At 32.2% G+C, this 72,089-nt stretch overlaps 5 protein-coding genes and 1 long non-coding RNA gene across 7 annotated transcripts; 3 read left to right on the top strand and 3 right to left on the bottom strand.

Annotated features, from left to right (window-relative positions):
• Positions 1–5,352: 5,352 nt before the first annotated feature.
• LOC118038195 (probable protein phosphatase 2C 39) lies at positions 5,353–8,432 on the top strand. The gene is made up of 5 exons (XM_035044515.2): positions 5,353–5,540; positions 6,351–6,596; positions 6,888–7,164; positions 7,694–7,848; positions 7,955–8,432. The coding sequence occupies exons 1-5, from the start codon at positions 5,508–5,510 to the stop codon at positions 8,090–8,092; spliced, it is 849 nt and encodes a 282-aa protein (XP_034900406.1). The 5' UTR covers positions 5,353–5,507; the 3' UTR covers positions 8,093–8,432.
• Positions 8,433–14,555: 6,123 nt separating this feature from the next.
• Positions 14,556–16,531, bottom strand: LOC118038194 (squamosa promoter-binding-like protein 4). The gene is made up of 2 exons (XM_035044514.2): positions 16,020–16,531; positions 14,556–15,041 (listed from the first exon to the last, which is right to left on the bottom strand). The coding sequence occupies exons 1-2, from the start codon at positions 16,514–16,516 to the stop codon at positions 14,804–14,806; spliced, it is 735 nt and encodes a 244-aa protein (XP_034900405.2). The 5' UTR covers positions 16,517–16,531; the 3' UTR covers positions 14,556–14,803.
• A 21,989-nt stretch (positions 16,532–38,520) lies between these two features.
• On the bottom strand, positions 38,521–41,206 carry LOC118038193 (uncharacterized). The gene is made up of 2 exons (XR_004685727.2): positions 39,289–41,206; positions 38,521–39,199 (listed from the first exon to the last, which is right to left on the bottom strand). It is a non-coding gene; the product is annotated as an uncharacterized lncRNA (long non-coding RNA).
• A 1,559-nt stretch (positions 41,207–42,765) lies between these two features.
• On the bottom strand, positions 42,766–47,525 carry LOC118038192 (phytosulfokine receptor 2). 2 transcript variants are annotated; one of them, XM_035044512.2, is made up of 2 exons: positions 46,878–47,525; positions 42,766–46,182 (listed from the first exon to the last, which is right to left on the bottom strand). In XM_035044512.2, exon 2 carries the CDS (start codon positions 46,102–46,104, stop codon positions 42,949–42,951), a length of 3,156 nt encoding a protein of 1,051 aa, XP_034900403.1. In that variant the 5' UTR covers positions 46,105–46,182; positions 46,878–47,525; the 3' UTR covers positions 42,766–42,948. The 2 variants fall into 2 exon arrangements, with proteins under 2 accessions (XP_034900403.1, XP_034900401.1); XM_035044510.2 differs by having other exon boundaries at positions 42,766–46,720.
• A 6,992-nt stretch (positions 47,526–54,517) lies between these two features.
• On the top strand, positions 54,518–60,536 carry LOC118038190 (uncharacterized). The gene is made up of 4 exons (XM_035044509.2): positions 54,518–54,866; positions 59,283–59,504; positions 59,668–59,780; positions 60,022–60,536. Exons 1-4 carry the CDS (start codon positions 54,603–54,605, stop codon positions 60,386–60,388), a joined length of 966 nt encoding a protein of 321 aa, XP_034900400.1. The 5' UTR covers positions 54,518–54,602; the 3' UTR covers positions 60,389–60,536.
• Positions 60,537–67,189: 6,653 nt separating this feature from the next.
• LOC118038189 (uncharacterized) lies at positions 67,190–68,713 on the top strand. Its single transcript, XM_035044508.2, has 2 exons — positions 67,190–67,477; positions 67,586–68,713. The coding sequence occupies exons 1-2, from the start codon at positions 67,300–67,302 to the stop codon at positions 68,548–68,550; spliced, it is 1,143 nt and encodes a 380-aa protein (XP_034900399.1). The 5' UTR covers positions 67,190–67,299; the 3' UTR covers positions 68,551–68,713.
• The last annotated feature ends 3,376 nt before the right edge of the window (positions 68,714–72,089 follow it).

The following is a 72,089-nucleotide window of genomic DNA, read 5'->3' on the forward strand; positions in this document are numbered from 1 at the left end:
GGATCTTAAAGATATGGTTGATCTTGAAGATATGGTTGATTGTCAAGATAATGTGTATCTTCAAGATATATTCTAATATTGTGTTGCCTTATCAATACTTGTAAATTAGGCAGATCATAGTCAATGTAGCTGATTCTTCTCCTTAATTATAAAACTTCCTGCTGTATATATATTTCTCTGCTGCAATAGAATCATACACAAGAATTCAGTATTTTGTTCTTCTTTATTTTCCACTTCATGTTTTCTTCAGAGGCCACGTTTATTTTCAAAAAAGTAATTTTCTTTTGAAAAGTAGGTTTTTTAGAGGGTAAAAAATGATGAAATTAAAATAATATTAATTATAATTTTATAAATTATTTTAAATAAAATAAATAACAATCAAAAGAATAAGGATTAAATTTAATAGATAAAAAAATTTTAATTTAAAAATTGATAAAAGAAAAGTAAATAGCAATCATAAAAATAAGGACCAAGTTAATATAAAAATCAAATTTTAAGGGATGAATTTGAAAGAAAAAAAAAAGATTCAAACAAAATATATATCAATCAAAAGTTTGAGGATCAAATTTGACATAATCAACAAATAATATGATATTTTTAATTTTTTTATAATTTCTGAAAAGTATTTTCTGTCTAAAATTAAAAAAAAAAAACACTTTTTTTAAAAATTAAGTCAAATTTTTCTTTGACTGGAAAGTGTTTTTCATTGACTGAAAGGTGTTTTTCATTAACCGAAAGGTATTTTTCATTAACCAGCTTTTCTATTAGTAAACAAACATAAAAAAATTTAAAAATTAATTTTTTAAAAACTATTTTTTAAAAAACAAACATATGTAAGAAACAAAAAGTTTGTAGCAAGCCCTAACAAGATTCCGGCTCCAAGTAAAATTGTGTATGGATCATAAAAGAACATTGAGCTTTCCCTGTCATGTTTTTATGGACCGATTCAAGTGTTGGAGTAAACAAGAGCTGCCGGTAACTTAGAAGAAGGGGTTTGGGCCCTTTGAGGCTGGTCTGGACAGAGGTCGGAGTAATAGTTAATTGTCAAGTGCTTGATCTCTCTACCTTCCATGGAGAAAAGGTCAGATTGTTTTGGTCCATGTGCGTTCTATTACGGGTCTCAGAATTTATAGCCCATTCTCCCAATCGAAAATCTAATCCTGAAAATAAGATGTTTTTTTTTTTCCTTTCTATCTTCTTTCATTTAGCTTAAATTATGTGTGGATCCGCTCTAGGGGTCAAAATAATTTTTTTTTTTTTGCATAAAAAATTAGGTTCAAGTGTTAAAAACATTTTTTTTAAAAAAAATATTTATGATTTGAGTTATAGACTCAAATAATTTGGTTTTATTTTAATTAAATAATAAAAAAAAATAGACAACATCAGTAAATGAATATTTTTTTAAAAAATCACAATAACCTATAAAAAAATATTTTAAAAAAACTGATGATGTAGCTCAATTTCTATCCCATTAAATATGAAAATAATGAAATGAGAAAAATAAAACTAAAAAAATCAGCCATGATCAATTTATTAGCCAGTTTTTAAGTTTTTTTCTCATGGAAAGTGATTTAATTTTCATGAATAATATTTTTGAATGAATTTATGCATCAATAAAAAAAAATATATATATATATTATATATATATTTTAAGTGATAAGTAGAAGGCACTTTAGCATGTTGATATATTGCATTAAAAAGAATTAAAAATTTTCTTTTAAATTCTAACTTTAAAACTCAAAACTAAGATTTTAAAAAAGTAAACAAATTTGTTTGATTACAAGTCAATCTTTCCGAGTTTGCCTAATTTATAGAGCGACTACTATCTTATTGAGACCTCACATGGAAAAAAAAAAAATAAAAATTGTCAGGATTAGGTTGACTAGTATGAGCGTTGTTTGGCAGTGTAGTAGCGGTTGCTTTTCAAATAATTTTTTCGTGCCGAAATACATGTCGATGATATTTTTTTTATTTTTTTAAAAATTATTTTTGACATCAGCACATCAAAACGATCCAAAAAGTACAAACCAAACTCAATTTTAGTAAAAAAAAAAAAATTTAAATTTGAGCAATACACCGTTTGGAACACAACACCAAACAGTGTCATGTGGATGAAGCAAGTCACTGTTGTCCCATCGTTTTCAACACATTAATAATTCATCTACCTGCTCTAAAAGCAAAGGAAAAAACCTAAAAAAAAAAAACTAAAAGTCTTTGAGTGTACTTTTCTTTTCGGAGAAGAACAGGTAATGACTAACGAGCCCTTCTTCTTACGGCAAATTAGGAAACCCCCCCAGAAAAAAAGCATCATTTATTGTGAGTGAAGTGTTTTTGGTAAGAATTCTGTTGAATTCTGCAAGCCAGCACATGGATTCTACACCACTGTCTGCGCGGTGACTTGGTCAAGTCCCCCAATGCAAGGTATTTTTGTGCCAAAAAAGTCCACGGCGATCTTTCAGCAAAAGCATCCTAGAACCCAGACCTTTCAATGGTTTATATATATATATATACATATATATATATATATATATATATATGAGCAAGGAAGGCAGTGAGGTGAAGAAGATTGGAAATGTATAAAGGTGAAGATGAATAAAAATCCCCTAACCCTAGATCTTTGCATGGGCAGAGGACTTTGCACGGGGACAAGGGAAATTTGGGAAAATTTGTTTAAAAATATGGTTTTGAATCCAGATTAAAAATGTGTTTCAATCATTTTTAAAGTTAAAACTTTGTTAGAATTTAATACTTAATATAAGATGTTTAACATGATTTAAATAAATTATGGGTGAATAAAAAATTGATCTTGAAAAAACCTTTAGTTGGCATATTTTGATAAAATCTTAAAACCCTTTATAAGAATTTTTATCCCACTTGAGATAAAAACAAAATGTTTTTAAGTGTTTATATAGTAGGTATTTGAGAAGTTGAAATTGGGATTTAAAAACACTCAAGTTTTTAGAGGATTAACGTACTAAATAAAATGGATTTTAAGCTTGAACCAGCACATGACTTGGCTTATGTTCAGGCCATACTTGAGTTAGAGTTTATTGTAAAATAAATTTTTAGACTATAAAATATTATTTTTTGCCAACTTAAATTTGGATTTGAGTCTGATCAAGAAGAATTATTTATTTCATGTCAATATTTTATCTAGTCCAACCCATGTTTTGTCCACCCAAACTCGTAAATAAAGAAGTTGATCAATTTATTCTAGAAGCATTTTCCAAATCTAAAGAGTTTTTTTAACTTAAAAACTTAAGATTTATGCCCAAAATATTCAGATTTAATTCTGATTTTTGATAGATAATTAAATTTGATAATGATAAGGATTAATTCCAGTTATTACCATAAATAATTCTGGTTTCATGAAGGATTATTAAAGTTGATAATAAAAATGATTAAATCTAGTTATTATCATAATTAATTATCTATCTTTTTAACTTCTAAAATTCACTATATAAAGGGATAAGGAAGAGTTTTGATGCAGGATTTTTTTTTTCTAATACATAATTTTATATTATTGAGCTTAACTTTTTAAATTGACAGTTAGATTAGGTTGAAAATCTTCTAAAATTGTTTAAAGGCTCTATTTTTTTATAGGGTTAAAACTCCAGAGAAAGTGAACATTAGAAAGGTGTTCAAATAAGTCTTATAAATCACTATTTGGAATTTGATATATTTTACTAGTTGATCTAAAATTATTTTTATTACTTAGATTAGAACTCTCAGCTTTATTAAATACATGCTTTCCTGGTTGGACTAAGACTTTATTTATTTATTATTATTATTATTGTGTTTTCTTGCTAATTTAGGTAAGTTTTTAGATTTGTTTAAGGATTATGAATCTCCTAAAGAATATACTAACTCAATAGAAAGTATTTAGTAAAAAAAATTCCGAAATAAAGTTTTTGTGTAACCCTTTTTTTCCAAGCATAAAAGTGTGTTCTTGTGCTTGTTGTTCTTCTTATATTGCTTCCATCTATGTATCAAAGCCTAACTATCTTATGTTATTGCTTGTTGTGTGGTATATTTTTTTGGTGCAACTGAATAACTATAGCTAGTAGATGTCACTAAGTAGAACATGTTCGGGTAAGAGGGGATGGGGAGGTCTTCTATCTAGAAAGAAACGTTTAAGAGTTGGTGATAGAAAACATATATATATTGTAAAATTAAAAAGAGGTGTTCAGGAACTGGTGTTTAAGAATTGGTGATAAATAACATGTAAAGAAAAATTAAAAAATTAAACTATTAGTTGGCAAGGGTGAGAAGCACTGGAGATTATGTGAATTGTGATCATGAATTTGTGACTAGTTTTGAAAACCCATTTAAAAAACATAAGCAGATGAGACAAGTTCTTGATCAAGATGACTAGATTTTACCATGGGTTAGGGTAGCTTCCATGTATTAGGTTAGTTTACTTGTGTTGACTCAAGCTATTATTCTTTTTTAAAAAACGATATTTCTTCAACTTTATCATCCAACATTGATTATTTAGGAATTGAATTTATTGATTTTTTTAATTTATTTTTTATGGGTCATCATAGTTTTATGTCATGGTTTTATAATTTGGATTATGAATTTTACAGCTTAACCAAGGTTAGTCTAGTTCAATTTAATATGTCATCATTACAATAATATTTTTTAAAAATAGTATTCAATATATTATTATCTAAATATTTATAAAAGATGTTATTTATGTGGATTAGAATTTTATTTCATGATTAAATTATTTTTTCACTAAAAAAAATATTAACAAGGCATTTAATTTGTCTTTTTACATTTAAAAAATTAATCCAACCCATACCACTATACAAGATAGAAATATATTTATGTTTTAACTTTTAACTGCTTCCGTGGACTTTACAGTCCAAAACCTATCCCCTCGAATTTTCATGTAAAGGTAAAATGAGTCTAATCAAACATAAACCCAGCCAATCCTGTTTCCATTCAAGGAGAGGTCCAAACTCCAACGTCCGCGTGGAACCACCCAATTGGTTCAAACACCTCGTTCATTGAACCATGTTAATTTGCGGACGAAGTTTGTGGTGTGCATAAGATGGAGATAGTTGGTATAGTTTAAAGTTTTTTTTATTTAGAAATATATTTAAATAATATATTTTTATTTTTTTAAAAGTATTTGTAATATTAATATATAAAAATAATTTAAAAATAAAAAAAATTAATTTCAAATAAAAAAAAAATTCAATTTTTTGCGTTACTAAGCACACCGTTAATAATTTTATTACCAGTAGGAAAAGAAAATAAAGAGAGAGGGAACAGTCAAGTGGCGCGAAGACCACGTCACAAGTAAATGCAAGAAACGCGGACAATAAAACTGGGAAGTGAAAGTACCGTCGTCAACAGTTGCTGGATCCTCATCAACACTCGCCTTAATCTCTCTCTCTCTCTCTCTCTCTATTTTCTCTTGCTTTCTTGATTTTCTAAATCACAATTATCTTCCCCTCCTATATATTATCTCCACCTGCGTACACTAGCAGCTAGCCATGATTGGCAAAGAAATCCTACACAAGATGAAGGTATGTATGGATGTATATCCTTTGTAGTGAACAAGTTATTGATTTGAGATCTTCAAAATATCAACCATTATATATGAGTCTACTGCTTTCCCTGTTTTTTCTTTTGTTTATGGCTTTGAATTCATGAGTTTTTTCTTGCTTGGTCTACATGTGTTTGGAGACTTCATAAATGTGCTTTTTTGATTTATAATTAAAGACATGATTTTTTTGATTTATTTGTTTGGAGTGATATGGATCAGATGGGGTTAGAGATAATGCTTATTCTGTGTTCATAATAAGTCTTAACATCATTCCAGTTCTGGATTTTATGGGTGTACTCTTAACATCATTAAAGCCAGTTGCTAATTATTTGTTACAGTAGCTAATTTATTGAGGATTGGGAACTTTCATGATCATACGAAATTAAAGTATTTTGACATTAACAATCACAATTTGCATTCAGAGATAAGGAATTGTTGAACAAATTATGTAATATCAATGTGTAGTGCGTGCTGAGATATAATGTCAATGAGATGGGATCTTACAATGTGTTTTAGTCGGAAGGAACCAAGAACATGGCAGTTATTATTTTAATTTACAACTGCTATCTTTAAACAAGTTGCTATAATTTCTGTTTGGAGGAAGGCATCACGTTCGAAGAAGAATTGTAAGACTCTTTTGTTTCAAACAATTATAATTACACAACTATGGAAGTATTTTTAATTAATATTTTTTTGTGGTTTGTTCAGCTCTTTGACATTGATTACACGCATTTTTCAATGGATTACTACCCGTGTGAGTTACCTACAAGTTTGAATGCACATATTGCAGGAAAAGGTTGGATTAGGTTCTTCTCCAGATTCTGGAAAGGGCAAGAGTAAGATTTCAAAGCGCATAACACATGGCTTTCACTTAGTAAAGGGGAAATCACATCATGACATGGAAGATTATGTTGTTGCTCAATTTAAGGAAGTCGATGACAATGAACTTGGTTTATTTGCAATATTTGATGGTCATCTCAGCCATGTTATTCCTGATTATTTGCGGTCTCATTTGTTTGACAATATCTTAAAGGAGGTAAGGCATTCTTTCTTTGTATTGTACGTCAGTATTGAAGCATCATTTTGCAAGCTACTTTGTGGGTTTAAATTTTTTACTATGGTTATGGAATAGGATTCTGGGGTTGGTTGCTTAATGGCCTCTCATTTTTAAGTGGAGCTGAGAATTGATATTTCAACTTTTATGATGGACTAAATATGCTTGCTATTTCCCCTTCTTAGACTGTCCGTTCTGCTTGTAGTTTTCTGTACTGGCTGGATTTGATGAAAATAAATGTCTATTTCTTGTTTGAATATTTCCTCCATGCAGCCAGACTTTTGGACACAGCCAAAAAATGCTATGAGGAGAGCATATTGTTTGACTGATACTACAATTTTGGAGAAAGCTGGTGATTTGGGTAAAGGAGGTTCAACGGCTGTCACGGCTATACTAATTAACTGTCAGAAGCTGGTAGTAGCAAATGTAGGTGACTCACGAGCTGTTATCTGCAAGAATGGTGTTGCTAAACAACTCTCAGTTGATCATGAGCCAAGCATGGAAAGGGAGGAAATCGAGAACAGAGGTGGCTTTGTGTCAAACTTTCCAGGTAAGAGCTTTGCTGAGTTTCAAGAACTATGTTGTTCTACAATGTATGGACTCTACATAAATATGATTATGATTGTGTTGTGAGAAATGGAGCATTGGAAATTAGATTGTTAGGACATTACGGCTTTTAATGCCTTTAGGTTTTGAGGCTTGCAAGTGCATGCTGGAATTTTGAAAATGGATTGCATACTGTGCACTCTTTCACAGGGCAAGTGGATGCTTTAAATGATAGAATTTGCACCAAGTTATTGCACTGATTTGGTGTCCCGTGACCTGTTGATGAATAGACATGGGTTATCTTTTTAAACTGATGGAACTGCACTTTTCTATTAACTAAGTTTGCACTTATTCCTCTTCATTTTCATCTGGTTTCAGACAGCCATTGTGAGTATGCAATCTGCTGCACTATGATCAGCCATGTGATTCTTCTTTGTTCCAATATCAATACCTTTAGACTATCTCTCCTCGTTATAGAGATGTTTCAATAGTCTGTCACTATTAATATTAACTTTCCAACTTTATGAATTCAGGGGATGTCGCTCGTGTTGATGGACAGTTGGCAGTGGCAAGGGCATTTGGTGACAAGAGTTTGAAGGACCATCTGAGTTCAGAACCAGATTTTGCAATGGAGATGATTGATGATGATACAGATTGTATTATCTTAGCAAGTGACGGGTTGTGGAAGGTTTCTTTTACTTGGAACCTTTTTCTACCTCTAATCTTTGTTGGAAGGATAAATTATTTGTTTGCCCTTTTTATCGACTAAAATCCGTTCCTCAATATGACGCCAGGTGATGTCCAACCAAGAAGCAGTGGACGCTATCAAGAACATAAAGGATGCGCTGTCTGCAGCAAAGCGGCTTACTGAAGAAGCACTTAATAGGAAGAGTTCAGACGACATTTCCTGTGTGGTCGTGAAATTTCAGTGACCTCACTCCGGATTCCTCCTCTTGCTCATGTTTGATAAGAAACTCTCAGAGGTGTGTAATGCTGTAATTAGCCCTGGTACATTAATAACTATCATGCATGTTTTCTGCTACACTAGTAGCTGGTTATCGTGTTCTGTTGCAAGTAGAATGAAGTAGACCTGCTTGGTATCATTGTGCCTATAATATATATAGTTCAAGGGAGTAGGGATGTTTGAATGGTTTGGCGAACCGTCTCTTTGATGTCAGCCTTAGCCCTCAAAGGAGGGGTTGCCCCAACTACTGTGTCTAATGTTACCTTGCTACCAAATTATTATATTATTATTGACAAAAGAAGTCATAAGAGGGTGGTGTTTTACTGTAGATATATTGTAGAACAGACTCGGTTGCACTGTGGATTCGACATTATGTTATATTGTTCATCAGGGCCAAACGATATCGTTAACCACATCCTTTCTTAAATTTGATTTTTTGAAAACATATTCGCTTTGGTCCTTAGGTTTCCAAGTTTTTCTTGAATGGTTCTTGCCCTTCTTTTGTAATACATGCCGGTCCCTAGATGGGGAGAGAGAGAGAGAGAGAGAGAGAACCGGTGAGGGAGAAGGAAGGAGAGAGAAAACTCTGATGAGCTCCATTCAGGCCATGTAATTCAAAAATCTGTGTCCATGTATTCTCGAAAAAAATATTAGTCTTTTGGGATTCATGTGTGTGTGGAAGCGAGTTTGTAGAGACGTGTTTTGAGGTTGTAGAATGATTATTTTTTAGATTTTTCATGCAACTTAACAAGAAAATGATATATAATGATTTTGACCTTCATTTATATGTAAAAAATAATATCAAAATTAATTACTATTGTAAAAAAATAATGATTTTTTTATAACCTTACAAGAAATAGGATTAATTATCAATTTATTTTATAATAATAAAGGTTTGATAATTAATAACTAATTAATCTAGGGCTTAGAGTCTTAAAAACTTTTACAACGATAACAAAGTTGATGTAACATTGATGTTCTTACAATAACAAAAATATTGCCACTACTACTACCAGTAGATGTTTTGTCGATAATTTATTATGTTTTTAGTTTATATATTTTTAGTTTATATTAGTTTTGGTTAATACATATCATAAAATAAATTATATAAAGATTTTATTACGTTTCAGTATCCTTTAAAATATTATATTCTTCAAAACTAATAAAAACAAAGAACACCTAAAATATTCTTATCATCAAATAAAGCAAAACATACAATATATAATATTTATTACATTGTCAAAATCTAAACTTAATTAAAATAGTGTAATAGTAAAGTGTCTAAGATATTGAATAAAAAATTAAAAGGAAAGCCTTGTAGAACAAATAAGGTAGATTGACTAAAACTAAAGAAGCAATAACACTCAATAAAGTTTACATGCTAACAGAAACTAAGAATCTGAAATAATATTAAAAAAATAAAGAGATGAGTTCAACCAATTCAGTAAGGGAATAATATTTAACATACATCTTATATATTAATAGTTTGCAAGTTGTACATATCTTTATATAAAATATACAGACTAAGAACATAACATAAAGTAGTAGAATATATATCAGAGATCATATGACTCCTAAAGATGACCAGATGACACCCGAAAATGACCACCATGTAAGGATCAGTCGCTACAGGCTGGCTACTCTCTCACTAGCTAGGTATACAAAATATTATATGCACATAGACTAACTATTCTCTATTAGCATAAAGTTACTGATAAATATATCGATATTAGAACATAATAGATACTCGCATAATTATCAAAGTAATGTATATCATATCAAATAGAATTTAGTTCAACAGAATACGAGTGTAAATTCAAGAACAAGTGAATACTTAGAAAATAAAGCAACATATATAAATATTCAAGAAATTAACTACTTGTACTTATCTTATAATCAATATACATATTTATTTATATTAGATGCATATTAAAGATTATCACACTCACCTAGAAAACAAAAGAAAAAGATAAACGATTGTAGTACTGAAGACTACTAAAGATCATTATGAGAAACATCAACAAAACCTATAACGGATACGAAAACACTAAAAAAACAAACTAGAAGTAAAGTAACATTAAAGATTAAAAACTCTAAACTTAAAAACCAAAACATAAATATAAAACCAAATTGATTCACCCGATCGATCCTGAACTTAACCCAAACTGATCAAACCTAACATACCCAATAAAACTCTATTGATGGTCAGCCGGTCGACGAAGATGACCAACCGGTCGACTACTATCACAAGCCAACTGGTTTAGACCAATCGGTCGACCAACATCAATCAGTCAACTGGTCAATCTGGAGCAAAAAAATGAAACTCTTTACTATGAATTAAGGAGAGGAAAGAGAAAAATAAAGCAGAGAAAAATAAGTTAACAAAACCACATTAGAGCTTGAATGTAGCCATGCAGGCCTCCCTAATGTGGCGGCCTTCCTCATACGCTGGTGCACTAGAAATTCTTTACTATCTTCATTCAATTTAGTCTTTGATTCTCTAATAATTTTTTAATTCAATCTTGACTTCATCCTATCGAGTCAGATGATGGCTCAGTCAAGGAGACATAAACAAAAGGAAAAGGAAAGAAATGAAAGGTTCCACCGTATTAGTTCATTATGATCATGTCCATGATCCAAGTCATGAATTTTACATGTTAACTTGAATTGATCAGGGTCGATCCAATATGTCTCCATCTCAATGTTAAAAGAATGTCAATTTGAATTTTTTTTGATAGTCAAACTATGTTTTTACTATTCATCTAGGTTAATTTCAAACATGATAAGTTGACTGGGTAACATTGGTTAAACTCTCACACAATTTATTTAAAGCTTTATTAGACAAGGAGTTGGGTCAAGAAGTTTTAAGGTCAACTTACTAGATCATGTTTAATGACATTGTCAAAGAGTTTTTCATGGCCTGAACATCTTTTTTATGTTCAAATAATATCCGTGCTTAATTGTTTTAAAAAGCTTGAACAACATTGTCTTAAATTGTTTTTATCAGATCAGATTTTGATCAAGTCAACTTGATATGTTATGAATTCATACCTATTATTTTTTTTAAAAAAATATGCTTAAAAGAATTTATTGACACCTCAAGTCCGTATCCGTAGTGGAGCTTTGACAACAAAACTAGTAAACATAGTAAAACAAAATGCAGATACATTGTTGCTAAACTATAATGAGGTTACTTTTTTTTTTCTTAAAAAATTAAGATGTAGCTTCCCAAACAATACAAGTTTTTTTTTAAAAAAAAATTATTAACTTTAATTAATGTGATTTCATCCCGGTGTCTAAAGTAATTTGCTTGAAGAATACAAGTCAAAATAACGTAGTTTTTTTTTCAAAAAAATTAAAATAGTTTTTGCAATTGAATTCACTTAATCCTTGAAATTCTAATTTATGTGATTTGGTCTTTTTGTTTACACCAAAGAGTGGGTATTTTTTTGCATTTTTTTTTGGTTATAAGTCAAATTTTTTAAAAATTAAGAATATTATAATTATGGATATATGTCTAAAATATTTAATTTTTATTCATGTTAATCCACTTGTCAAAAGACTACTGCAACTTTTTTATATAGAAAAAACTAGGAAACCCTAATAATATTGAATAGAAAAATAAAAAAAATTCCTTTTAATAGAAAAAACTAGAAAAGCAATAAGAAAAAATAAAATTTTAAAACTAAATAAGAAATAAAAACAAATGAGAAAAATATTTATTTTTATAAAAAGCTCGTGCATCAAGGATGTCGCCAATTGATTGGTTAATTTTGACATTTTAGTTAGCCAAGCATAGAAAACAAAACATCAGTATTTACACTCCTCTTCCCGTGTTTGACCGTCCTTAGCAAGATACAAGTATGAATTTTGTGCTTAAGCTTTCATTTACCTTAAAGAAGCATGATTCCATATTTTTTATTGTTGATTGTTTTCTAAAATGACCCACTTCATTCCCTATACCAATGTCATAGATGCCTCTTGAGTTGCTAAACTCTATTTTGATGAAATCTAAAACTATAGTCTTAGATAAGGATGTACGATATATGAAATATTTTTAGAATTACCAAATTGAAATTCTCTGGTATTTAAACTAGGATGATTGATTGAAGCTTAGTTAATCTTTTGAGATGTCTGATGAGTGACTATAATAGAAATTGTGATCTAGTTCTCCCTACAACTTGGTTTTCCTATATTATCTCGTTTAATAGTTCTATAGGTATGAGTTCATTTAAAGTTGTTCACAGTAAACATAGAAATCTTGCAGACCCTCTTTCCATGTCTTTTTTACACTAAGAAATCTAAGTTAGTTAAGTCTTTTTTATATGAAATTCATGGTTTGCATATTGAGATCACAAAATAAATTTAAGCAAGTAATGTTCAATATAGACTTCAAGCTTATATGAGTGTCACAATGTATTTAATGTTAGAGATTATGTCATGATATGGATTAGACTTGAAATGTATCCTTTTAAAACCAATAAAAAATTGATGGCATGTAAAGTTGGACTATTCAAAATATTATTGAGGTTGGATCAAATGCGTAAGTCATTGATCTATCATTGACTTTGGTATTAGCTATATTTTTAATATAGAGAATCTTGTTGAATATAAGAGACAATAACTCATCTCATACGACTCTTGTTACCGTTTTCATCTACATAAAAGCAACATATTGACGCTATTTGGATGAACATGTTTTAACAAGGGATAATGAGATTCAATGATTTCTATTTTGTTGGGTTGGGTGACCTGATTTGAATTGTACTTGGATCACTAGATATACATTGCAGCGTGTTGATTATGATCTTTGAGAGCACTATCAGAGTTGTCAAAAGCTACACTTGATAGGTCAGGTTTATCAACCTTGAAAGAGTTGGTGAGGACACTGGACTCGTATCACAGGTCACACACACACATGAACATAGACAATGGATGATAGCTCAACTCATCACCCTTTTGTTATTAGACTTTGTTTTATTCTATTTTGAGTTTTATTTTATTTACTTGGGTTGTTAGCTCAACTGTTGGTAATGTTTTGATTAGGGTTTGCTTTAGACTATTTAGATATATTTTTCTATGACATTAACAGTTTTGATAATTAATTAAAAAAATAAACTTTTGTATGAGACACTGCTTTTCTTCTCCTCTCTTTAAGTGTCTTCTCTTCCCTTATTCCTTTTATCCTTTTTAATTTAGGTCATGTTTGTTTGCTAGAAAGTAGTTTCTTTTTGGAAAGTGAATTCCGGGAAAGTGAATTATTTTTTGATATTTAGTAGTGTGATGGAAAATAAGTTGGAAAACACTTTCTAGTGTTTGGTTATGTCATGGAAAATGAACTAGAAAATAACTTATTAATGTTTTATTTTTTTAAGTTTATTAAAGTAATGAGGAACAAATCTTACAAATTAAAAAGTTGAATGAGAATGAAATTGAAAAAAAATATAATTTCATAAATTATCTCAAATAAAATAAATAATAATCAAAATAATAGAGATCAAATCTAAAAAATAAAAATAAAAATGAAAGATGAAGAAATTAAAATAATAATAATTAACATTTCATAAATTATTTCAAATAAAATAAGTAACAATTAAAAGAATGAGGACCAAATTTGATAGATAAAAAATTTTAATAAAAAAATGATAAGGGAAAAGCAAATAATAATTATAAAAATGAGAACCAAGGTTAATATAAAAATTAAATTTTAAGAGTTGAAATTGAAAAATAAATATTCAAAACAAAATATATATAGCAATCAAAATTTGAGGACCAAATTTGATATAATCAACAAATAGTATTATATTTCTAAATTTTTCACAACTTCCGGAAAGTGTTTTCCACCCAAGTTTTTTCAGAAAAACACTTTTTTGGAAACCAAGTCAAATTTTTCTTTGACTAGAAAGTGTTTTTCATTGATCAATTTTTTCAATGGCAAACAAACATAAAAAAATTTGAAAAATGATTTTCTAGAAATCATTTTTCAAAAAACAAACACAGCTTTATTGTTGAACCGCATCAACTTGTGGCGAGTTTTTATTTTCCCTAAAACACATGTAACAAATAGAAAAATAAAAATAAATTTCTTGATGCTACACACACACACTTTGATGTGTGATTCATCATTTGCAATTTATGTGCTTCTGTATAAATATTTTTTTGAGCTTAGATTTTGATATATTTGAACTTTAATTGAATTTAATCTAAGAACATCTTAACAATTTATAATCATGCTTTTTGGATAGGGAATAGTACGTGGTCTTGAATCATAGGATACTGGTAGGATAGAACCAGCTAGAAATCTAGGTTTACAAGCACCGTAAAAGTTGGGTTAGACGCAGGAAGCAGCTCTTTGGTACACCTATCCTCAGCAACGTTGTTTTCTTAGTAAGATGAACCCAACGAGGTTCTTTTGCAGTTCGGCAAGAACATAGTGAATATTATTCTTTATAGGATAGCTATAAGATTCCACCAAGCCAATGCTGGTAGAACATTGAACACCATTTGAGGCCTAACCCACATAATACAGCCTCTGTCAAACAACATTACAGCAAGTAGATACTAAAGTACACCAAGAACATACGATCCCCTGTAGTGGTCGATCTTATACGGTCCCAAACATGCGTAGAATTAAGTTGTTACTTGACAGAAGAGAGGGAGCATGCCGCTGGTTTTGTCTTTATCTGATCTGGGATCGCTTGTAAGAGGAACTTCCTTGGGGTGGGATGTTTATCTGAAATCTTCCTCTTTCATCAGCTTGCCTGCACGGGCTCTCTTTCAATGGAGCATTGACGCCTTTGCGGTTTGAGCCTTCTCCATAAGACTCAGCTGTGCTTTTCCGGCGCCTCTCATTGTGCCCTGCCAAACGCCTACGGCAGCTCCTCTTTGTTTCATCAAACTCCGCTAGCTCGTGGAACCTGCAGAGGCTCATAATTATATAATGGTGAAATCAACTTAAACAGAACCGTATACATGGCAAGTCACTGGAAGATGAGCAGAGAGAAGCCACAATGAGCTGAAATTGACTTTCAAGTAAATTTTGGTAAGAACACCTCTTGTCGAAAGTATCATTACGTGGGAAAATGCATGGAAAGGGAAAACACATATTACTTGGCAAAAGCTCATATATCTAACACAATCTCTTAAGCGGAAACAGCCTCTCCATTAATTTTCTGACATTCCATGATGTTAGGAACATCAATTTTGATCAGATTAATGAGTCAGCTGATTTTGTGTTCGTGACCAGCAGAAACTTGTCTTGAGTTAGAAACTTTCAAGCCCAATTAGCACCATTTCTTTTCATACTGTTGAAGTAAATTGTATCACAACACTTGAACCATTATATTCACAACCTACATTCATGTACCCTAACTCTGTCAAACCTTCTTTTGGGGAATCCTGATGAAAATCCAATATTTGTCATCCAACCAAAGAAGGCTGCAGAAATTTTACCGTTCAAACGATACTAAATAAATCCCACTCTTCCTTTTGTTTTTGAGCTCTACTAGCAAGTGAAAAGGGTTGAGATTGTATAAGGATGAGTCTCCAGAGTATTTGGAACTTGTAATTCTAACACTTTACTGAGTTTTAGCTTCAGTCAATTGCATGGGTTAGGCAATCTTCTTCACGTTGAGCTTACATTGGCTAATTCAGATAACTACGCCCTACTTCAAAACTCAAACAAGTTTCTTTCAGGCCAGTAATGTTACAAACCACTATTTTCTTATGAAGAAGCTGCACAAGGGAAAAGAAATTTTGTGTTTGAACATAGCATATTTCTCCTCAAAACCCCTTTAATTAATTTCAAGTCGCATGCTATGTATCCATACTATTAAAAGAAAATACGTCCTACTGATAGAAAGATAGCTAAACAAAAACGCATGAAACAGAAATACCTGCTGCATTGCTGACAAAACCTCTGCCTGAGGCCGGCAACAACCACAGCTAGTGACTTTGCATGAACCTCGCAAACTTTGTGTCTCCTGTGGTACCTCTTAGCATCAGTTAAATTAGCTCCACACTTCTCCACTTGGCAGGATGGTGGAGACGCTCCGCCACTACCGGTCCCTCTCTTCCCATGCATAACACCAGCTCCTTTCTTCTTTTCATCATCGGCTAAACCAACACCGCCGCCACTCTCATATTCTTCCATGTCATCATCCAACTCATCCTCAATCAGGAAATCATCTTTGTTGATCATTTTTTCTTTCAAACTGCTATGCTTCCCTTCAAGAGTCCTAGCGGCCATTATTTTAGGGAGGATATCACACAATTGAGGTATTGTGTGATAGCTAGCAAGGTGAGGAGTGGCTTTTGAAGTACTAAAATGAAGGTCTGTAGGAGAGAGTGTAAAGTAAAAGGTGAAAAAAGTAGGGAGGACCACAAGCAACATATTCTTGTGTTTTTTTTTCATGTATGGTGTCAGTTGACAATGAATGAATGATTAGAGTGTGGAGTTTGCTTGTTGTGATTTCCTATCACAGATAAATTTTATGCTTAATTGCTTCCTATTATAAAATTGATAAACACAAACAAAAATATTAAGAGAATATTTATGTTGGTGATTTCGTTGATAAATTAATTACCAACAAAATAATAATATAAATACCAATAGAAAAATCTGTCGGTAAATATAAAGATTGTGGTGGTGGCTGTTACCGGTGGATATTTTCATTTGACACTACATGTGTGTGGTTGACGCTCGATTATTATTGCTTCCCTAGATGTGAAAACGAAATTAAATGATATTAACACACCTATGCAATCATTGTTTAGAAAGGGCATTCGCAGAGTAAGTCTGTGAGTTAGTAAACAGTTTGGTTTAAGCATGAAGTTTTGGTAACATAGCAGGTGCATTTTATGTCAAATGAATCACTTGACGTGTTCAGGTTAATCTTCAACCTTTTTTTTCTAGACATGAAAGAGTTAAGTAGGAATCAGGATTGATGGTTTTGTCAATGAAGAAGGAAGAAAAAAGTTGGGTGATTTCGAGTCAAATCGACTGTTATCAAATTTAGAACAGGGGACGGCTGGAAGGATATAGTTTTCGAACATAATGCACAGATTTGATCACTTGATTTTCCTGCTGAAGAAATCAAAACACAGACGTACTGAATTATCCTCAACAAAGGGCCCCTTGAACCATTACTTTCTGTGTTTTATCACCATTTTCCCGGAATGCTTTCTTCACGCTTTATCTTGACATTAATGGTATGCAACAAAGCGAGTTTTCTGGTACTGAAGTGAGCAAGAGAGGCACTGAGTTGCACTCGAGCAAGCGATGTTAGTGAAAAGATTACATCCATGGCAGAGGCATGAGAAGGACATGTCAAATTTTAGTGCACCCTTTAATGTAATGGTACAGAATCAATGCTCACACAATATTCTGCTCCTCTTGGCTGGACAAGCAATGTACTGTAGCAGAGTACCCTATGCTTCTTTTTTGTTGAAATGGACTAATAGATTTCGAGTCTTTTGCTCATGCAAAGCTTTATTCCTCTTATCTTTTCTCCTCGTGTCTTTTTTACCTGATGCAAGACTTACAGGTCCATGTGCAGATTGATTAATTCAATATTTAAGATGATTGCGTTGAGTCTATGGGTCTTTTGTGCTATAAAGTTCGGGACATGGCTCAGTGGCCTTGACTCAATGTACAAGCCACGATAGCTGGGAAGGCAAAACCTCAGTGGTGACATGACCCAACACAAGTTTTCACGTGGCTCTTGTACCAAGCACAGACGGAAAACTTTAGCAAATGTCTATGAAAAACAGAGAGACAGCTGAAATCATACAAGGCGTTATATATAGCTCTTTAGAATTTGAGTAAAGCTTGTGTTTGTACATCTAGGAGTACAAGGTTAAGGGCTGGACTGGTTTTGTAGCAGTGAAAAGGAACCTTTGCTTACAAGCATCCTCCCTATTCCTGCACATATCTTATACGTGATTGGCTGTTACCTGTCACAGAGGAACTCCAAGTTGAGCTCAGTTTTGAAGGCTCATAGTATGTGAAAGGCATGGTTAATGATAAGCCAAGAGTATGGTGGTCAAATCATCAAGAATTAAGCATCCCTACAACCAATCTTCTTGAACATCTTGATTTTCTGTAATCTGCAAGGAAAATGGCGGATGGAATCACAGATATTAACATATATTTAGCATGGGTGAGCAGCATAGTAGTGTTCTTGTAGGTGGTGAAAGGATAGGTCTCGAGTTCAAATTATGTAAACGAAAAGATCGTACTCCACTGCCACTGCCAATTACTTGCAGTGGAGTACGATCTTAATGAAATTTATGCTAACCATCTTCATATGATTATTATGTGAAATAAATAAAAAAAATTTCTAGTTTTTGGGATTCTAGATATTTAAATAAAAGGTTTAAAAGTATCAAATTTTACTTGCTCAAAATCCCAATCAACAAAACCCTGAAAATAAACAGCATTAATAGGCACAACATTAACAGGCACAAAGAACCAACTAGTTTAAGGTTGCGTTTGTTTTTTGAAAAATCATTTTTTAAATTTGTTTGTGTTTGTTTGCTATTAAAAAAATTAGTAAAAAAAAAAAAAAAACACTTTCCGGTCAACGGAAAACACTTTCATGTCAAAAGAAAATTGGGCTCGATTTCTAGAAAAGTGTTTTTCTTTTATTTTGGGTGGAAAAGACTTTTCAGAAGTTATGAAAATTTTAAAATATTATATTATTTGTTGATTATGCTAAATTTGGCTCTCAAACTTTTAATTGCTATATATTTCGTTTGAATATTTTTTTCTTTAAATTCATCTCTTAAAATTTAATTTAATTTGATTTTTATATTAACTTTTATTCTTATTTTTATGATTTTTATTTACTTTTTCTCTTATCATTTTTTTAATTGAAATTTTTTATTTATTAAATTTGGTCCTCATTCTTTTGATTGTCACTTATTTTATTTAAAATAATTTATGAAATTGTAATTATTTTAATTTTAATTTAATCATCTTTTAATTTTTTTATCTGTTAGATTTGATATCTATTATTTTTGTTTATTATTTATTTTATTTGAGATGATTTATGAATTTTTTTTTTCAATTTCCATTCTCATTCAACTTTTTAATCTATAAAATTTGTTATTCATTATTTTAATAAATTAAAAAAAAAAACATTAATAAGTTATTTTTCTGCTTATTTTTCATAATATAATCAAATATTGGATAATGTTTTCCAACTTATTTTTCATGATACTACTAAACATCAGAAAATAATTTATTTTTCCAGAATTTACTTTTAAAAAAAACCACTTAAAAAAAAAATTACTTCCTAAGCAAATACATGGTATAGCAAAAATAAACTCTCAAATATCACAATCCATATCCACCCACAAGTGTGATTCCATGTTCCTATATCTACCGACCTTTCACCCCTCCACTCTTCCGCGTCTCTCTTTTCTTTTCTTTACCTTTTATGATAACACATAAAAGGAAATGGCCTTTGCTTATGATTTTGACTTCCATAAAGTGCCCGTTACTCTCAATATCGGAGTTGGATATTGGTCCTATATTCCTTCCATATTCTCTAATTTATCTGAGCAGGGAATCACGAAGATCAGATCGTTGATGAAGGGAAAAAAAAAACAGAATACAAATGAATGGATCATGACTTTGCTTTGGAGAAGAACAATTCTTGTCTATAAAGAGAACCAAACAGCTGTTTGACAAGACGGAGATCTTTCGAGTCTTGCGGTAGTGTTTAATGTTGTGGTAGAGATTAATTTTTAAACTGTTTTTTACTTGAAAATATATTTAAATAATATTTTTATTTTTAAAAAATTTATTTTTGATATAAATACATCAAAATATCTAAAAATATATGTAAAAAATAAGGCCAATTGTCAACTGGTTCCGGAACACAAAAATCATGTATGGCGTATGTAAATTGTGCTATAATATTGGTGATGATAAGTGATCTATATTCCCTATCTACATTACCTATCATCTTCTTCGATTCTTTCTGATTACCCTTCGAAATGGATTTATAGGAAATGATGAGTGAAGTGCTGGATTATGTGGATTGCCTATCATCTTTTCCAGGTCCTTTTTGCTTGCCCTGGAAAATGCTTTCAATGGCTTTGTCCTGGAGTTGCTCTGAGTCACATTTTACCAATCCTTTTCACTTTGGAATTTGTTTCGGCAATTTAATGGCCAAAGCAAGAGCGTATCAGATTCCGAGTCTGATGTTTTTTTTTTCAACAATGCAACTCGACAAAATTAGGGCACTATCTGTTGTGAAGATAGAATTCTAGTCAGAGTGCCTGAGTTCATGATTCGAAACTATTTCAGCTTTAGTAATAGAATTATTTGTTAGAAAATAATATAAATTATATTTTAAAAGCATACCTGATAGTTTCAGTTTTTGAATTAAATTAGTTCTTTGACATTGTATCAAGAACAAATTACTAGATTAATATAAATCATATTTAACTTCTATGTTTTTGGGTTCTGTTCTTATTTTAATGGATTTTGGATTTCTGTATTTTTTTCTATGGTTCAGTTGTATTGTTTCGACGCATATTGTTTTTGGTTTGGGTATCACTTTTCAACACCATCTGTTCAGCATTCTGGTGAGTTACTTCCTTTCAGCACCTCTATTGTTATTCTCGCATGTCATTATTTTCCCCCACTGCATCATCATGTCATACAATAAAGTTGAATCATTTTATATTCGGTTTACAGGTATAAACTATTTTGCTTGGAAGTTTTAATTTAAATTATTTGTCAAAGGCAAAGAATTATGGGGTCATATTGATGGGAGTACTCCCGCACCTCGAGAGGTCGAGGCTTTGTCTAAATGGGTAATCAAGGATGCTCAAGTTATGACTTGGATTATTAGCTTAGTTGAGCCTCATCTTATTCTCAATTTGAGGCCTTATACAATTGCCGCCACCATGTGGAATTATCTTAATAAAGTTTACAATCAAGGCAACACAACTCGGCGTTTTCAATTAGAGTATAAGATGGCTAATTTCACATAGGGAAGTCTCTCCATTGAGGAATATTTTTCTAGTTTTCAAAATATTTGGGCTGATTATTTAAATATTGTTTATAATGTTCCCATTACAACTTTATCTATTGTTCAAGCTGTGCATGACACAAGCAAGAGAGATCAATTCTTGATGAAGCTTCATTTTGATTTTGAAAATACACGTTCTAATTTGATAAATCATCATCATATACCATCTCTGGATACCTGTTTGAGTGAACTCCTTTGTGAGGAGCAGTGTATTATCGCTCAGATTGCCATGAACATCAGGCTAATGTTAATGCACCTATTTTTGTGGCTTATGCAGCACAAAGGAGGAATTAGGGTAGAGACATGCGTGTTGTCCAGTGCTTTAGTTGTAAAGTTTTTGGTTATATTGCTCGGGATTGTCCTAAGAAGTTCTGTAACTACTATAATAAATAAGGTCATATCATCTTTACTTGTCCCATTTGACCTAAACAGAAGTAGGGTACTGTTTATAATGCCTCCACTAATGCCTCTAGTTTTGCTTAATTGCCTATTGATAAAATGAGTTTTACTCTACGAATTTTATTCATAATATTTGTATATCGATTACAAGTTAACAATTCATCAATACATCTGCCTTTATATAGCAGTAGGCAGTAAAACTATTATGGAAAGACTCCTATAATTACGGTCTGTTACAAACTAATTTCTAACTGATATAAATATATATATATATATATATATATATATATATATATATATATAATAGTAAGGTGAAACTAATATAATATTTAACACCCCCTCTCAAATTGGTGCATAGATATCAGTCATGCTCAATTTGTCGAGACTGGTATGAAAGATTTGGCTGGATACTGCCTTCATCAATACATCTACAAGTTGATCTTGAGATCGAACATGAGGAACTTCAATAATCTTTTCTTCCAATTTTTCCTTGATAAAATGTCTATCAACTTCAACATGTTTAGTTCTATCATGTTGGACAGCGTTATGAGCAATGTCGCATGCCGCCTTGATATCACAATACAACCTCATCGGACTTGCTTGTTCAACCTGTAATTCCTGCATTAAATTTTTTATCCATAGTAATTCACATATTGCTTTGGCCATTCCCCTATATTCAGCTTCAGCTGAGGATCTAGTCACTACTTCTTGTTTCTTACTTCGCCAGGTGACTAAGTTTCCACCCACAAATGTGAAGTATCCCGATGTAGATCTTCGATCTTGTATTGAGCCTGCCCAATCAGTATCGGTATATCCATCAATCTTCAAGTTGTCTCCCTTTTTAAATAGAATTCCTTTACCTGGAGATGATTTCAAGTAACGCAAGATACGAGTGACAACTTGCATATGTTCTTCACTAGGGGAGTGCATAAACTGACTGATTACACTTAAAGCATAAGCTAAATCAGGTCTGGTATGTGCAAGATACATTAATCTTCCCACTAGTCTTGATATCGTTCTTTATTAGTGTGGATTTGTTGTGGATGTATACTTAGTTTCAGGTTTTCTTCTATAGGAGTGCTGACAGGACTATAAGCTGTCATACCTGTTTCTTTTAACAAATCTAAGGCGTACTTTCGTTGTGACAAAAAAAATTCCTTCTTTCGATCTTGATACTTCAATACCAAGAAAGTATTTTAAGTGACCTAGAGATTTCATTTCAAATTCTTGGGCAAGACGAGTCTGCAAAGTTTTCTGCTCTTCAGGATTATTTCCGGTTACTATCATATCATCCACGTATATGATTAGAGCTGTGACTTCCCCCTTTTTTATTTTCAGGAATAACGTATGGTCTGAGTTACTTTGCTTGTATCCAATGGATTTCATGAAATTAGTGAACCTTCCGAACCATGCTCTCAGAGATTGTTTTAACCCGTATAGGGATTTCTTTAACCTGCATACCTTTGTGCTTCCTTTGACTTGCATAATGCATCTAGGAGGTAATTCCATATATACTTCTTCTTGGAGATCCCCATGCAAAAAGACATTTTTTACATCAAGTTGATATAGGGACCAGTCAAGGTTCACGGTCAAAGATAGTAGGATACGAACAGTATTTATCTTGGCCACCTGTACAAATGTTTCCATATAATCAATCTCATAAGTTTGAGTGTACCCTTTGATGACAAGCCTTGCTTTAAACCTTTCAATAGTGCCATTTGCCTTATGTTTAATGGTAAACACCCACCGACATCTAACTAGTACCTTTCCTGCAGGAAGTTCTACTTCCCATGTGTAATTTTTTTGAAGGGATCTCATTTCTTCATTTATGGCCTCTTTCCATCTTAAATCTGTTATGGCTTCCTGCACACTGTTAGGAATAGATATAGCAGATATTTGATTCATAAAAGTTTCATTTTCCTTTGATAATCTATGATAGGACACATAATTACTCATAGGATAATGAGGATTAGAGGTAAGAAGTGGTTCATACGAAGTTTTGGGTTTTCCTCTCGTGGTTCTGTGAGGTAAAACTTTGATTTAAGTTTCAAAACTTACTTGAGGTTCAGTTATGGATTCAAGTTCAGGATCCAATTGTAGTGGGGAAGTTGGTAGCTGAGGTACCTGAGTTTCTTGTTGTAGTACCTCTATTCGATTTTCTTCATTGTCAATAGTTTGTTGTTGTTCTGCTCCTATATATTTTTCACTATTTCCATCTAATGCATCTTGCATGGTATGTGAAGATACATTACTAGGATGCTTATCTCTTGTAATATATAGGTCATCATAACATGTTTGCCAGTTACCCTTGTTGTGCTCCTGACTTGAGGATTCAAAGGGAGAGTAATACATTCTATTTTCATGAAATACAACATCAAATATGGTGTAGAGTTTCTTACTTGGTGGATGATAGCAGCGATACCCTTTCTGATGTTGGGCATAACCAACAAATACACACTTGAGTGCTCGTGGTTCCAGCTTATTCCTTAATGGTTTGTAAAGATGAACAAACGTTGTACATCCAAAAACTCTTAGTTGCAAATGTGACACAGCAGGAGAACATATTGTTTTATGAAGAACATTCAGTGGGGTCTGAAATCCTAATGTGCTTGAGGGTATCCGATTGACAAGATATGTTGCTGCTGTGATAGCTTCACCCCAATATTTAGTTGACATATGAGCTTCAAATAAAGAGGCTCGAACAACTTCAAGAAGCTGACGATTCTTACGTTCTGCAACCCCATTTTGTTGAGGGGTGTAAGGGCAAGTGGTTTGGTGAACAATCCCATGATTAATCAAATATTGTTTCAACTCCTGATTAACGAATTCTCCACCGTTTTCGCTACAAAGAACCTGTATTGTAGAACTATATTGTGTGGCTACCATGTTATGAAATTGTTTGAATAATGAACTTACTTCACTTTTGCATTTCATTAGGCAAATCCATGTCATACGTGTGTGATCATCAATAAAGGAAATAAACCATCGTTTACCATTAAGAGAGCAGGTATTTGCTGGACCCCATACATCTGAATGTACCACCATGAACGGTGTTGGGCTCTTATTCATGCTGTTTTGAAATGGAACCTGATGGCTTTTAGCTAATTCACATACATCACATTTAAACTCTATGTTTGTTAGCTGAACAAAGAGTTTCGACATTAATTTCTTCAAATATCCAAAGGATGAGTGACCTAAACGTTTATGCCATAACCAAATTTCAGAGGTTGCAGCAGATTCAATATTTGCAGCAGATTTATTCATGGAGAATGCTTGAGCTAACTGGTGACAGCTTGCTGGTGCTAAATCCAAATAATAGAGCTTTCCCCTTCTAGTACCATAACCAATTGTCTTTCGAGTTTGAATATCCTTGAAAACACAAAGGTTAGGCCAAAAAATAACAATGCATTGCAAAGCAAGAGTTATTTGAGCTACTGACAGTAAATTATAATTAAGAGTTGGAACAACTAATACGGTGTCAAGACTTATATTTTCAGTGAGGATGACAGCCCTTCCCCATTAACAGACGATGAGGTACCATTTGCTGATGATATAATATATTGTTCTGATGGTTTAAAAGATTAAAGCCACAACTTGTCAAAGGTCATATGATCAGTAGCTCCGGAATCAATTATCCATTCATTTCTACTGCTAAGAATGGATGTATGAAAGACTTTACCAGATTCTTCCTCTATGAATGTTGAAGGATGTTTTCCTTCTTTTCGATGTTGATGTTCTGCCATAAATTCTTCCTTAGTCGTGAGACTGGTCTTTGTTTTGTTTGAAGGATGTTCTGCCACTGCAACTAAAGCATGAGTATTTGATTTTGAATTTCGTTTACGAGGTGCTTTAGCAGGATCCCACCATTCTGGATACCCAATTAGTTCATAGCATTTCATCTTTGTATGTCTAGTTTCACCACAGTATGGACAGACATATTCTGACTTTGCCTTTCCAATTTCATAGCTGCTGTTTTGAGTTTCTGATGTCCAATTCTTTTCAATAGTAGGGCCATTTGATCGGTAGATTCTTGGCTTACCTCGTCATGCCATCATTGCAGATGATTCAGTATGTCCAGCTTCATTGTTCAAAGTAGCTCCGCGAACAGCATCACGACATACATAAGCATGAGCTTCTTCAAGATCCAGTATCGGATCTTTTCTAAGAATTTCCCCTTGGATTTGTTCAAATTCTGCATCCAATTTGTTGCACCCGACATTGCGGCGGCCCTAAAAAATAATAATTCTATTGAATTATTATGGAAAAAGAACAGATTTCTGGCATCCGGTTCTTTTAGGGAAAAAAGTCTTATTTGAGGAGTCGCCACCTAGTATTATGGTCGCTAGGACCCTAACTGGTCAACAGAGATTCTATGGCTCGAGATTGGTTACGTAAAAGGGAAGATATTATCACCCCTTAAACATTCTGTCTAAGGCAGACTACATTGTTGGTTTTGTCTTAAATTGCTAAATGTTTATTAGTTTATGCTATGATGATTTGTTTATAATATTCCTGACTCTGGCGCTAGTGAATATTCGAGCTCAAATAATTCCAACTCTGGCGTTGGTAAAAATTCGTAGCTACAAAAAAAATTAGATTAATATTTTTATTCCTTACTCTAACGCTACTGAATAAATAAATAAAAATAAATTTATTTTTACGCATGCAAATATTTTTTTATTTTTCTAGCTAAATAAAATAAAATACAACGAATAAAAATAATATAAATTTAAACCGGTATTTTTATTCCCGACTCTGGCGTCAATGAATAAACCAATAAATTTACATTATTTTTATTCATGCATACACACTTTTTATTTTTTTATTTTTTTCTACTTTTTTTTTTTTAATGTTTTTGGGGCTGTTGCATGGTCAAAAAAAAGGTTCGGGTCACTGGTCCAAACCAGTGACCCGGCTGCCACTGTTGCGTGCATGCGTGAATCACTCACGCATGCATGCAACAGTAACAGGTAATTAATTTACCAAAAGAAGGAAAGCTGAAGAACTTACCTGGCAAGGCTGAGGGAGACGGCTGCTTCAAGGTAAGACTGCTGGATGTCACGGTGAGGAAGAGTTGCTGGGGTGGCGCAGCTGCGGGGTAAAGGCGAAGACGATGTCGATGTCGATGGTGATGGAGGCTTGCCCGACTGCTACTGTTTCCCCCCTCTGTTTCTATTGTTCTGCGTCTTCTCTAGTCCTCCCTTCCTGTGCTGCTGCTTACGCTATTTATTGGAAGATGAAAGGCGATGGTCGATGGTGATGGAGGTCTGAACAAAAGAGATGGGGGTTCTTCTCCTCCCTGTCTAGGTTCCTGGGAACTGAAGAGTTGCTGAGGAACGCTTCAGCCTCTCTTCAAAAATCAGTCGCCACCCTAATGAGCTACTGATTTGCTGAGATAAGCTGCTGGTGATGCTAGTCACGATGGAACTAGTGATGCTGGTGGAGTGATTGAAGCTCACGGTGCAGAAGGGAGATGCTGGTTGTTGCAAGGCTGCTGACAGTTGCCTTGCTGTTGGAGTTCACGATGCTGTGTGAGGTGACTGGTGGCAACACTACCCACGGTGGCTGATCTTGGAGTATCTGGTGTTGGGGTGGAGACTAACCGTGGCGAGGAGCTGCTTGAAATGGAGGAAGCTGCTGGGGATGAAGATCTTCCGCTGCTGCTCACGGTGCAGAAATCATTGCTGCTAATGTGAAATGGCCCAACTATGGAAGAACTGTTGTTGCTACACTCAATGGAATCAGCAACTGTTGGCCTTGCTCATGAGCTATGAGGGAGACGTTTGGTGAAGTCTAATGAAGCTCGCGGTGCTACTCTGGTCTCCAATGGCTTTTCGGTTCTGCCTATTCTCCCCTGGTTCGTGGCCCTTTTTTCTTGTCTCTTCTTTTTGTTCCCTTTTATTCCTCTATTCTCTCTTCCTATCTCTCTTCCTGTCTCTCTGCCCCCTTGGTTCTGTCTTCCTGTCCAGTGCGTTTTCCTCTGGGTTTTACTTCAATTTTCTTCTCATCGGTTCATTGTTCCAACCCCTCCTTCGCGCCTGTTCTTTTTCTCTGGCTTTTATAAAGCCAGAGAACGTGGTAATTATTTTGGGGGTGAGCCACGTTCGTCCATGCGTCCCACGATCTGCAGTTACTGCTGCTGAAACGGTCTTGAGCGACGAAGAAGGTGGAGCGTTTGATTTTAGAAACGACGTCGTTCACAACTGGAAATGCAACTTTCATTTTGGACTTTGAATTTTGGAAAGTTTTGTAATTAAACCCCTAGTTAAATTGTAATTGGACCCCTATATTTCGGCGCTTTTTACAAATTAATCCTTGGACTTTAATCCTTGCAATTTGGACCCCAAACTTTAATATTTCTTCAATTAAGTCCTTGCTTTAATTAATTTAATTAAATCCAAGTCCAATTAAGTCTCAAAACTTATTAATTTTCCAATTAAACCCTTGATTGGATGAATTAAATTAATTCCAAGCTTAATTAAGTCTAAAAATTTATCAATTCTTCAATTAAACCCTTAATTTCATTAAACAAATTAATTCCAAACTTAATTAGATTAATTCCAAGTTTAATTAAACCCCAAAACTTCCAATCATGTTGCCCTTAACCCAAAATTTAATTCATTCTTCATTTATTTCATTTCACTTGTTTTTTCATCGTCATTATTATTTTTTCATCAAAAAAATTTTATCCTTTTCAATAAATAAAATAATAAAAAAAATAAAACTAAAATGGTCAAAAAATGGGTTATGACACAATTCATTCAAGAAAATATATACCCGTAATCTTTCAACAGATCTTCTGTAAGTGATAATATCATCCGGGTCTTTCATTTTAAGTTCTGTCACGATGATCAAGTTCTTGAAAGATTTCCATCAGATCACCATAATATGTTGATAGTGGTCGACCTATCTGCTTTATGGAGAAGGCTCTCTGGTTAAGTGCAAAAAGTTGTGATTCGTCTGATCCATCATAGAAGGCTTTAGACAAGGCATTCCATATTTCTCATGTGGTGCGCACCCGGATGTATCTTTTCATGATGTCTAGTGACATACACATTAGCAGCCATCCTTTAACTTTTTGGTTTTCTGCATGCCATCTTGAATAAGAAACATCATTTTCCTGTGGTGGCTGTGTTTTGCCCATAATGTATTCAAGCTTTTCTCTTCCTGCAATCTGCATTTCCATGATCTGGGACCCTACATCGTAACTTGGCAAAAGTAAAGTTCTACCTTTTCCTCATCATGCATCTCGTGCCTCATAATGTTTTGACATTATTCATAATGATGTTTGGGGTATTGCACCTGTTGTTTCTCATACGCATTACAAGTATTTTGTTACTTTCATTGATGACTTTAATTGCTTCACTTGGGTTTACTTCCTCCTAGTTAAGACCCAAGTTTTCTCAGTCTTTAAATGCTTTCTTGCACTTCTTGAGACTCAATTCTCTGCCTGTATCAAGGTCTTGCGCTCTAATTCTAGCAGTGAATTCATGTCTAATGAGTTCCATGCCTTTCATTAAAGCAAAGGGATCATCTCTCAACATTCTTGTCCTTCTATACCACAAAAAAATGGTGTTGCTAAAAGGAAAACTTGTCACCTTCTTGATGTGGTAAAAACTCTTTTACTTGAATCATCTATTCCTCCTCGATTTTAGTGTGAAGCAATTTCTACTTCAGTTCATTTAATCAATCGCTTACCCTCTTCTATGTTAAATCATATTTCTCCTTTATTTAAGTTGTTTGGTCATTCCCTTTTATATTCTGATCTTTGTACATTTGGTTGTGTTTGTTTTTTGCATATCTTTTCTCATAAACGACATAAATTTATTGCTCAGTCTGTTAAGTGTGCTTTTCTTGGTTATGTTATCCCCCAAAAGGGTTATGTTTGTTGTGATCCACATACTCGTCATATAGGGTTTTCTTTGATGAAGGATTCGAAGTGAGATAAAATCATTTTAGATAACAGAATCTGGTAGTAATCTGGTTGGTCAAAAAAGATCTCGTGATCTAATTCAGAAATTGACAATGTTGGGCATCCCGATATGACTGATCGAGTATGACCTAAAAACAAATCAACAAAATTTTTTATGGAAATAGAGTCTTTAGTGCCAAACTTAGGTTATGATCCTTCTTACGATAGAATTCCCCGCTTTCACGTTAGATATTCAAACAGGAATATTATAAGCTTTTGATATCGAAATTAAGCGATTCAAAAGTCCCAAATTCATTTATACTTGTAGAGCTACAACTTTCATGAAGGATAAAAAAAATGAGATAAATTCATTTTAAATAACAGAATTGCAACCAAACTCGGCTGGAAACCTTTTCGCAGCAAGATTCTATGTTTTCACACTAGATTTCAAACAGGAATATCTTGAGCTTATGATATCGAAATCAATCAATTCAAAATCCCAAATTCATCTGTGTCCCAGACTATAACTTTGATGAAGGATTCAAAGTGAGATAAAATTGTTTTAGATAACAAAATCTGGCAGAAATTTGGTTGGTCAGAAAGGTTTTCTTGATCGGACAATGTCGAGTATCCAAATCTGACTAAGAGTCTACCCTAAGAACAATGATCCCTAGGACCCAATAAAGGTGTAGGTAAATTATTCAACATGTCATGAGTGACAGAATATAGTTAGGATGATCAAATATAGTACGAAAAAAAGTCAGATTCGATTTTTTTAAAATGCAAATTCTGAAGGATTTATATGAAGACTCCTTATCAGCCTAAGAAATCTGACGTTTTTGACAGTAAAGGGGAGGATAAGAAAGAGTAAAAAACAGCTCAAAGAGGGTTCGAAAAAATATTTCTTTCTCCTCCGTTTTTATCAATTTTCCAGCAAACATGAGCTATACTCCTGCACTTGGTTCAAAAGGGGTACACACCTTTTTTAGCAAGTGGGGTCCAAAAATGAGTAACAAAAATGGTGGCAGTGATGATGATAATGATGAAAACGAAGATGAAAATTGTTCTGATGATGAGGATGAATCGTTTTGGCTACGAGAAAATTATCGTAAAAAGTTGTTGTTATGCATCGCAGGTGCTTTACACATGTATTATGCTACTTATGTGCATAAGGAACCTTGTATGGTTTCATATAACACAGGGATGAGATGGTTTAATGAAGTCGTACAAGGACATCGGAAACAGTGTGTTAACATGTTTAGGATGAATGCAACAACATTACAAACCCTTTGTTATGACTTAGAAACACGGTATAGGCTAAAACCATCAAGAAGGACAAGTGTTATTGAGAAGATGACAATGTTTTTATATAAAATTGCATTAGGTGAAACAAATAGACAAGTCCAAGAAAAATTTCAACATTCTGATGAAATTGTGAGTCGAAATTTTAATAAGGTGTTGAAGACAATTTGTTTGCTCGTGGTAGATATAATTAAACCAGAGGACCCTGAAATTTTAAAAAGCTCTACGGGAAATTGCTATGAAATCGAGACTTATATCTTATTTTAAAGTGAGCCAGATGTTGTTTATAGCAACCAATGACAAAAAACAATATTTAAGATTTTGCTAGTTGTTATTTATGACATGTTTGTGTTTTGTCATATTTTGTAGAATTGCATTGGTGCAATAGATAGCATATATGTCTGTGCTTTTGTTTCTCAGGAAAATCAAGTGTTATTTATTGGTAGAAAAGGTGTGCCGACATAGAATGTAATGGCTGCATGTAGTTTTGATATGCAATTCACATTTGTTTGAGCAGGATGAGAAGGTAGCTGATGCAACCATATTATTTGATAGTTTCACCCACATTTAACTAGTGTTTTGCCTATGTTTTATATATAAAATGCCTTGATATTCTTTGTTTTATGTTTTGAAGGCACTTTTGGATGAAAGATGCAAAAAGGAGTAAATTGAAGGTAATTGGCAGATTTGACGTTCAATCGATGTTTTGTGCAGAGCGTGAACTCTAAAGGTTGAAATGAAGTGATTCTAGTGGCATTAAAAAGCTAACATCCATACCTTTCTATAAATATAAGGCAAGATAATAAAATAAGGAAGAACATGGAAATCGTAGCTTTCAAAGTCAAATCTCGCAATCTGCCAGTGTTGACCTTTGGTCATTCCGACTTGAATATCTAGAGCTATAAAAGTCCAATTGATGCAAACTAAATTGTTTTGGATTCCTGACTCAAATTCCTATAAACGCTCTAAATTTCAGCCAAAAACGATGTCATATGAGGGAGATATGATTTTTCAAAGATGACAACTAAATTTTGCCAACAAACAGGTTTCGTGAAGAAACGAGTCCAAATTATATTCTGAAGCATCTAAACCGACATCCAAGTTTTTATTTCAGTAATTTAGCTCCTCTAAGTCAAAGCTTGAAGATTTCATGCAAAGTTATTTCTTTTTTTTAGGAAAATAGTTATTGAACTACTTAAATGTAAACTGTCTACTTAAGGGACGACTATTTTGTAAAATAGAGATTAGGATTTCCTAGCATATAAAAAGAATGAGGGAAGAGAAGGGGGGCAGCCAGCCAACAAGATAAAAATGGCCCCCTCCTCTAAGAAACCCTAAATCATGCATTCTTCCATCTTTTTGATTAGTTGTTCAACAAACATGCAAGGCTAAACTCGTTTTCTTGGTTGTAAGGACATGGAAACCTTCGAATTTCAAGAACTGTGAGATTTATTTTACCTTTTCTTTTCAGTTTATATGATGAATATGTTTGTTCTCCTATGCTTAGTTTTCTTATGATTATTTATTTTAATTGCTAGAGCGGACTCTAAGTTATTATTGTAGACAATCTATTGCTAAGTTTGATATCAAAACCAGAGTTGTGGTATATGAACTTGTGAAGCAACTGAGTTTAATAATTATGGCGGATCTACTTTATTAATCTTAAGGAGAACATTCAATCAAATCAAACATAGATTGCGGACAATTATGTTTTCTTGATTAATTAACTTATCTAGTTCTTAAGGCTCCCATTGAATTAAATTACTAGTGTAGACACTGTGGTTATTTGATGGTTAGGGTTAGTTATACGGCGGATCCGTTAACTAACCAATGTTAAGAAGAGATAAATATTCGGAATATAAATTGATGTTTCGTTTCCATGATCAGTTCTGATTTCTATAGGTGGATGTGTGTTTGCAACCAAGGTTTGTTCTCTTGATAATTTTCTGATTTTATTAAATTTTATTTGATAGTTTTCTATTTTCTTTTGCTTTTTCCTAGATAACGTCCAAAACTCCCCCCCCCCCAAATTGCATATCATCTAGCATAAAAATTTGACTTGACCCTTCCTTGTGGGATCGACCCCTTACTTGCTCTATATTATCTTGTGTGTTGTGTTTGAAGTTAGGGTAATTAATTTGTGCGACTGCAACATCGCAACAGTAGCACTCATGATACTCGTATTTTTTTGGAGGCTATTGACAATCCAAATATCAAATTTCCAAAACCTCCTGAAGGTAAACATATTAAAATAATCAATTGTTAATTAAATTTAAAATATATGTATTCTATATTTTTTGTTATTAAATTTGTTATAATTTTCTTCCTTGTTATTAGGAAAATATTATTTAGTTGATATTGAGTACCCAAATGAGTATGGATATCTCGGTCCATATAAAGGTGAGAGATATCCCTTCCAAGAGTTTCGGCATCAAGGGAAACCAACCAGCCGGGAAAAGCAATTCAATCGTGAACACTCGTCACTTCGCAATGTCATTGAACATGCATTTGGAGTGTGTAAACAAAGGTAGAGAATTTTACAAAACATGCTGGCATATCCGTACAAATTACAAGTGCAAATTGTAATGGTATCAATGACACTACACTACATAACTATATTAGAAGGAATTCGCAAGAAGATTTTGCATTTACAGAATATAATCACAATCCTAATTTTATTCCTGATGATATTTTAGCCGATGTTTTTCCATGTTCGCAAAGCCAAGGAAACCATAGGTCTTCTCGAATGAATTATGTTCATAATGGAATAGCAGATAGTTTAATGAGATGATTGAAGTACAACAATAATGTAACATTGTTATTTCTTTTATGTATTGAAAAAAATGCTCACAGATGCTACTAACAACTAGGGGTGTTCAAAAAAACTGAATAACCGAGAAAATCGAGAAAACCGAACCGAGATGTTAAACCGATTAAATTGATTACTAAAACCATAAATCTTTCTGGTTCGGTTCGGTTTTGGTTTTACCACTGAAATCGATGAACCGAACTGGTCAACCCATAATATACATTTAAAAACGACCTGGTATAAAGAGCACAGTAAACCTAAACCTGAATGACATTACAATTTACTTATAAGTCGCCGCCTACATCGGACCAAAGTCTTCTCACCTTCCTACTTTCCCTTTCAATTTTCTTCCTCTCTACCTCTTGCCCCCTGAATATTTCTCTTCTCTAGCCGATCAACAAGTAAATAACCCACATCTCCGCATCAATCTACTCATCTAGTATACTCACAGTCGAAAAAAAAACTCGAACAAAACCCCTCGGCGTCTCTCTTCACTTGCAGCAGAAATAGTCAAAAAGGTAAAGTTTATTGTTTATCCATGTGTTAATTCTAGGCTTCGTGTGCCTGTAAGTTCTACTTGTAACATTTGTTCCATTCAAGATCTCTGACCTCAACTTCTTTTTTTTCTATCATTTTGCAGCTAGGGTTTTTACATATTTCTTCAGGTTTGCCCCTCTTTCCCCAACCCTTTTCTCCTTTTTGTTGATTTTTGTTGAATCTGTTGATATTGAGTTCTTGATTGCTTTGTTAATCGTTGTTAACTTTAATATGTATCGGTTTATTTTGATTGTTTTGAATCTGTTGATATTTTCTATTGTATTAATTATTCATTCTAGATTAGATTTTTGTTTTTGTGCTATTGAATGATTCTGGATTTGGAAGTTAGATGATTTTTTGACAGTTCGATGTCATACAGTATAAACCTACATCACTTTCTGATTTTTGGATTTGAATGACTCATACTTGATTCAAATTTTCCACTAGGGTTGTCTTCTTTGAGTTTAAATAAACCTGCATTACTTTCTATTTCTGGTGGATCATGTACATGCATTCAACAAAAACTTTGAATCCTGCCCTTCTTGGAATAATTTGATGTTTGTATTATTGACAAGTCAATTCTTTTTTAATGGGAATTAGTAGAGGGGTTTGGTTTAGATATATACGGTTCATGTATGATCCAAACATACATAATTGTGTAAATGTTTGGTTTTTTATGGGAACTCCACAGCTCCCTCCACTCCACTATTAGAATTTGGTAATTAGGTGTTGCATACATACTTGTGTAAATGTTTAGTCCTGTTAAGTGCTAATAATTATATAAGAGAAAGATTGTGTGAGAATCCATATGGGGGAGTAAAATAATTCAATGAAAATCTGAATAAGTTAATGGAACCAAGGCCTTGATTGAGTAAAATTTGTTGGATCAGCACATGTAAATGCCACTGACTTTCAGGGTTTTACTTGTTCTTTCCTTCATTTTTAGAATAGAAATTGGTCCATTACAGTATGCAGGTTTTTTAGAATAGAGAGGTGATAAATGCTTTTTTGCAATTATATAAACCTAACATGATTCTCAACTTCTGCTTGATTCTCAATTGTAGTCAGATGTTGATTTATGTTGTTGTTTTCTTAATTTCAGATGGATAATATGGAAAATCCTACATCAAATGAGTTAAATCCTTCAAGTTCGGGACCAAATTCTTTGCCTATTCTAGTTTCAATCACTACTTTTAGTACAAATAGCAACACTGAAAAATGTAATCAACCTTCTAGATGTAATAAAAGAAAAACATCCTAAATTTGGGATCACTTTAAGAAACTAGATGGTAATTCTAAAACTCCTATGGCTGCATGTAAGTATTGTGGAAAAGACTATGCATGTCATATTATACTTAATGGAACTAGTAACATGTGGAGTCATCTAGGTGTATGCAAAAAATTTCCTTTTGTCATTGATTGAAAACAAAAAAACTCTAGTTTTAGAACCTAAGCCTAAAATAGAGGGGGTGATAATGGAGAGGAAAATTTGGTGATTGTTAAGGCAGTGGGCTATAATTATGAAGAGTGTAGGAAAGCCCTTGGAAAAATAATTATACTTGATGAGCTACCTTTTAACTTCATAGAAAACCAAGGATTTAAATCATTTTGTAAAGTAATGCAGCCTAAATTTGATGTTCCTTCTCGTTTGACGATATGGAGAGATTGTTTGAAGATTATTTAGTTGAGAAGGAGAAATTAAAGAAAGCTCTTAAGGATCAACGTTTATGTTTAACAACTGATACTTGGACATCAATCCAAAATATTAATTATGTGTTTGACTGCTCATTGGATTGATGAAGGTTGTAACTTGAATAAAAGAATTCTAAACTTTTTTCAAGTTTCTAATCATAAAGGTGAAACCATTGGCCAAGCGATTGAGAGTTATTTATTGGAATGAGGAATTGATAAGATTTTAACAGTTACTGTAGACAATGCAAGTTCAAATAATTTGACAATAAAATATCTGAAAAGAGTAACAATTGGGTGGGCAACTAATATATTGTCAAATGACTTCATGCATGTTAGATGTTGTGCACATATTGTTTTTTTTTTTTTTTTGATCAAAGGTAAGAAATTGTATAGATCAAAAATAGCAAGACAGGCTTGCAATACATGCTGGAGACCAGCAGAGTACAGAATGATAGAAAACATAAACTAGGGAACAGGCTCCCTAGAAAGCTAAACCTAGTCCAAAGACAATCGAAACAAAGTTGAAAACATATTGTTAATCTTATTGTATGTGTGGGGTTGAAAGATATTGATGATTCAGTGGTTAAAATTAGGAATGCAGTAAGGTTTGTTAGATCTTCTCCTTCTAGACAACTTGTTTTTAATCAATGTGCGGAGAGGTTGAAAACTGGGAGTAAAAAATATGTTTGTTTGGATGTTGCAACTAGATGGAACTCTACATATATGATGCTAGATGCGGCTGTTAAATTTGATGTGGTTTTTATGAGGTTAGAAGAAACCGATCCTAGGTATTTGAGTTACTTTGAGGTTGATTCAAAAGGAAAACAAAAAAACTTAGGTCCTCCTGCTTTAAAAGATTAGGAAAAGGCTAGATCTTTTGTCAAGTTCTTGAAGTTATTTTACACGGTTACATTGAAATTTTCTGGCTTATTGTATGTGACATCTAATTCTTTCTTCAAAGAATTGATTTCCATGCATACAAGCATATCTCAACTTTGTAGAAGTGAAGATGTTTATGTAAGTAAAATGGCGAAGAATATAATGGAAAAGTATAAAAAATATTGGGGGGATCAAGATGCACAAAACTTTTAGTTGTATGTGGCTGTTGTGTTAGATCCACGTTTCAAATTGAAGTATGTAAGATTTTGTTTTGGAAGATTTTATGATGTTGAAGGGGCTGAAAATTTTACAATTAAGGTTAAAGATACTTTGCTAAGGTTGTTTGAGCTTTACTTGAATGTTGATGAGAATGTTGAGGTTGCTCATAGTGTTAGAACTAGTATAAATGAAAATGTTAATGTTGATTTAATGGTGGTAAATGATGATATGTTGGATGACTTACCTTCTCAATTCAAAAAACATTTAGAGGAGGAAGGCGGTGTCCAAAAAAAAAATGAGGTTGAGAGGTATTTCGGTGATGATTGTGAGGATCCAAACAATTTTAAATTAGATATTTTAGGTTGGTGAAAGTGTAATGCTACAAAATACAAGATTCTTTCAAAGGTGGCACAACATGTGTTAACCATCCTGGTATCTGCAGTTGTTTCTGAATCAGCATTCAGTACTGGCGGTCGTATATTAGATCCATTTCGAAACTCTTTATCTCCATCGACAGTGCAAGCACTTGTTTCTTGTCAGAATTGGTTGAGTTTAACACCAATTCCAATCGACATTAGAACCTTCATGGATTATATTGAAAATTCTAAGATGATTGAGTTAGGTAATTTCTCTTACAAATTTAAATATAGTTATTTTAAAATATTGTTTATTTACACATGTTTAATCTATCATTTTAATTTATGTTTTTTGTAGAATTTGGTGAAAGTTTAAAAATCTCAACTGATTGTTTGTAAGTATTATTGGCGGCTTGGTGCAATCTTGGAATATAATTGTTTTGGGTAATTAATTTACTTTGCCTTGTTAATTCCCTTTAAAATTTTGCATACTTAATTCTTTCAATAATTGAACTCTAATATGTTGCTAATTTGCTAGTGTTTTTTATAGCATTATCCCATTATCCTTGCTGAAATTTTTGGATGCTTTCGTTGCTAGAATTTTTGAATGCTGCCATGCTGATGTTGCTGCTTGCTGGGTTTTTTTCTTCAAAGTTCAAACTATACCAGATGTTTTAGATAATTTAATGTTGGTTGCTAATGTATCTGCTTGCTAATGTTAACTTTTCTAGTGTGAACGGACTTTTAATTTGAGGTGTTCAAATTTAATCATGCATCTTGCATATTGTATTGATTTAACACTTTGGAAAGCATATTAAAAGTCAGCCAATTTGCATTTCTATGGAATTTTAATTCATGTCCAGATTTCATATTAAAAGTTAGCCAACTAATATTAAAAGTCAGCCATGTATAGAAGAGAAACAGAGTAAAAATACGCAGGATGTAAATTTTTAAAAGCTGAACATCAGTTTGCTTTGAATTTTAAAGCTTAATTTAATGTAATGTAAGGCCAAGCCAATTTAAAAAAAAAAAACAAAAAACAAAAAAAAAAAACTCATGTATGATGGGATTAGGTTTCCCGGTTTTTTCCTAAAAAAACCGGATTTAACCGAACTGGTCCGGTCCGGTTTGAACCGGTTTCTGGTTCAGTTCGGTTAATTTTTTACAAGCGGATAATAATTCGGTTCAGTTGGTTTTTTGAGTCTAAACCAAACCGAACCGTGAACACCCCCTACTAACAACATGAAAATTAACACATGTCCTTGGTAATTTTATTAACAAAAGTACTTTCAAAAACAACTTGACCAAACAAATATCAATTGCTTATTAGATAATAATATTTTTAACCATAATTTTAACCAAATACATCTTTCATTGTACACATCACGAGAAAAAATAATTTTTTAAAAACTACTTTTTACCAACTGCAAACACAAAAATCACCACTTTCCCAAACACCAAACATTGTAACAGACCAAATGCAAGCAAACTTAAGAACCAAGTGCTTTCTTAATCTGCTCTGTCACCTATTCTTCTCATATCATCAATATTTCCCTCGATATTTCTGTACTCTACAGTATCAACAGCTGGTCCATCAATCTTGTAGACCTCAACAAACACTGGATCTTCCCAGTTATTATTGTTCTTGTCGTGGCTGTTATGATCATGACTGTTTCTATCGTCATTTCCACCCTACTGTCTCTCTAATCTTTTGGTTAGCCTCTTTGGCTGCTTCCCGTGCACCATCCATTGTTTCCTTAGCCACATCCCCAATCGTGTCTGCTACTTGTGTTACTTTTCTAACCCCTTCTTTCGCAGTGTCAGCCACAAACTGTGTTGCTCCTACTCCTGTATATTCATCAGGGTCTTCTTGAAAATGAAATAATAGTGCTTCTCAAAATATAAATGGTTGAACTTCACAAAGCTGGAAGAGAAGCAACAAGCAGATCCATTATGAGATGCAGTTGGAGTGGAAAGCTGCAAAGACCCCATATTCAAATCTCAAGTTTTTACTTGACAATCATCAGGCTCTCTAGCAACTGTTATGGAGACTCTGAATCAAACATGAAACCATCTAGACAAACAGTGAATGTGACTTGAGAATCAGAGATGAATACCCAATAAGCACACCTTACTAAGTGTGCTATCCAAAACAGCTGATGCATCTGATCTACATTTACAAAGTTCATCAAATTCATTGACGAAGCAGTGAATGACATGTCAACACAAATGTAATACAATTTTATGTATCTTGCAAATGGCACCCAACCCCACCATGAAGGGTACATTATGCTTAAGATCGTGGTAAAAAACAAATCATGGTTTTGCCTTATAGGTGGTGAAAATATCATCACTTTGTCTGATGATACGTGCAGTAAATCAAATCTTAGGCAAACCATCTATTAAGAATTTATATTAAAAAAAATCTATTTGAGAAAGTAATCTAGCAAAGTAAGTTCATAGAAAGAGATTAAAGAAAACAAGCATAAAATTCTTCCAACAGGGCTTAGTAATCATGCAAGAAGAAACAACCGAGCAACGCACATTCAAATTCTGCAAAACCATAAATTCAAACCAATGACTCAAATCACAATTAGTAATGTCATTGATACGTTCAACACACCAGATTAAGGTAATTTCATTGTTGTTGCTCATAGTATATCTAAACCCATCACAGGCACAACAAAACTTTAGTAAGTTCTTATTCACTCAAAATTCTAAATCACTTTGATACCAAAAGGGAAAAACTTTGGACACAGTAAGAAATTTAAATCTTAAAAAATGCCGTGTCAACACTAACTAGAGAAGCTGCTGGCAGAAGCAGACTTCAATAAATTACTTAAATTGAAATTCTAGAGCAAACCATGCTAGCTCTAGAGCCACCATCGGCACTGTTGAGGCTCAACATCCAGCACATACTAATTTGTACATTAAATGGAAATTCTTCTTCCTTTTTAATTGAATTAAGAATTTGACATTGAGAAAGAACTCATGCCATCATAATAAATATGTCAAATGAAACTAAAGCAATGCATTTAACTCTCTAAAAGAACACCAATCAAGCAATAATGCATAATCTTGACAAAGAATAAGAAGCCATACACATTACCAAAACACTAATTAATTACCTCTCATTAACCATCATAAAAAAAAAATGAACTAAAATAAATATACGGACACAAAAGAAGATTGACGAGCCTGTACAAATGCATCAGATCTGATGATTCTTATTTTGACAGCATCATCATTCTCCAGAAAGGAGTGGCTGATTGTTGGTCTTGTTTATCATCACTTGCACTATAAGCTCTAACAAATTGAAAAACAAAATCAATACTTTAACTATCCCAAACTTGCTAGGGGGAAGAAATAATATGCCTATGATTTGGATTTTTTCATGGATATAGAACATGATAGCATATAAAAAGTTAACATCGCCATAGGCACAACTATAATAGAATAAATGCAACAAAACCAAGACAAGGAAACAATCTATCAAAAGCAAGAAAAAATTATCAAAATTAAGCAACCGAATGCTTGCTAAAAAGCTTAGAAAGATCAAAACTTTCATATACTGGGCATTAGAGCAGCAAAACAACTTAAGAGAGCTGGTCATGAACATATTGAAAGACCAAAAAGGAAAAGAAAACTGTGGAAGAAAGGAAAACTCTAGGTTTTGTTAAAGACATCTAGGATGACCTTTGCATGTTGTCCGCTTGTTGCAACAAAAATGTTGACTCCCTCGAACAGCTTTAGGCCCATTTGTTTAGAATTTTAGGTTTAAGGTCCAATACAAACAACCAGACCCCAGAAGAAACTAGTGACAAAATATGATAAGCTTGGCTCTGGTAAGATTCATAGTCTTTAGCTATCTAGGCCTCTTGCTAGAGCCCAATATGACATTACCCGTATCCAAATTGGAGAGCTTGTTTTCTTCGAGGTTTGAGGATGATGGATCCACGGGCGTAATCAGTCGTGTCTTATCTTATTATCAACCACGACGACTTTTTGACACAAAAGTTGCTCAACAAGAATTGAATTTCCATTTTCTGTCCAATTGAAATGCATGCATTCACGAATGGACTGAAGTTTTTTGGATTTTTAAAGTTTTTAATAGGAAAAATACAATGCTGGTGTTATGATACTTAACTTTTTTGATGCATGCATGAGATAGGATAACAGGTAAGCTTTTCTTCTCAAGTATCTGTACTTTTACATTGCATCCTCCCTCCCTGTGTAAAAATCTTGACTTGTTCAATCTTATCCAATTCAATATCATGCCTCATCGAATTCCATTTTCTTACCAAACAAACCTCAAATTGACTTGTATGAAGATAACTGGAGATGGTAAAGAGATGTTTATTTGAATATCCTTACATGATGACACTAAGGAGCTCGATTTTACATTTGTTTCCACATGTTTAATCCGTGATAGCACGCCCAAAGAAAAAGAAAAGGCAAAGGAAGATATAAGAATAAAAACTCCAAGGAAAGTTCGATTTGGAAATTTGCATAGAAAAAGGGAGAGATTTTCGGAGCTTCAAGCTCGAGGTAGAAAGAAAAAAGGTTACGATCGAGGTGACAGAAAAAGATGGATACCAAACACTACTCAATTATTAATCTCAATCAATCCATGCACATACATCTACGAAGGGTCCTAGACTTTGAAAAATACAAAGATTTCATCTATATTTTATGTTCTTCCATCATAGAATATTGATTAAATGGATTGTCCCCATCTATAATCCCTGTATACAATTGTATTTTAAAAATATTTTTGAAAAAAATAAATTATTTTTTATATTTTAATGTCCAAAATTCAAATCCTTCCGGTTTAAGATTATTAGTGAGTTTCACATCAGCACTATCTGCTGCTTTTTTCTAGAAAAAGTTTCTCCAGCAGGCTGTGCTAGCAAAGTCAAAAAAGAGAGGTAGGTAACCTTGAGTAATGGCACGTCAACCTATCCTGTCAACGTGGACACCCAAGCAAGAAAAGCACGTAAAAAGTTATCTTTACGGTTGCATTTTAATATTTTTAGGGTCTCTCTCAATCAAGAAAAACCTTACCCATGATGTTTCTATGCAGGGAAGTGACATATAATCCAATCTTTTGTTTCACAAAAGGATTTGCTACAGAGTGACAGTCTAGCTTTGCCTGTTAAAGCTTCTCTACTCAAGAAAATGTGGAGGAAGGCTAATCTATCTTTTCTGCATAAATGGCCTGTAGCTGTCTTTCGAATGACATGGTTGGATGCCCAGAAAGTTTACAAGACTTGACAGTTGCAGACATGCCATGGACAAGTAACGTAAATATCAGAATAGAAGCTGCATTTCTGTCAATTTGTTGATAGTTGCTTAGTATAAATGGGGGGAGGGTTTACATTCTAAAAGAAACCTAGTAAATTGATTTACACCAGTATGTAATATGTGCAGCACAATGTGAAGGCTTTGATCTTCCCATGGTAATATAATGGGGAACAAAAAGATGAACTGTACAAGGGCAAGGACAACGCATTTTATAATATGCTTATTTATAACAGAATAATACAATAGAAACCTGGTCAAGATTTCAATATTATAGAAACTTGGAATAGAGTTTACTTTACAAGTATACCTTCCCATGTCCACCCCAGCTGAAACTAAGAACCCTGAAACTAAGTGCAGTATTATTATAGCTCATTGTTGAGCAGCTTGGAATCCAATACCATCAAGCCATGAAACAACTTCTTCGATAAGGGGTCTGCGCCTAGGATCTTGGTCTAAACATCTGCATGCAATTTCGAGCATTTCAAACAGCTGTTTCTGACGATCTTTACCCCGAATTGCTGAGTCTATAATCTCTGCCTCCCTTTTCTCGGACTTCATCTGAAACAGCCAGGAAACCAAATTTCGGCAGTTTTTTCCTTTGCAAACTTCCACGGGCCTTCTACCGGTAAGAAGTTCAAGAAGAACAACACCAAAACTGTAAACATCACCCCGGCATGTTGCCATCAATGTTTGGCTATATTCAGGAGGTATATAGCCTAATGTACCTACCAAATCTGTTGTCACATGAGTATCGTACGGACGAAGTAGCCTTGAGAGACCAAAATCAGCCAAGTGAGCTTCAAATTTCTCATCTAGAAGTATGTTGCTCGATTTCACATCTCGGTGAACTATATGTGGCTCGCAAACTTTGTGCAGATATGCTAACCCACAAGCCGCTCCTTGAGCTATCTTGAGTCTCACCTCCCATTTAAGTACTGAGCTGCCATCAACAGATTCATGCAGCCAATAATCCAAGCTTCCATTTTCCATGTACGAGTAAATCAATAATCTGTCATTACCATGCCTACAGTAACCTTGAAGAGAAACAAGGTTTTTGTGTTGAGCCCTTGAGAGAGCTTCCACTTCAGCTTGAAATTCTCGATCCATCTGACCACAATCCCCAGAAAGCCTCTTGATTGCAGCTTTTGTACCGTTGGGAAGGTTGGCTTTGTAAACCAGGCCGAATCCACCGCAACCAATGATGTTTGTTTGGTTGAAGTTATTTGTTGATTTCAACAAATCTGGAACTGTGAGGTCTTTGCAATCAGAATTCTGAAAAAGCACCAACTTGGAAGACCTGAGAGCTTCAGATAATCGGTGCGGAAGACTGACTTCCTCCTCCAAATCACCAATAGGATCCCCCACATTCCTCCTTGACATCTTGTGCAAAACAATAGCGAGGACCAGCGCAAGCCCAACTACTATAGTGATTGTTATGCTAAGAATATTGCCTCGACCGAATCTACTGACTGGACCAGATGGGATACCAGGCTTCATCATATTATTAATGACATTACAGGGGGAGACTATTACCCCACAGAGTCCTGGATTACCCTCGAAGCTTGAGCTAGGAAAGCTATAGAACTGCCCTCCGCTAGGAATTTGTCCCCTCAAGTGATTATTAGCCACACTAAACTTCGACAGGAATGTCAACTTCTCAAGCGATGGGGGGATTGACCCATACAGATTGTTGGATGACAAATCTAAAACTTCCAGGTTTTCCATCTGAGAAAAGGAGCTAGGCATGGTCCCCGTAATGTTGTTCCTGCTCAAATCAAAGACATGGAGGTCTTTCAGCCTTCCAACTTCAGGTGGAATTGTCCCAGTTATTCTATTGTTGCTCAACAGTATTGAAGGCGGGAAACTTGAGGCTTGGTTGTATGGCAAACCACTAGCACTCTGGTTTCGCTTTACATATAGAGGAATGCCAGGAGAGGCAGTTAGATGGGGTGAACTGCTGTTTGCAGAGATGAGGCTCTTTAGCTGAGTCAAACTTTGGGGGATCTCTCCAGATAGGGAGTTATTTGAGAAGTCCAGGTAAAACAAATTCTCCATCTGGCCAATCCAAGAAGGAATACTTCCATCCAGATGATTCCAAGACAAATCAAGAACTTCTAACTTCCTGCATCTCAACAGCCAAACAGGGATTTGGCCTTTGAGAGCACAATTTCCAAATGCTAAGACCATTAAATTCCGAAAACCACTTGCATTTCTGGGAATTTCCTCACCAACGAAGTTCTTTGTGAGGATAAGAATGGAGAGATTCTGGCATTGCTGCAGTACTGTAAGTGCCCCAGATAAGTCCACAAAACTATTGTTGGACAATGAGAGAAACAAAAGTGATGAGAGATTTGCGAAACTCTCGGGGATTTTTCCGGTTAATTCATTCTTAGCCAGGCTCAAAATCTTCAATTCGCGGCAAACAGATAGAGAATTTGGAAGTGGCCCAGAAAGGTGATTAGAGGCAAGATCAAGTGTACAAAGACTAGGCATTCCACTGAAATTAAGATCAATTGGACCAGTTAAAGAATTGTTTCTAAGGTCAAGAATGTGAAGCTTTGAGCAGAATGACAGTGTTGAAGGCAAAGGTCCAGACAACATATTCGAATGGGCAACAAATTGTTCTAGATATGTAAGGTTGACAAATGCATTTGGTATATGGCCTGAAAACTGGTTTTCATAAATAACCAGGTTCTTAAGATTAAAGAGCTTACTCACTTCCTTGCTTAACTGGCCGCAGAAATTGTTTTTGGAGATAGAGAAGTGCTGCAAAGCTGACATTGAGTATAAGAAATCAGGGAGAGGGCCTGAGAGTGAATTGGAGTCCAAATGCAATTGTTGAAGAGATCTGCTGCAATTGAACAAGCCTTCAAGATCGCCCACGAGATGGTTCGCAGATAAATCAAGAATCTGAATCCCTTTAGAGGAGCTGCAAATCTGAGAACTGATTCGACCAGTGAACGAATTGTTGCTCATGTTGAACGCAACAAGATTTGGGTATCCTCCAAGCTCAAGCAAGTCTTCCTTGAACAGATTGCTGGAAATGTTCAGTGTCCGAATGGATAACAAACCAGAAAGCACCCCTGAAACTTGTCCTGATAGCAAGTTATGGCTCAAATCAAGATCCTCCAACTGCTTCAAGCTCGAGAGCTCCGAAGGCAATCCACCACTGAGTTGATTGAAGGAGAGATTAACTGATTTCAGCTGATCTAAGAGGCCCAAGGAGGGCGCAATTATCCCTTGAAGACCCATTTTGGACAGAATTAGCATGGTAACCCTGCTGTGAATTGAGCCATTGATATTACTTCGACATACAACCCCTTCCCATTGACAGCAGTCAGTCTTGCTGGACCATGATGTTTTGATGGACCCATTCGTGAGCTTTCCTGCAAATTCCTTCAGGGCCATCATATCATTTGGATCACAGGATTGAGTTGTGGTTTTGAGTCCCCAAGATGAACAAAGAAAGCAAGCAAAGAACACCCATCTGAGGAAAGTCATTGGAGCAGTCTCCACCATCGCCATTACTAAAATCAAAGGTTAGCCCCAGCTCAAATCAAGGCAAGGACTCCCCCGTAGAAGTTGATATTTCTTGGGCATTAACTGCTTTTCAAGAGAAGAAGCACAATTGAAGGAACTTGCATGTCAAATCTCCAGCGAAAAAAAAAAAAAAAAACAGCTCGCAAGTTCCAAATTGCAAATGAAGCAACAAAAGGAAGTGAAATTAAGAGATATCAGCAACCCCTACTTGAAATCAAATCCCTATAACTTTAAGAAACCAAGACCGTAGTGATGCCCTTTAGAGAAAAGAAAGGAAAATAAAATAAGCACCCCAAATGAACAAACTTCAAATGCAAAACACCTCAGGAACCACAAAACAAGGACCGAGTTAACAACTTGAAAGCGAAGCAATAATTCACACCACTAAACAAGAAAAAAATAAGATTATATATAGATAAGTGAAGCCAGCCAAACAAACTGAGATCTCTTGACCCCACTTGAAACCTAAACCCTTCACAAAAAATAAATAAATAAATAATATTCAACTAATCCCCAAAACCCTATACTATTGAACAACGACTATTGTGAGAGCAAGAAAGTCATCCAAATGAAGCAACTTCAAACACACATCCCAAAGCACCTACAAGCCATCAAAAAGCAACATTTAGCAAATTAAGCAACAATTAACAACTAAACCAGATCCCAAGATCAGAGCTTTGAAGAAGAGTTGATAAGATTATTGAAGAAAGAAAGAAGGAAACTTTAGCGAGTCTGGAGTCCATATAAGAAGAACCCACCTCAAGGGTTCCAACGATGCATTAAGACATCACTTGCAAGTGAAACAAAAGTACCATGTCAATACAGCAGCCCACAGTTGCCAACTTTTCAAGAAATAGGTTCGTTCCCATTTCAAAAACCTCTCTCTCTCTCTCTCTCTCTGAAAACGTAAAAAAGCAATTAAGGAAAGCAACAGGTGACAGAATCTAGAGAAAGAAAAAGATATCGAAGGGACAGGAAATACAGAAGCGAATCTATAGTTTATTGGACAAAGAAAACAACAAAATACACACTCAAACTTGTGAGAGATAATAGTATGTGTTTATGAGTTGAAATGAAGACGCAAGGGCTGACTTTTAGAGGATTGATGATTTTATTTCATCACTTTACTTTTGTTTTGTTTCACCTGCCAGTTAACGAGCCACTCGGGCTTCTACTCTCTACGTATCTCTCACCTAATATTTGACCCTTGCTGAGAAAAAACTGAGAATATTTGGTGGAGAAATTTGATCGCTTTGAGAATGAGGTTCGCTTGCCTTCGAGGGAGGATCGATTATAGGGATCTGGAAGTCCAAGCTCAATGTTCGAAATATGAGCGTGGAAGAACACCGCCATGTCTCAATCAATCTCTGCAAATTTCTTTCAACTTGGATTGCTTATTTGAAGGATTTTAATAAACCAGATTCTCAGTCTTCTATTTTTAATATTACCTTACAATTGAAAATAAAAAGGTGTTTTCCTAAACGCAAGATTTAGAAAATTTATAAATCTTGTATCGTAATGATTTTTTTTTTTTTTTTCAATCGTGTTGAGAAATTTAAAATTTTTGTTTTTTATATTAGACGCATGTTTATGAATATAATTATGGTTGTTTTTTTAAAATATTTTTTATATCAAAATATATTAAAATAATATTTTTTTTTATTTTTTTAAAATTAATTTTATTAAAATGATTCAAGATATAAAAAAATTAATTTTTCACAAAAAAATTAAATTATTAAAAACCCTGGTTAATCCGCGTTTCCAAACACAATCTTAATTATACATAAAATTATGTTTCACACTTTAATTTTGTAGAAATTATAATTACATGATTTTATTTATAAATTTCTTATTTATTTATTTTTCATATAAAAAATTATTTCACAATAATCTTAACTAAATTTATGTTTTAAAATTATAATTAAAAATATTTTTTATAAATCTGATTTTTTAAAATTGTCGATCGGACAAGTTATTATAATGTTTTAAACAAACTCATTGTGGCGTAAAGGGACGCGCTCTAAGAGCTGTTGGGGGAACAAACACAGAAATATGGAAAAGGGAGTAAAGGAAGTCAAAGTGTCAGAGATAATAGGACACGAGAATTGACTGGTTGTAGCCAGTGGATGGAGCCCACCATGTTTGATATATAAATTGATTTGAAAATACATTTTATCGTAAAATTAAAAAAAAAAAAAAAATTACATGTGACCATTTTAAGCACAGTCGATATAGCGAGGTCATTTTCTAAGTGCGTGATTACATGTGACAATTTTAAGCAAAGTCGATATAACGAGGTCGTTTTCTAAGATCATGTTTAGTATTTTTACCTATGTTTTATTTTAAAAAAAATATTAAATTAATACTTTTATAATTATAATGTATTAATATAAAAAAATTAAAAAAATATATTTAATATATTTTCAATCAAAAAATACTTTTAAAAGACATTATATAATACGATTTGTTTAGCATTATAGTAGCGGTTGTTTTTTAAAATTATTTTTGATTTGGAAATGCATCCAACTAATATTTTTTTATATGATAATGATGTGTTAAAATAAAAATTAAAAAATTAAAAAAATATATGTAATGTATTTTCAAGCAAAAAATACTTTCAAAAAGTAGTATGTACCACGAGTTGACTTGTATTTTTTGACATCGACACATCAAAATAATATAAAAATATTAAAAAATATATTATTTCGATATATTTTCAAACAAAAAATATTTTTGAAAAGCATCATATACTATGAGTTGTTTAGTATTATAGCAACGGTTGTTTTTTTTAAAAATATTTTTTGCTTTGAAATACATGAAAATAATATATTTTTTTATTTTTTTAAATTAATTTTTAATATTAACACATCAAAACAATATAAAATACTAAAAAATAATACAAAAATGTTTTCCAACCACTATAACACATTAAAAAATAAAATAAAAGGAGCTATCGGAAGTGGAAACAAATTGTTATAAAAAATATTACTTCAAAAGTACAGCTATATGTTTCATGTTTATTATGATATTTTGGCTGCTTTACCGTATGGGTCCTCCTTCTTTTCTTTTTTCTTTTTTTTTTTTTTTTTTTTTTTTTTTTTTTTTTTGAGGAAGATCATGAGTGATGATAGAATCTTCCTAAGTAAGCTTGCAGAAACCGAGACATGTCATGGTCCTCAATTGATGGTATTGTGCACGATTTCTCCCCAATGATGATAGCCATTTTCATGCCTTTTTTCTAATGACCAATTGAGAGGTGACACTGCTCGTAAAAGGGCAAAGTAGTCCACTTCCAATCATTTCCTTCTCTTTTTCTCTATTTCCTCCATAATCCACCTGCGATGGGTGAAAATAAAATGAAGATGGGCCTGTTTTTCCTAAAAAAATTAATATGGGCCTAATTGTGTCCAAAGTACTGACTGTTCTGGGCATGGGCCTCTACTCTTTTTTCTTGGGCTTGGAACGGAGGATGTTTCACTAATGGAAACGGAAATGATGATTACAAAGCCCATACGACCGATGCAACTCTCCCCCTTGAACAACATTTCACCGTAGAGCAAGGCGTTGGGAGCACAGATTCCATCTCTTTGCACACACCAGTAACTCCCCTGAATACAGAAAAATCATAGTAAATTCCACTTTAAAAAATCATTGCCGTCTTTGATTTATTACACTTTTTCAAGTATTAATAACCTCATAAAAATAAATAAATCTAGCTATACGAGGATGCATCTAGATAGGGATATTTTATCGAGGGATGCTATAATATAAAATAAATTTTATATTTTATTGAAGCATAAAATTAAAAATAAAAATTAATTTAAGAAAAAAAATTTAATAATAATTAAAAGAATGAGAATTAAAATTAATATATAAAATAAAAATAATTTTTTATTGAAAGGTGAAATTGTAAAGAAAAATAACTTTATAAAAAAAATAAAAATAATGAGGATCAAGTTGGTAAAAATAATGTTACATAAATTTAGATTTAATGATGAAATTGAAAGAAAAATTAAAACTTTCACAAAAAAAAGCAAAGAAAAAAAAATAAAAATCAAAACATTAAGGAGCAAATTAAAAATAATAATACAGGACCAATTGAGATAAAATCATGAAACTAAAAATAAATAAGATTTTTACAAAATAGCAAAATACAAATTTTAGAAGTAAAAAGAGTAGGGACTGAACTTGAAATACCAACAGCAAAAAGGACTAAGCCATCATTTTAGGAGGGACAAAGAGAAAAGAATAAGAAAAAAAGCCTCACCAATGATAAACAAGTCATCTAACATTGACACACTCCGCCTCCAAAGTAAAAGGACGTGGCAATGCTTTCAATAACACAACAAAAAAGCTTTTTTAGCAGGCAGGAGGCTATGCACGCGCCAATTGCTTTTTATTATTTTCTTGTTTTCTTTTTTTACTAAAAGACTAAATTTCTCCTCAACTTACTTGATAATAACGAAAAAAAATCTTTGTAAAAAGATCAAAATAAAGCATTTTGGTTGTTTCGCTTTGTGTTTTTTTATATTATTTTCTTTGTCTGGTCAAATATCAAAATGTCCCTTCATCTAATATGATAATTACACAAAACCATCATGAAAATACAAAATTTCCCTTTAACTCTAGTTTTAATTATTATTTTTTATTTCAATGGTATTTTAGTTGTTTCACTGTACAATTAAAATAAAAAATAACTTATTTGTCTCTTATTGATTTGGTAATGACTAACAAACCTTTTGAAAAGACTTCAATACTCATAATAGCTAGTGTTAGATTATTTTTTTATGCGATGGGCAAAACTGTAAAAACACTATTCTAGAAAAAAAATATTTTCATCAACATGCTATAAGTGTTTTCAAAATATATTTAGGTTTTGTTGATTAAAAATAATGGAAAATAACTCCATATGTGGTTATATTTTTAGAATGTGTCTAATTTATCCTTACATGTATAATTGCATTTAATATATTATTAAAAAGTCAGTGTGGCTATAATTTATTATTTCATTAGTATGTGTTTGATTAATGTCCCAGGATAGATACAGAAGATACATAAATGTATTTGTTAAAAAAAAAGAAGACAAATACATAAATAAATATGTTTCTTAAACAATTTAGGAGTGAGTTTCTATACCATTAAATATGTCTTAATTATCTTTTTTTTATCCCGATATAATAATTAAACACTATTTTAGATTTTTTTTCATTGTAACAAACAAAAAAACATCACTTGACTTGCACATGACCAAGTTTAGATTTTATGTCTAAAATAACCCCTTATTAAAAGACATATAGCAAAAAAAGAAAGTTTGAGATTCTAATTAGGGTTTGATAAATTGATATTTAATATATAGTTTTGATAAGTTGTATAATAAAAAAAATTCTCCTAGGAAAGTTCTTGTTCACTGAGACTTATATTACTATTCATTGTAATAGTATAATTATGAAATTATCAGTGAACAAAAAAAAACCCTTTGAACTAGGTTGTCATAACCGTAGTTTTAAGACTCGGCTCGGTCCAAGGGCGGGGCTCTGGGTTTTGATCGGGTCACAGGGTCGACCATGTCAATTTTTTTTTTAAAAAATCAAAACGACGTCGTTTTAGTAAAAAAAAAACAAAAAAAAATTGTAGCCAGAGTCTTGCTTAGTCAACCGGGTCGCCGGGTCAACCCGTCAAGTCAACCGGGTCATGTAGGGTTTTTCTTCCCCTATTTTTTCTTCAACCTGTCCCGGTTCCAGCCCCGGGTCGGCCGGGTTTCAAAACTATGGTCATAGCCCAAGTTTAGATCCCAAAATTTATTTTATAAAAAGTACATATTTTTTATTCAAAACTAGAAAAAAATTCAGAAATCCAAAAATATTTTTGAGACATGAGTAAATAAGTCTTTGAGCTGCAATAGACCAAAATACTAAATGAATAATCAAGAAGGGATATTTTGACATGATTTTGACAAGATGGGATGAAGAAATACTTAATAAAAAGAAAATTGACATTGAAATCCTAATTTGACCAAAATTAGAAGAATTAATTAAATTTAAGGACTTAGTTGAACTTTTAATAGGTTTAATTGACTTATTTAAAGATTTAATTGAAGAAAAAATAAGTTTAAAAGTCAATTGGGTAAAAATTGGAAGAATTAATTAAGTTGAAGGACTTAATTAAACTTCTAATGGTTTTTATAAATTCAATCAAGGAATTGAAGAAAAATAAAGTTTGAAAACCTAATTTGAGTTAATCTGTATTAATTGGAAGAAAAGAACTCAACTGAGACTTTGAATAGCCAAATTGGTGTGATTAGAGATTTAATTAAAATAAATTTAAAGGTTGAAGGTTGATTAAAAGCCAAAATAAAAAAATCATAAAACCAAGAACCAAGATGAAAGATGGACACGCATCTAAGACTCAAATTGATTAAATCATGAGTCAATTTGGAACAAATTAAAAGTTTGACAAGAAATATGTCTATCTGAAAGATCCAGCTAAAGTGAATATCATCTTCCTCGAGGGTGGGGGACTCTCTATTTAAGGGTCAAATTGTATAATCTAGAAACTAATGACTAATTTGTAAAAGGTGTACGAATCAAATGATCTCAATCAATGTTTCTAGGGATGTAGTTGCCTAAATTGAAAAGTTTTTTGTCAATTAAAAATACATAAGCTAAAATTGAAAAAACATGTCCCAACATAAATAGACCGAGAAAAACTTTCTCTACAAGTATCAAATATCCTTACCAAATATTTGTACCTCATTTGACACAATAAACTTGACAATATTTTTTCTCTAATCAACCTTTCTTGCATTAGTAAATTCAAGATGATAGATGGTTAATCTTCCAATCAATAATTATAGAGTTTTGAATCTCCAAAACAAGTGCGGTTTATTCTCAATGAAAAATATACATACCATTTACAGGATATAGGCCTATCAATGATTTTTTGATATCTCAATCTCTACAATAATCTTGACAAAGTACGTAACTCAATTATCTATGACTAAAGAACAATTTCACCATGATAGAAAAGACTCCAATGATGTTTTCTCATGTAAGCTATTTTATAAATGTTAAACATTATCATAAGACCTACCTCAGCATGGTAGGTCAACCTAACAACTCAGAATCAAACCCGAGTCTCTCACTCAAATAGCTAAAAAACAAGTGAGGCATTCAAATTAAAAAATAGTAAAAAATTGAATACCAAATAAAAAGTTTTCTCATATAAGATTCTTAGCACTAATTTACTATCATGAGATTTTTACGAGAGAAACATACCAACATATATATTATTTCCCAATGATATAAATTTATACAAAAATCAATCAATCATAACCTTTTGTTCCAATTTATATATATTTTGGTGCATGGATTCCAACCTTAGTTTTGGTTATATATTAAAACTATATAGTATAAGTCCATGTGAACATTTTTGTTTTGTTTTGTTTAAAGTGTTATTTTCTATTTACTTAAATGAGTATTGGTTGTTATTTCTCATTAAAATTATTATTATTTTGCTTAAGTGGTATCTTCTATTTACTTAAACTAGTAATTGTTTGTCATTCCATATTAAAATTATTATTTATTCAGTGTATGGCTATTATTTTCTTATAAAAATAATTGATTTATGAGTATATTAAAGAAAAAGTTTATAAGTGGGTATTATTGATCAATTTTATAATATATAAGATTATATTAATAATTATCTCTAAATGCAATTTTTATTGGTTCATTTTTTCAAGATAGAAGAGATGAAGACAACAAAAATATAAGAAAAACAAGATAGAAATAAAAAATAAAAAAAATAATTATGTTTGGAAGTGGTGTTTAAAAATAGAATGATTGTTTCTATATTCTATTTATTTAGTGGTTAAAAAAATATTACTGTCAAATTTACATATTTTTAAAAAATAGATATTATTTTATTTTATATTGAATGTTCAAATTTATATATTATTAATTTGGATTTAAGAAAAAATAGAGAAATGATTGACTTGACTTGAACATATCAAAAATCCTGGTTGACTCGCAATCCATAGTAAAATGTGTAAAAAATTTGTTGATTTTTTTAAAAAACTTTTTTTTATACAAAATGATATTATTTTGATCTTTTAAAAAAAAAAATAGGGGTTAGTTTAGTCAGACTTTGTTTTAGGTAGATCCCTAAATTATATTTTAAAACTATAATAATAATTATTTTTATTTTAAAATATTTTAATTAGATAATTTTTAAAATAAAAAGTTTTTCTATAATGATATTTTAAAGATAAGAAATAAAAAACTGTTATATTTAGAAACATGTATTACCTTATCTTTTATCTTAAAAATATAAGAATTATTTTAAAAATAAATATATTTTTATCTTTAATTGTTTATATATCAGTAAAGTAATCATTTTTCTAACAAAAAAGAAGAAGAAGCCAGGTTCCGCTATTTAGCGCCGTCATTAATAGATAGACCTTCCATTTTTGTAAACAAATATGTTTGATGCATAACCCTATTTTATCAACGGTATCAAGAGCGGAGCGACCAAAACCATTGATCATTGAGGAGAGTGAAACAAACATGACGGAGATCAAGGTTGTAGGCGTGGTGGGCAGTGGCCAAATGGGCTCTGGTATTGCCCAACTCGCCGCCGTACACGGGCTCGATGTGTGGTTGCTTGACACGGATCCCGCTGCTCTCTCTAGAGCCACAAAGTCGATCACCTCTAACATCCACCGCCTCATCTCCAAAGGCCAACTCTCCCAGGTAATATTTGATCCAAAGAATAAAAGAAATGAAGAAAAAACAAAAATCCTTTGTTGCTCCTCCTCCTCCTCTATTACTGTTACTTTTAGTACTGAATTGGCTGTCTATATGTAATCCTGAGGAATTAACTGCTTTATGCCTAGCTTGTTTGGTTTAAGTTTCACAATCACGAAGATGAAGTCTAGGACTTCGAGTAAGATTATTTTAACTTGTTTATCATTAATTTTTGAGTCAAGAAATCGAAAGATCTGATTTTGGGTATTGCTTTTATTTGCAATAATAACAAGAAATTGAAATGAAATTTAAGATTTTTAATCTCAATCGAAAGATCTGATTTTGGGTATTGCTTTTATTTGCAATAATAACAAGAAATCGAAATGAAATTTAAGATTTTTAGTCTCTTTTTTAAAAACAAAAAGGACTTTGATTAGATAAATGATTCTTTCAATAGTTGGTGGAAGTAGTAGAGATAAATGAAATTTAAGTTTTGTTGATGATGCAAATCTGAGAAGTGTAGAGTTAGAGAGTAATTTGTTCACATTTAAAATCATAAAAGAACCTAAAAAACAAGAAACAGCATAAAAATGAAGTAGAAACGTTAAGTAGATTTTTGTTTTTCAGCAAGTATATTTCACAATTTCATATTCTAAATATTTTTCAGCCATGCTTTTGAATGTATGATATATCCAACACTTCATCCTAAAATAAAGAAAAATACACAAAATTAAAATGATCATGAGACAATATTCAGTAGCATGTATTACACGTTTGACAACTCGTTCTGATAATTAGCCAGTGATGAAACTACCAGTTCAAGTTAGAGCACTCTGCTGGATTACTCCTTGACCATAATAAATGTAATTGGTAATGAGCTTGAAACAGTTCCTTAGTGGCTAAAGTTGCATTATTAATGATTGCTTGATTCAACTAAATCAACTAGTTGTTCTACATTACTTCTGGGCAATGCATTATGATTACAATTTTCCCTGTGAGTTTAGACCACTTGCTTCTTTAATGCTTCATCAGCCTTCAAAGAAAGGGGGGCATCTCCAATATTTTGACATGGAAGATGGTGAGATTGAGCAGGTCCAAGACAGACCCTAAACCGAACAAAATGTCCAATTGAATAATAAGTTGTTCATGAGTTGGATTTTAGGCGTTGTCGCGGGCTACTTCTGGAAACGCGCGTTGCTTTTAATTGTGAGACAATGAAAAGAAAAGAAAAGGTGCTTTCTAAGTTGCAATCAAGAGCTAATAGCATTAAAAGGTATATGATTTGGCTTTGAAGTAACATATAAGTAACATGCTAAAAACTTGTTTAAACTGTCTTGAATCTTATATAAGAATCAAATTGTAAAATGTAAAGGGACATCAATCTAATATAGACATTGTTTGAGCAACTCAAAATAAAAAGTGGCATGATGGACAAATAGAGTATGAAAGCCTAACTTTGGAGTGAGAACGGTCCCAACAACTGTTAGCAAGTAAAGAGTAACAAATGTTTGTCAACTCTTTGTTACTGCAAGGACTTGAATAACTTAGTTAAGTATTTGCAAAAATATTTTATGTATCCATCTATATGTTTGGACCCAATATATAAAATGAATATGGTATATACCTCAAACACTCGTCTTAGAAAGTAAATTCCCCCCTAAAAGAAAGCAACCTAAGAGCATCTAAAAACTTTAAACTTTGTTGGCAAGCATTGGCCAGATAGTTTTTTCCTCCAAAGTTTAAGTTCTATATATATATATATATAGAACTCCTAGATGTAAATCGAAAAACTTATGCACACATCTAATTAAACAATCTAATAACTATTGTGTAAAGAAATGAAAAACAAAATCAACAAAAATGAAATTGAGAAAACCAAGTGAAAAATGAAGATCAAGATATCTGACATTGAACATGGGTAGTTTACCTGGTTATGTGTAATGAACTTATTTATCAAAATTAAATTTGTAATAGAAAAACAAATAAAATCTGTAATAGAAACCAACACATAAAATTTATTGAATAATAATTAAAAAAAAAATGCAAGGCTGCACATAACACTTAAAAATTATTGAACAATAATTAAAAAAAAAATAATAATGCAAGGTTGCACAACATAAAAAATCTTATAAAAAAATCAATATTTAAAAAAATTAATCTATATAAAATTAAGAAAAAACCACATATAAATCATACCCACCTCTCAAAAAATTAAATACACTCAATATTATTTAAAAATAATCACATTCTAATTAAAATAGAAACCAAAAATTTATTTGAAAAAATATACACAAACAATGCATTATTTTTTTTTAAAAAATGAAAATTAAAATAAAAAAAAGAATAATAAAAAAAGCAATTAGGCTAGGTGCTACTAGGCCTGGTAAGCCAGGCCCAACACCTAGCCTAATAAAGCAATAGTCTGCATGCGGGCTTTTATATTTTAAAAAAAGTGTAATGGGCTCGATGATGCATTATCCGCTCCAAATAGTTTTTTAAAAAAAAGACGTGCCGCTTGGGAAGCCTAGAATCCAGCCACTGTGGTGCTGGAAAAACAGGGTCCTTTGTTTTTTCATCCAAAATCTCATTTTTAACCCATTTTTGACAAAAAAAAATCTAGAAAATACCTTAGAGACCTTGTTAAACCAATCCATGACCACCAAAAAACCAACAAACCGCCTTAAAACCCGAAATCCACCTAAAATAAAAAAAAATTTCCAAGCTCAAATTGTTGTTTCAGGTGTTGTCGAGGTAAAAAAAAAAAAAAAAACACCTAAATTATAATCCTCTCATCATATGAAATTTTTGACATAAAAATCAACCGTTTTGGTGGTTAGAATTTTCCCCAACGACTACTTTCTCTTTTTAGGTTGGAATCTGGCGACCCTCTCTCTATAATCCCAACAGAGAAAGATTGAAAAAAATAGGAAAATAAAGTTAGGTACCAAAATATATTGTCTTGAAAATCAAGGGACTGATTACTTAATATCTGAAAAATATGGGAGATTAAAATGAATGCTTCAACAAAACTTTCAACTCGATCCCTATGTTATCCGAAAGTTTTGCTTTAGTCCCTAAGCTTTTAATTTAATCCTTTCTTTTAAAAAAATATGCAATTAGATAATGTTGTTAAAATCACGATTTAACTTGTAAAATTATATGATTTTATGAATTAAGATATGCTTAACATGTATAATTTTTTTAAAAAGTTGAAAATTAATAAAATCAATTAAAATCGGGTAAAACCAGTAAAATCAGATAAAATCATAAAAATCATGATTTTAATACCCATTTTACATTTCAACATAGGAAGAAAATTTGTGCCACTTTTTATTTATTTATCAAGATCTGCAAAAATATATAGCAGTTCAATGTTGAAAATTGTACTTGTACATGCTGACATGTCAATAATTACCTACCCGTCTCAGGTTCGAGCCCTAGGTTGCTCATATGATGGCCACTGGAGGCTTACATGGTCGTTAACTTCAGGGCCCGTGGGATTAGTCGAGGTGCGCGCAATTAAACTAAAAAAAAAAAAAAAAATAATTACCTACTGCTGTCAATTCAGGATATTATAATGGAAAAAAGTAGTCTCTCCCTCTATATTAATTAGGGTTGACCTGCTGCTCATTAAAATGCATTCAAGAATTTCATGTTTATTTCATGTTTATTTTTTTTTTCTTTTAATATTCCACGTCATATTAATTTCTTTTAACTGGTTGATAAATAAACAAATAACAAATGGATCTTATCAATTGTTATTTTTCATTTTAGTTGTTTCTTTATGTAGTTCCAAGTTATCTCTTCGATCAAATTGTCACAAAGAGTGAACTCCTTCCTTGACATCTTCAAGGGAATATATATAGAACTTGCTGATCATATTTGAAATTCTGAATTTGACCGCAGAGCATCTAAACTAAGGGGAAAAAAAAAAAAAGTGGCCCAAAATAATACTGTGTTTTCTTCTCTATTTTTCTGGTGCAACTGCAATTAATTTTTTTCATTATGTTCTGTCTATTTTATACTTAACTATGTATGGATTTTTATTTAAACCGTGTATTTTAAGGTATTTGAACTACATATATAAAAAAATTTCCTTATGATTTTACAATTTGTTTTTTACATTCCGAGTTTATTTTGTATTTTCCGTGCTGTGTAAAAAATATGTTTTTGATAACTTTGCAATTAGAGGTTAATTTGGGCTAAAAAATGGTCAAATTGCGTAAAATAAAAGTTGGAGAACCAAAGTGAAAATTATATATAAATTGGAGAAAGGCAGTGTTTTTGCTACAGTAAAATGCCGATGCTTTTGTTGTAATGTCATGCTGGATTGCTGGTAGAGATATTGAAAAAGAAAGAAATTTATTTGTGTAAACTGATATATATAACCTCAAAAGGGGTATTTTTTACTCCACTTGACAGGCTGCAGGTAACGATGCATTGGGCCATTTACGGTGTAGCTCAAATTTAGAAGAGCTGCGTATGGCAGATATTGTCATTGAAGCTATCGTGGAATCCGAAGATGCGAAGAAAACATTATTCCTTGAACTAGATAGGATAGCAAAAGGTTCTGCCATTTTGGCATCCAATACAAGTTCCATCTCCATTACCCGCCTAGCATCTGCAACTAGCAGGCCACGCCAGGTTATACTCAGAATATGTTTCTTGTTTTTATAGCCAATGCTAAGGACATCTATTAACAACACTTGCACGAATCAAAATGAAGTTCTTTTAGCTTTAGATCATGTATATTGCGTTGGTTTTCACAGAACAGGATTCTGACTTGATAAAAAAGTATCATCTGCAGGTGATTGGCATGCATTTCATGAATCCTCCTCCTATAATGGAAGTGGTTGAGATTATACGCGGTGCAGACACATCCGACAATACATTTTATGCAACCAAGGCATTGGCAGAGAGGTGACCGGAATACCTCCTTCTATGAAACAATAGCTCCTTTCATTCCTCTTATGTCCTCCCCTCAACATTCTCCTGCCAAATCCATTTAAATAATTATCTCCTTCATTTTGAATTTGCTTTGGAAGTAAAAGCAAACCAGGTCCCCCTTTGCTCTTCCCTCCACCCTGCTCGTGCCTTTTTTGTATTGTTTTAAAGAGTGATCTAACATTTATTTTTATCTCAATCACCATTAACTCTGCAGGTTTGGCAAGACATTGATATGCTCTCAAGATTTTCCAGGCTTCGTTGTGAACCGGATCTTAATGCCAATGATAAATGAAGCATTTTATGCTCTCTATACAGGAGTGGCAACGAGGGAGGATATTGATACAGGAATGAAGTTAGGAATGAACCATCCAATGGGTCCTTTACAACTTGCAGATTTCATTGGACTGGATGTGTGCCTGTCGATAATGAAAGTTCTTCAGACTGGTTTAGGGGACAATAAATATGCTCCATGTCCACTTCTTGTGCAGTGTGTTGATGCAGGTCGTCTTGGACGAAAACGTGGTATTGGTGTCTATGACTATCGTGCAGCTGAGCAAGTAAAACGATCTGCTCGACTTTGAACTCACTGAAAATTGTGAATTATGAGTTTGTAATGCCTTTGTAATTAAGTTTGTATTTGGTGTTAAGTTTGTATTTGGTACTGTGGTTTATGATGTTTTTTAAATGTGGTTTTTTTATGCTTGAAAATATATTAAAATATTGGTTTTAGATTTTTTTTGTTTTTAGCATCAAAATTATCATATTAATTTGATGTTTTAGAAGATATATTTTTGATACGCATCAAACAAACAGAAGGGACTGTACTCACTGTTTAACAAATCATTGTTTCTTTTGTAAATAAAAAGTAGCTCTCACAAAAAGGGGGTGAGATACCCCAAAAAGTGGAATATTGTGCCTAAAGTAAAAAAGCAGAGGATGAAAGTCTAAGATTAATAATGTTATCCCAAAATTCGAATGATTAGAATGTGATGTACCATGTCTTGATTATTTTTACTTGCAATTACCCTGCTTTGTATACAGTTCCATGTGATGAATTACTGAAGTAGCAATACAGAGTTCTAATAATGTTGCCAGTAAAACCACTAATGTTCATCAAGTTGATCCATGCAGATGATCTTTGAAGCTGGTGGCACAAGCAGACATGAAAAACGCATAGTGGATTCAGAGGGTATTTGAGAGTGTTTTTCAAAAAATATTTTTAAAAAAATTTGAAATTTTTTTATTTTTTTTTTTGCTTTGAATTAATATGTTTTTTATATTTTCAAATCATTTTGATGTGCTGATTTTAAAAATAATTTTTTAAAAATAAAAAATATTATTGACATGTTTTTCTAAGTAAAAATCATTTTAAAAAGCAATAACAACCACACTTTCTAACACGAAAGTCACATGCCTTTTCCCAACTTCTTTTCCTTTCAGTGGTAGAGCATCTGCATGTGGCTAAACCCAAAAACAGACAGAAGAAGAACTGCTTTCCAGTTCATTATAGCCATTATACTTCGGTTGATTAAGTTTCTACCTTGTCCATCAAGCAAAATCAAGTAAAAAACTTTGGTGCATTACATTTATGCTACTCTAGAAAAAACAAAAAAGATTGAAACTTTAACCACAAATGTAAAATATATGTGGACATAATAATGGTTGCCAGCTTGGAGTTTTTAATGAGAGACAACGAAATCAGAAGGATCCCCTGAATTTCAACGTAAGTGGGCTAGAGATGACCCACAAAGAAGAGACTGTTACTGTATGAAGTTCATCCTCGCTCATGGGCAGCCCCCACCACTCAAAGAGTCCAAGGCGCCATTATTTGTTCCGTATCTTCTCTATTGAGAATGATTGATTTGGAATCCCATGGAAAATAAAAAGAAAAAGAAAAGAGTAAGAATGGACGACATTATTTAGATAAGAAAGAAGATAGAAAATCACAGCAAAGGCTAAGACGATTTTTACAGAGGTCTGGGAGAAGCTTGGAGAGAGAAGGCATAAGCTAGCAATGAAGTTCTTGTTCCAGTGCCCTTGCTGCTCATGTTTCTGCTTCATGAAGCCGAAGCAGGGGAAACCAAAGGTGAAGGAAGTTGCCAAGGTAGCCAAGGTCGAGGATGCCAAGAAGGCAGAGGGTGCCAAGGCAGACGATGCCAAGAAGGTAGAGGTTGCCAAGGAAGAGAAGAAAGAGTAATTTATAAACTAAATGCAACTAAAATGTTGATGTAAAATATTTGATCTCCTTTTTTAAGATTATGCAGGGCTCTTCTTCCTGCTTGCTGGTTGTTCTCGAGTAATTTTCATCTAGCATTTCCCCTCTAATCCATATGAAATGCCTCTACCTGCAATTTCCATGCATGGAAATAAATGTTACTGCTACATTTTATTTTGCCCAAGTTAAAAACAATGCGTCATTTTCTGCTTATATCTGCAAAATTGCTTGCAAATCTCTTTGTTCCATGAACAATTCTGGGATATTTGGTGTAATCGAGCACGCTCTGGAGTTCATGCATGCTCTGCGTGCAAGGAAGTGAGGAGATACAAGATGTGAGGTGCTTGTTCAAGCAGGAAAAAAGAAAAAGAAATCTTGACGTCGAGATGTTAGTTTTCAAGAATCTTCCTCAAGAAATGTCACTGGTCTCTTTCCATGGAACGTCAGCGCTCAACACCTATATTTGAATTTCCATAAATCTTATTTTCTGGCACAAACGCTCCCTCGAGGACTTGGCTTAGTGATCGTATACCGGCCACCAGAGCTGCTTCAATAAGTTTTAATTTCTATCATTTCAGGGTATTTTTTTTTTTTTTTTTTAATGGTGGCCGGATCTGGTAAGGATTATTTTTGAAGTATATTTTACTTGAAAATATATTAAAATAATATTTTTTAAAAAATTATTTCTGATATCACTATATCAAAATAATTTTAAAACATATAAAAAAATAATTTTAAAAAAAAGAAAACAATAATTATTTTTTTTTAAATGCAAAAATAAAATAAACTGTGAGGCAACCAGAGAGTCTCGGGTTTTGTACCATAACAAACAGTACCCCATAACACAAAAATCTTGTGTATTAACTATGAGAGTTGTAAATCAATTAGTCAAATTCTAGATTTACTTTCCATATATCACTAGTTTAAGTGCCATAAATCTCAGGCCACTGAAAATTAATATGATTAAAACTAATATAATTGTTAATTTTTAGGTCTTGAATAATTAATAGTAAGCTAAGCTGATTCGGATACCAAAAAAAAAAAATCTTGTGTAATTAATTAATGTTTGTATTAATTTATTAATAAAAAATTAACATTTAATTGGTCTGGTCCAGAAACCAAATCTGCCCCATTCGGTCCACCAAAGTAGATTAAAACATTTAATCCTGACGAGTGTTAAGAGTGTCAAGAGCCTGGGTGGATGAAGTAGGCCCGGCCCATTATCACACATAAGTCCAGCTTACAATCCGGATTCCTTTTTTGGTTAATATATTTTTAGATGAATTTTTTTTTATATTGAGATTAAATCGTTTTTTAATCTGTCTTAAATATGTTACCCATATCTAAGCTCAAGCACTAAATATTAAAAAATATATATCAGTTTTATTCTTCTAATGATATTAATTCCCATAAAATAGTTTTTTTTTTGTTAATTACACTAGCCTTTTTTATAGTTTGCTCTTTTTTTTTTTCTTTTTTTATCTCTATTCTTCCAGAAATTATATCACACCACAATATTAATATGATAACATTTTCATAAAACATATAATAACTATTTTTCCATTAAACTAATACTATAAATTTATAAAAAATAATAAAAAAAATAAAATTCTCGAGTGGTTTTTCATCCAACACTTCATTTGCAATACAAAATCAACCTTATAATTAAATTTATTTTTGAATTTAATTAATTCTCTTATTCAATAAAACATAATCACTTTGATTGATTTAGGTTATAGTTAGGTTTGTAGTGTTTTCAGATAGTTGCATGATTTACAATACTTGGCATAGATCTCTCTCTTTAACATTTTTTTTTTTAAAAAAAGAAAAAGAGAGGATATTTTGTGTCTTTCAGGCATGACCTGAGGTGCAGAGATGATTCATTCACTTTGATTGATTTTTTTTTTTTTTTTTTTGGAAGGTGAGAGAGCAAAATGCTTTGCTGTCTGAACCATTCCTTACATCAAAAAGATTTTGGCAAGTGTGAGTTCGAACTGTATGTATCTTAACATCCCGAGTCGATTGATGGTGCTTAAAAGCTTTGAAGTGGTTGAAAAAATGTAGATATGAAGCCCACCGTTGTAGAAATAGGTTTTGGAAATTGATTTGATGATGTACTGTTTAAAAGAGAATTGAAATTGATTTTGAGATGTGATATCCTTTTACTGAAGTTCTTAGGATAATTTTAACCTGTTTTATGTGAAAAAAGATAAGAAACCATTTTTGAAACAGAAAAATTCAAATGTTTGTGCCTCATTAGAAGAAAAAAAAAAAAAAAAAGAGCCATGCGTCATTTTTTAGTTGTTACTAACTACACATCATCCACATGTTTTCTTTGTGTTCAATGAGTGTTTTAGTAAGTTAGCACATTTTAAAAAATTAATATGTAAAGTAACCTAGGCAAAGAAATAATTAGATTTGAGAAAGTTGCAGATACCATTTATAACTCGCATTTCAAAGATAATATTCGTAACTTCTCTAACAGAAGCATCCAGGGATAATCTATTCTTCTATCAACTCTTTCCTAAGAAAACAACAATTCACACAATCACAATAATTAGTTCTCTACTAATAAAACACAATTTATACAAGCAGCACATAATATATTAAACCACAAATAACAAATGTAACCAAATGTCAAATCCCTCACGACATATAGGCAAAGCTGAAAACATCAAGTCATCTGTATATGACATTCATATAACCTATCAGAACATATAAAATAGTTATATCAAATAATCAATTGAAACTAAATAATTAACTTTAAAGTGACAAAAAAAAAATAATACATCTGTAATATATACTTGATTTTCTATAGCAATATGGAGCAGATGTCATACCCAATTGAGGTTTCATATTAATAATTTCTAGCACAGACACTTGTTTATTATCATTACCATATAACCTAAATGGATCATTTGCCCATGATGTCTGTGTAGTTCTTTGAGAGTTGGAAATTGGTCAACTCCATGCTAGAAGAGTTTTCTTGTCTAGGTCTACTATTTAAGTAGAGCTCCAACATGTTAATCTCATTAATTCTAGTAAACCCAAACATTGAATTTACATTCCTGTCATTACATATTAGTACATTGACATAACAAGCTTGACTAACCTTAGTTTACAACATCCTCCAAGTAATTTCAACTTTTATTTCAAATATATTCTAGCCAAGTCGATAATATAAACTTCTAGATAATTCGTTAAGGGACATGTCTGATGTAGTAATTAGAAATTCATGCCTTCTTTTATTATAAGTGATATCATTTTCAATATTAACAATGATGCCATCATGGAAGGATAATATTTCTAAATTATCAAACATTTTATTAAACAACACAACTAAGCACATTTATATTTTAGTAATATCTTAGGGTTAATCAAAGTGCATCAACTATCAACAAAACATAAATTGATCGGCGAACACCTACATTTATTAAATTTTGGTACCATAACAAAATTATCAAACAAATTCATGTAATTCATAGCTAGTATTATTATTTTATACAAAATTCAATATAATTTATAATTTAACCTAAATCAACTTTAAATATCTCATTACATAATCTTTTTAATTCACAATCAACAATAACAAAAAAAAAAATTGATTATTTAACAAAACAATCAAACTATCAACTAAAAATATATCTAATTAACCTCATCCATAATTTAACATAAATTAACACTAATATTACAAATATATAATTTTATTAATTCACAATCAATAACAACCTAAAATAATTGATAAGTAAACAAAATAACATAATTATATATAATTCACAACTTCAATTACATCTAATTAACCTAATTTCTAATTCAAAAGCCTAACATTCAATAAAATCAAATTAACACTAATTAAACATAAATTACATCTAATTAATTGAGGAAAAGTGTTTAATATACTTATAGGGTGAAATGTGAGTAGTAAGGGTAACTAATGGTGGCTGGTTTGGCCGAAAAGCCTAGCTACCGCTTGTTTTGCTAGAGAGAGAAATATGAGTGTTTTAGAGAGAGAAAGGAGTGTTTTGGGGCTGTTAAGGGGTGTTTTTAATGGTAGAGAAAGAGATCTAGGCCGGTGGTGAGAGGAGAGTAGCAGCGAAAAAAGAGGGAGGAGAGAAACAAAGAAAATATCTAGGTTTTAATTCGATACAAGTCACATATGTCGTTTAAGTGTGCAAGTTTCCCAAGTATTTTTTCAATTGTTTTAATTTATCAATTTCTTTTTACTGTTTTTTTTTAATTGTTTTAAAGCACCATTTGTAAGTGCGGTTAGATAGCACTTTTTAAATTTTTGATTTTTTAAAAGAATTTTAAATTAATATTTTTATTATTATTTAGATATGCTATATTAAAAATATATAAAAATATAATTTAATTTATTTTTAAATAAAAAATATTTTTTAAAAAATACTCTGCATAAGAATTCCAAAACAACATAAATCTAGTTGTGATCGAGCTTGGCATGCACAAGCCAGGCTGGCAAGACTATCAAACAAGTCAGGCCCGCCTCCTCACCTTTTTTTTTTTTCTTTTAAAAATTCTTCCTTTTTTTTTTGACTTGTTCTATCTTTAAAACTATTTATTCTCCTTCTACAAAAACTGATTATAATATATTTTTATCATTAATTTACGTGTCTGTAGAATAAGTCAGATTTTTAATTTTGAAATCTTAATACGATGTTCAATAATAAATAACTAGAATAGAACATATTTGAGTTCCATTCGTCTTTATAAAGATTTAGAATTCTTATTAATTAATAACAAATATTTGGTTAATTCGTGACTTTCTTATGTAATGTGTTTTTTATAAAATATTGAAAATTGCTAAAATAAATTAAATTCAAGGAGTACGTATTTAGACATCCAGTTACATACATACAAATCATTGCTTCGTATAAAAATAAAATAAAAAAATCTGACATACTGGAAATGTGAAATGTCATTAATATTGTAAGAACTAGCAGGAACAATTAGGTCATTTAATCATTAATTCTAGGATATCTAAATATGTATATAGAAAAAGAGATCAAATCAAAGCCCATTATTGTAGCCTTTTAGTACACTGTCGATCTGACACGCTTAGTACAATTACTACTGTATTTATGGAAGGTTCTATGTAATTCAATACTTACAAATCATTATTTACTTTCTTTCTAATCTCCAAAAAAAAAAACAAAAAAAATCCCAAAAATCTTTACCTTCCATTTTCCCCTTCACTGTATATATCTATATAGAGGAGGCATACAACATTAGACTCGTTTTTCAATAATTTCTCTCAAAATGGAGTCTCGAAGATGTCTCTGCCTCTTGTGGGCTTTGCTTGCTTGCTACTTGTTCACTTCCTCTGCGGCCTCTAATAGCTTCGATGTCGGTGGCAAAGATGGCTGGGTTACGAACCCCTCTGAGAGCTACAATCACTGGGCTGAGAGAAATCGATTCCAAGTCAATGACTCTCTTGGTAAGTCGTCCTTTTTTTGGCGATTGAATTGTAATTTTTAACCATAAAGATTCGATTTTTTGATAAAAAAACTGCTGGTGTTGGTTTTTGGATTGATTTATGTTGTAGTTTTCAAGTACAATAAAGGGTCAGACTCTGTGCTGCTCGTGACAAAAGATGATTACAATAGTTGCAAAACGAAGAAGCCTCTCAAGACCATGGGCTCTGGCTCCTCTGTGTTTCAGCTCAACAAGTCCGGTCCCTACTTTTTCATTAGTGGAAACGAAGATAATTGTCGGAAGGGGCAAAAACTGACCGTTGTAGTCCTTTCTGTTAAACCAAAACAAGCTCCTACGCCGGTGTCACAGCCCCCAGCTATGTCCCCTAAAGCTCCATCGCCGGTAGCGCATAACAGTCCATCTCCAGCGCCATCAAAATCTCCATCGCCGGTAGCGCTTAACAATCCATCTCCAGCGCCATCAAAATCTCCATCACCAAGTGCAGAACCGCCAGCCTCGTCTGAAGGACCATCATTGTCACCTATCTCCCCAGCACCTATTTCCATGACTCCAAGCGGTTCTCCTCTCGGGGCTCCAGGTCCATCGCAAGTGCCTGTAAAGTCTTCACCGCCAAGCGCCGATACACCGACATTGGCTCCATCACCAACTAGTAACACACCATACTTGGCTCCGTCACCGTTTAGCGAGGCTCCAACCGGGGCTCCGGGTCCATCACCGGTGGCCATGACACCACACATATCACTAGTGCCATCAGGGTCACCAGCATCGTCACCAGCGTCGGGTCCAGTATCAGAAATCTCTCCATCTCCTTTGACCAATCCGCCTGCACTTTCACAATCACCAGAATCCCCATCGCCATTGGCTAGCGCTCCTGTTGTTTCTCCGATCCCAGCAAAATCTCCATCTTCATCAATTCCAACCCCTAAGTCAGGTTATACGCCAGCATATTCACCAAACTCCAATGGGGCAGAACTTGCCCCTGCTCCTGCTGCTGCTTGGGTTGCAACTCCTTCAACTTTCATGGTGATTGTGGCTTCTTTTCTTATTGGTTCTGTCATTGGTGTCTGGCCTTGAAGAGAAAATAAACTCATCTGTGTTACAAAGTTTTTTTTAAGTTCTTGGGTTTAATTAAGTTTTATTGCAGAAATTTATTAGAACATGGGTGGATTTTATTTTGATATATATGTATGATCAGTCCTACTATAATTTTGATTCATATGGTATTATTTTGATAGGATGTTTCTCTCGATTTTCTCTCTCTCTCTTTTTTTTTTTTTAAAAACACTCTTTGCATTCATTGTTATTGTCTGAGCCGTCATTGTCCTTCGCTGCATGTTGAATTGTCCATTGTTTTGCTCGCCATGATCATAAATGTTTTATTGTTTTTCTTTACCTTTGTTTATGTCATTATTTTGCTACTGTATCTTTAATTAGTTCTTGCCTCGTACCAAAACCTTTATAATTAACTATATTCATAATTTTTAAGAAAGTATCCCAATTTTTGTCCTCCACGTGTATATAATGTTAAAGTGTTTTTTTTAATGGATTTTGAATTAATCTCTTTGGTGTTGAACTGTTTAATCATCTCACAAAAAATAAATTATAAAATTATTTATTAATATTTTTATTTTTTTTAATTTTATCTAATATATATATATATATATTGTAAACATAATATTATAAAAATATAATTATTTTTTTGGTGTTCGAAAAAAATTAAAAATAATATTTTTTTTCTGGTATTTTAATTTACAACACAACTTATATGATTTAAAATATATAATTATTGTATAATATCATATTTTGTATTCTATATTTTTTTTAATAATGATAGAAACTATTGAGAAATCTCCTCAATTATTGCTTACTTGGAGGTCAACCAATATCATTAAAGATGGAACCATAAATTTGGCTCTTTTTTTTTTTTGGGTTTTTGCCGGCTCTTACACGCAAACATTTCCTTTTTGTTTCCTGCATTTATACCTTTCCTTTTCTTAGATAAGCTACACAAATACCCTAATTTCTCTTTTTTTTTTCTTTCTATATTGCGTCCCCTCATTAAATACCTTTCCTTATTTCTTTTTTATTTTCTTGAGCACACCACTAATATCTTTTTAATGAATATGTCTAATTAAAACAAATTGATTTACTAAAAATAATTTATCAGGGTAACTTAAGATTGTATAGATGGCTAGACATTAGAGTGGTTGCAATTATTTTTTAAAATATTTTTTATATAGAAATGTATCAAAATAATATATTTTTTTATTTTAAAAAAATTATTTTTAAAATCAACGCATCAAAATGATCTAAAAACAAAAAAATATATTAATATTTTTTAAAAAATTAATTTTCAAACTCGCCGTTCATAATTATGTTAAATATTTAGCCCAGGGGAAAATATTTCCTGCATTTTTCAATGAAAATAATGTATTGACCAATAAAAAATTGATTAAAGGAGAATGTTTTAATAACATATATAATTAATTTAAAATAAACATATATTTTTTTAATAAATTGATAATGACGATGGTGATGTTGGTGTTAATAATAATAATAGTTTTAGTGAAAGATTGTGTTGTCAATTTTCTTGCACATATCATAACTATTACCACCAATATCATCACAAATTGACAACATAATCTCTCACTAAAATTATTATTATTATTAATTAATTATTGTAAGTATTGCCACTAATACAATTATCATCACTGTAAAGTTATTATTATGATTTATTTATTTATTTATTAATCTTCATTATTATTTAACTTGGAGAATAATTATATAAAAGTATATTTTTATGTAGGAGATTTTTTGTAAGCAAAGATTTTTTTTTTCTCGTCTTTTTAGTACTCTAAATATTTATAAATAATATTGTTGGAACACTAAAGTTTATTCTAAAATTATTGATTTTTTCTTAGTGGTTAAGAGAACTACTTGCAAGAAATGGGGTCCAAATATTAAAAGTTCACGAGCTTGTGGTCAAAGTCTATCTTCCTGTGAACGAAGGCTGAAGGAGCAATCATTGCGTTTCCAATGTATAGCTTGAAACATGCCAGATGGAAGAGAATGGATCAAGAAAGACGACCAATCAGTTTAGGGATAACACGTTGCCAGATTCATAAAAAGAAAAAGAAAAAAGAAAGCAATGTTATAATTATAATTATATATAATAAATTAAAAGGTTTCGAGGATTTGAATATTGCAGCTCAATGTTCATGCAACTCAGTTAGAGTCTTTTTTTTCAGATTATAGTTTCCATTATTTTTTAAAATTAACACATTAAAATATCTAAAAATATAAAAAAATATTAATTTGAAAAAAAAATTTAAATATTTTTAAAAATATTTTTGAAATGAAAAAATAAAGACGTTACACTTATAACTGCACTTTCTATTTCTACAGTATTTATTATTATTTTGATTAATAGTCAACTTTATTTCTTTACAAAATCATTCTTTTTAATTTATATTAACATGATTGTAAAAGACCGAGAGAATGGTGTTTACTCACCGACAAAAGTTCGGTCGACGTTTCCCAATTTTCTAGTGGTGAGTTCTATTCTAACTAAATTACATGTTTTAATAATTACTACTTCTATAATGATTAGTGATAATCATAATCCTTATTTTCTCACGCCTATGAATTTTGCAGTTATAAGACGAATTTTTTTATAAGTAAAATAGCATTTCACCATGCTAGTGAGACTCTGCGACGCTGCATGCATGTATTGTTTTTTAGTAAAATATTTATATATTGTAAATATTTATTTTTTTAAAGTAATCACAATAACATAGACAAAAAACCTCCTTTCACGAGCAAAAAGATGATTTTGTTTAATTTTTAGTCAATTAAACATGGAATAATGAAATAAAATAAAAAAAATAAAAAAGAAATGGCGTGAGCCAACCGGAGTCAGTATGATGATAAACATGTAATTTAGATATTAAGGGACAAACTTGTTCAGATTAACCTGCATCCTAAATTATGAAATCGGGATAATATGATAGAAAAAAAAAAAATTAAAAAAAAACCACAAATCTATTTTTTTTTTTTTAAAATGTCAAATAATGATATCAAAAAAAGGAAATAAGACAAAAATAAAAAAGAGGTTAGCCTTTAATATTTTTTCAAAACCCGTGACCTGGTTCATCAGACTTGAAGCACTATACATGAAAAAAAATCACGAAACCCAATTTCTAAAAAATAAAACATTGAATGATGAAATTGACAAACAAATTATACAAAAAAAAAAATCCAAAATATAAAATAGCAATTACAAGAACGAGAGTTAAAATCAAAATAAAAAATAAATTAAAGGGAAACAATACACTATAAACTTGGATTGAATAGTAAAATTAAAAACAATAAAATTTTTATAAAAAAGTTAAGGAAAACAAATAAGAAATCATAAAAGTAAGAATCAAATTGAAAACACCAATATGTGATAAAAAAAAAATTGAACATTTAGAAATTTTCAACGTGCTTTTTTCATAAAAAATCGTAAATGCAAATCAAAAAAATTTATGCACACATCCAATTAAATAAATCACGAACCATTGTGTAAATAACAATAAATAAAAATGTAATTGGAAAAATTAAGAAACAAACAT

The sequence above is a fragment of the Populus alba genome, chromosome 1 (assembly GCF_005239225.2).
Source record: "Populus alba chromosome 1, ASM523922v2, whole genome shotgun sequence".
Lineage (NCBI taxonomy): Eukaryota > Viridiplantae > Streptophyta > Magnoliopsida > Malpighiales > Salicaceae > Populus > Populus alba.

Bases quoted from the DNA above. Each gene is read 5' to 3' on its own strand.
- LOC118038195 (XM_035044515.2), top strand. From the start codon at position 5,508: ATGATTGGCAAAGAAATCCTACACAAGATGAAG. The intron at 6,597-6,887 runs GTAAGGCATTCT...TCCTCCATGCAG, and splicing joins TTGACAATATCTTAAAGGAG to CCAGACTTTTGGACACAGCC. The intron at 7,849-7,954 runs GTTTCTTTTACT...ATATGACGCCAG, and splicing joins CAAGTGACGGGTTGTGGAAG to GTGATGTCCAACCAAGAAGC.
- LOC118038190 (XM_035044509.2), top strand. From the start codon at position 54,603: ATGCATAACCCTATTTTATCAACGGTATCAAGAGCGGAGCGACCAAAA. The intron at 59,505-59,667 runs GTTATACTCAGA...TATCATCTGCAG, and splicing joins CAACTAGCAGGCCACGCCAG to GTGATTGGCATGCATTTCAT. The intron at 59,781-60,021 runs GTGACCGGAATA...TTAACTCTGCAG, and splicing joins ACCAAGGCATTGGCAGAGAG to GTTTGGCAAGACATTGATAT.
- LOC118038189 (XM_035044508.2), top strand. From the start codon at position 67,300: ATGGAGTCTCGAAGATGTCTCTGCCTCTTGTGGGCTTTGCTTGCTTGC. The intron at 67,478-67,585 runs GTAAGTCGTCCT...TTTATGTTGTAG, and splicing joins CCAAGTCAATGACTCTCTTG to TTTTCAAGTACAATAAAGGG.
- LOC118038194 (XM_035044514.2), bottom strand. From the start codon at position 16,516: ATGTTGCTTGTGGTCCTCCCTACTTTTTTCACCTTTTACTTTACACTC. The intron at 15,042-16,019 runs GTATTTCTGTTT...GAGCCTCTGCAG, and splicing joins TTTTGTCAGCAATGCAGCAG to GTTCCACGAGCTAGCGGAGT.
- LOC118038192 (XM_035044512.2), bottom strand. From the start codon at position 46,104: ATGGCGATGGTGGAGACTGCTCCAATGACTTTCCTCAGATGGGTGTTC.